Here is a 72,089-nt window from a genome sequence, read left to right as displayed (position 1 = left end):
GTCGTTTCTTAAAGTTTGAGGTTGCAATGCTTATGTGAAAAAGTTTCAACCTGATAAGCTCAAACCCAAATCGGAGAAGTGCGTCTTCATAGGATACCCAAAAGAAAATGTTGGGTACACCTTCTATCACAGATCCGAAGGCAAGATATTCATTGCTGAGAATGGATACTTTCTAGAGAAGGAGTTTCTCTCGAAAGAAGTGAGTGGGAGGAAAGTAGAACTTGATGAGGTAACTGTACCTGCTCCCTTATTGGAAAGTAGTTCATCACAGAAATCTGTTCCTGTGACTACTACACCAATTAGTGAGGAAGCTAATGATGATGATCATGTAACTTTAGATCAAGTTACTACCGAACCTCATAGGTAAACCAGAGTGAGATCTGCACCAGAGTGGTACGGTAATCCTGTTCTGGAGGTCATGTTACTTGACCATGACGAACCTACGAACTATGAGGAAGCGATGATGAGCCCAGATTCCGCGAAATGGCTTGAGGCCATGAAATCTGAGATGAGATCCATGTATAAGAACAAAGTATGAACTTTGATTGACTTGCCCAAAGATCGGCGAGCCATTGAGCTTAAATGGATCTTCAAGAGGAAGACGGACGCTGATAGTAGTGTTACTATCTACAAAGCTAGAATTGTCGCAAAAAGGTTTTCGACAAGTTCAAGGTGTTGACTACGATGAGAGTTTCTCACTCGTATCTATGCTTAAGTCTGTCTGAATCATGTTAGCAATTGCCACATTTTATGAAATCTGGCAAATGGATAAACAAAACTACATTCCTTAATGGATTTATTAAAGAAGAGTTGTATATGATGTAACAAGAAAGTTTTGTCAATCCTAAAGGTGCTAACAAAATATGCAAGCTCCAGCGATCCATCTATGGACTGGTGCAAGCATCTCGGAGTTGGAATATACGCTTTGATAAGTTGATCAAAGCATATAGTTTTATACAGACTTGCGGTGAAGCCTGTATTTACAATAAAGTGAGTGGGAGCACTACAACATTTCTGATAAGTATATGTGAATGACATATTGTTGATCGGAGATAATGTAGAATTGTTCTGCAAAGCATAAAGGAGTGTTTGAAAGGAGTTTTTCAAAGAAAGACCTCGGTGAAGCTGCTTACATATTGAGCATCAAGATCTATAGAGATAGATCAAGATGCTTGATAAGTTTTCAATGAGTACATACCTTGACAAGATTTTAAAGTAGTTCAAAATGGAACAGTCAAAGAAAGAGTTTTTGCCTGTGTTACAAGGTGTGAAACTGAGTAAGACTCAAAGCCCGACCACGGCAGAAGATAGAAAGAGAATGAAAGTCATTCCCTATGCCTTGGCCATAGGTTTTATAAAATATGCCATGTTGTGTACCAGATTTATTGTATACCCTACACTGTTTTTGGCAAGGGAGTACAATAGTGATCTAGGAGTAGATCACTGGACAGCGGTCAAAATTATCCTTAGTGGAATAAGGATATGTTTCTCGATTATGGAGGTGAGAAAAAGGGTTCGTCATAAAGGGTTACGTCAATGCAAATTTTGACACTAATCCAGATGACTCTAAATCTCAATCTGGATACATATTGAAAGTGGGAGCAATTAGCTAGAGTAGCTCCGTCCAGAGCATTGTTGACATAGAAATTTGCAAAATACTTACAGATCTGAATGTGGCAGACCTGTTGACTAAACTGCTCCCACAAGCAAAATATGATCACACCTTAGTACTCTTTGGGTGTTAATAACATAGCGATGTGAACTAGATTATTGACTCTAGTAAACCCTTTGGGTGTTGGTCACATGTCGATGTGAACTATGGGTGTTAATCACATGGTGATGTGAACTATTGGTATTAAATCACATGGCTATGTGAACTAGATTATTGACTCTAGTGCAAGTGGGAGACTGAAGGAAATATGCCCTAGAGGCAATAATAAAGTTATTATTTATTTCCTTATATCATGATAAATGTTTATTATTCATGCTATAATTGTATTAACCGGAAACATAATACATGTGTGAATACATAGACAAACAGAGTGTCACTAGTATGCCTCTACTTGACTAGCTCATTGATCAAAGATGGTTATGTTTCCTAACCATAGACATGAGTTGTCATTTGATTAATGGGGTCACATCATTAGGAGAATGATGTGATTGACTTGACCCATTCTGTTAGCTTAGCACTTGATCGTTTAGTTTGTTGCTATTGCTTTCTTCATGACTTACACATGTTCCTATGACTATGAGATTATGCAACTCCCGTTTACCGGAGGAACACTTTGTGTGCCACCAAACGTCACAACGTAACTGGGTGATTATAAAGGTGCTCTACAGGTGTCTCCAAAGGTACTTGTTGGGTTCGCGTATTTTGAGATTAGGATTTGTCACTTAGATTGTCGGAGAGGTATTTTTGGGCCCACTCGGTAATGCACATCACTATAAGCCTTGCAAGCATTGCAACTAATGAGTTAGTTGCGGGATGATGTATTATGGAACGAGTAAAGAGACTTGTCGGTAACGAGATTGAACTAGGTATTGAGATACCGACGATCGAATCTCGGGCAAATAACATAACGATGACAAAGGGAACAACGTATGTTGTTATGCGGTTTGACCGATAAAGATCTTCGTAGAATATGTAGGAGACAATATGAGCATCCAGGTTCCGCTATTGGTTATTGACCAGAGACGTGTCTCGGTCATGTCTACATAGTTCTCGAACCCGTAGGGTCCGCACGCTTAAAGTTCGATGACGGTTATATTATGAGTTTATGTGCTTTGATGTACCGAAGATAGTTCGGAGCCCCGGATGAGATCGGGGACATGACGAGGAGTCTCGAAATGGTCGAGACATAAAGATCGATATATTGGACGACTATATTCGGACATCGGAAAGGTTCCGAGTGATTCGGGTATTTATAGGAGTACCGGGGAGTTACGGGAATTCGCCGGGGAGTGTATGGGCCTTATTGGGCTTTAGTGAAAGAGAGAGAGGCCGGCCGCCCCCCCCCAAGGCCTAGTCCGAATTGGACTAGGGGGAAGGGTTGCGCCCCCTCCTTCCTTCTCTTCTCTTTTCCCTTTCCTTCTCTCCTACTCCTACTACTTGGAAGGGCTCCTAGTTCTACTAGGAAAGGGAGAGGGAGGCCGGCCCCTCCCCTCCTCCACTCCTTTATATACGTGGCCAGGGGCACCCCATAGACACAACAATTGATCTCTTGATCTCTTAGCCGTGTGCGGTGCCTCCCTCCACCATAATCCACCTCGGTCATATCGTAGTGGTGCTTAGGCGAAGCCCTGCGTTGGTAGAACATCATCATCGTCACCACGCCGTCGTGCTGACGGAACTCTCCCTCAAAGTTTGGCTGGATCGGAGTTCGAGGGACGTCATCGAGTTGAATGTGTGCAGAACTCGGAGGTGTCATGCGTTCGGTACTTGATCGGTCGGGTCGTGAAGACGTACGACTACATCAACCGTGTTGTGCTAACGCTTCCGCTTTCGGTCTATGAGGGTACGTGGACACACTCTCCCCTCTCGTTGCTATGCATCACCATGATCTTGCGTGTGCGTAGGAAATTTTTTGAAATTACTACGTTCCCTAACACATACATATTTAGAGAGCAATTTTTATCGCATGCACCGATGACAACTTGCTTGAAGGATCTTACTCAATCCATAGGTAGGTATGGTGGACTCTCATGGCAATACTGGTTTAAGTGATGTTTGGAAGCACAAGTAGTATCTCTACTTGGTGCAAAGAATTTGGCTAGCATGAGGGGGAAAGGCAAGCTCAACATGTTGGATGATCCATGACAATATACTTTATTTCAGATATAAGAAAACATAACCCATTACGTTGTCTTCCTTGTCCAACATCAACCTTTTAACATGTCATATTTTAATGAGTGCTCACAATTACAAAAGATCTCCAAGATAGTATATTTATATGTGAAATGTCTCTTCCCTCGATATTCTTTCATGAATTGTTCAAGTGACCAATACAATGTTTGCTAACCTTCAATAAATTTACCACCTCTACTTCTTATATGTGCAGTCATTACTCCCCATGGGATAAGTATATGAAACATATATAATTTCAGAATTATTATATTCAATTCATTCAACCATTTACTCATAGGATATATGTGAAGCACGTGAATGAATAACAAACTACTCCGAAAGATATAAGTGAAGATCAATGAGTAGTTAAATAATTATTTAGCTGTGTGAAGACTCTCCGATTTAATAATTTCAGATCTTGATACTTTATTCAAACAGCAAGCAAAACAAAATAAAATGACATCTAAGAATAGCAAACATCACGTGAAGAAGCAAAAACTTAGGATCAACCGATACTAACCGATAGTTGTCAAAGAAGAAAGGTGGGATGCCAACCGGGGCATCCCCAAGATTAGACGCTTGAGACTTCTTTAAATATTATCTTGGGATGCCTTGGGAATCCCCAAGCTTGAGATTTTGTGTCTCCTTAATTCCTCTCATATCACGGTCTCCTTAAATCTCAAAAGCTTCATCCACAAAAAACTCAACAAGGACTCGTGAGATAAGTTAGTATAAACCAATGCAAAAACCTTATCATACTCTTCTATAGTAAATCACTAAAATTATTAATCAAAATTGCATACTATATGCCTCCACATATTTAATAGTCCTATCCTCAAATAGAATCATTAAACAAGCAAACATATGCAAACATAACAGCAATCTGGCTAAACAGGACAGTCTGTGAACAATGCAGCAAGATCCATACTTCCCTAGATCCGAAAATTATGAAATAAAATTCCCACTGTAGTAAATTTATCAGAGCTTATTATGCAAAGGGTTTCAAAATTTTATCACATTCTGACTTTTCTAGGGAATTTTTGCAACAGTGGTAAACTTTCTGTTTTCAAACAGCAACATGTAGACTTGTAAAATAGGCATAGTAAAGGCCATCAATGCCACTTTTATTGAAATAAAAGATGAAAAACATTGTTCTAAATAACATCAAGCAAATCCTAAAAAAATAAATTGATGCTCCAAGCAAAACACATATCATGTGGTGAATAAAAATATAGCTCCAAGTAAAATTACCGATGAACGAAGACGAAAGAGGGGATGCCTTCCGGGGCATCCCCAAGCTTAGGCTCTTGGTTGTCCTTAAATATTACCATGGTGTGCCTTGGGAATCCACAAGATTAGTCTCTTTCCACTCCTTATTCCATAGTCCATCGAGTCTTTACCCAAAACTTGAAAACTTCACAACACAAAACTTAACAGAAAACTCGTGAGCTCCGTAAGTAAAAGAAAACAAACCACCACTTCAAGGTAATGTAATGAACTCATTATTTATTTATATTGGTGTTAAACCTACTGTATTACAACTTTTCTATGGTTCATAAACTCTATTACTAGCCATATATTCATCAAAATAAGCAAACAACACACGAAAAACAGAATCTGTCAAAAACAGAACAGTCTGTAGTAATCTATAGGTTTCGAATACTTCTGGAACCCCAAAAATTCTAAAATAAATTTATGGACGTTAGTAATTTATCTATTAATCATCTGCAAAAATAATTAACTAAATATCACTCTCCATTAAAAAAATGGAAGCAAATCTCGTGAGCGCTAAAGTTTCTGTTTTTTACAGCAAGATCGCAAAGACTTTCTCCAAGTCTTCCCAAAGGTTCTACTTGGCACAAACACTAATTAAAAGCATAAAATCACATCTAAACAGAGGCTGGATGAATTATTTATTACTAAATAGGAGCAAAAAGCAAAGAACAAAAATAAAATTGGGTTGCCTCCCAACAAGGGCTATCGTTTAACGCCCCTAGCTAGGCATGATGATTTCAATGATGCTCACATAAAAGATAAGAATTGAAACATAAAGAGAGCATCACGAAGAATATTACTAGAACATTTAAGCCTAACCCACTTCCTATGCATAGGGATTTTGTGAGCAAACAACTTGTGGGAACCAGAATCAACTTGCATAGGAAGGTAAAACAAGGATAACTTCAAGATTTTCAACACATAGAGAGGAAACCTGATATTATTGCAATTCCTACAAGCATATGTTCCTCCCTCATAATAATTTTCAGTAGCATCATGAATGAATTCAACAATATAACCATCACATAAATCATCCTTTTCATGATCTACAAGTATGCAAAGTTGACACTCTTCCAAAATAGTGGGATTAACATTAACTAAAGTCATGACCTCTCCAAACCCACTTTCATAATTATCGCAATAAGATTCAACACCCTCCAAAATAGTGGGATCATTACTTCCTAAAGTTGAAACTTTTCCAAACCCACTTTCATCAATATAATCATCATAAATAGGAGGCATGCTATCATCAAAACAAATTTGCTCATCAAAACTTGGGGGAAAAAAAATAACATCTTCATCAAACATAGCATCCCCAACCTTGTGGTTTTGCATATCATTAGCATCATGGGTATTCAAACAATTCATACTAACAACATTGCAATCATGCTCATCATTCAAAGATTTAGTGCCAAACATTCTAATGCATTCTTCTTCTAACACTTTGGCACAATTATCAGAATCCTTATTTTCATGAAAGATATTAAAAAGATGAAGCATATGAGGTACCCTCAATTCCATTTTTTGTAGTTTTTTTATAAACTAAACTAGTGATAAAACAAGAAACTAAAATATTCGATTGCAAGATCTAAAGATATACCTTCAAGCGCTAACCTCCCCGGCAACGGCGCCAGAAAAGAGCTTGATGTCTACTACACAACCTTCTTCTTGTAGACGCTGTTGGGCCTCCAAGTGCAGAGGTTTGTAGGACAGTAGCAAATTTCCCTCAAGTGGATGACCTAAGTTTTATCAATCTGTGGGAGGCGTAGGATGAAGATGGTCTCTCTCAAGCAACCCTCCAACCAAATAACAAAGAGTCTCTTGTATCCCCAACACACCAATACAATGGTAAATTGTATAGGTGCACTAGTTCGGCGAAGAGATGGTGATACAAGTGCAATATGGATAGTAGATAATGGTTTTTGTAATCTGAAAATATAAAAACAGGAAGGTAGCAAGTGGTAAAAGTGAGCACAAACGGTATTGCAATGCTAGGAAACAAGGCCTAGAGTTCATACTTTCACTAGTGCAAGTTCTCTCAAGAATAATAACATAATTGGATCATATAACTATCCCTCAACATGGAACAAAGAGTCGCTCCAAAGTCACTAATAGCGGAGAACAAACGAAGAGATTATTGTAGGGTACGAAACCACCTCAAAATTATTCTTTCCGATCAATCCGTTGGGCTATTCCTATAAGTGTCACAAACAGCCCTAGAGTTCGTAGTAAAATAACACCTTAAGACGCAAATCAACCAAAACCCTAATGTCACCTAGATACTCCAATGTCACCTCAAGTATCTATGGGTATGATTATATAATATGCATCACACAATCTCAGATTCATCTATTCAACCAACACAAAGAACTTTAAAGAGTGCCCCAAAGTTTATACCGGAGAGTCAAGACGAAAACGTGTGCCAACCCATATGCATAAGTTCACGAGGTCATGAAACTCGCAAGTTGATCACCAAAACATACATCAAGTGGATCACGTGATATCCCATTGTCACCACAAATAAGCACATGCAAGACATACATCAAGTGTTCTCAAATCCTTAAAGACTCAATCCGATAAGATAACTTCAAAGGGAAAACTCAATCCATTACAAGAGAGTAGAGGGGGAGAAACATCATAAGATCCAACTACAATAGCAAAGCTCGCAATACATAAAGATCATGCCAACTCAAGAACAAGAGAGAGAGAGAGAGAGAGAGAGAGAGATCAAACACATAGCTAATGATACATACCCTCGGCCCCGAGGGTGAACTACTCCATCCTCGTCATGGAGAGCGCCGGGATGATGAAGATGGGCACCGGTGAGGGATTCCCCCCCCCCTCCGGCAGGGTGCCGGAACGGGTCTAGATTGGTTTTCGGTGGCTACAGAGGCTTCTGGCATCGGAACTCCTGATCTATTATGCTCTCTGATGTTTTTAGGGTATATGGACATATATAGGCGAAAGAAGTCAGTCAGGGGAGCCACGAGGGGCCCACAAGGGTGGGGGGCAGGCCCAGGGGGTAGGGCGCATCTCCCTGCCTCGTGGCTTCCTTGAAGCTTCCCTGACGTCTACTCCAAGTCTCCTGGATTGCTTCCGTTCCAAAAATAACTCTCCCATAGGTTTCATTCCGTTTGGACTCCGTTCGATATTCCTTTTCTTCGAAACACTGAAATAGGCAAGAAAACAACAATTTTGGCTGGGCCTCCCGTTAATAGGTTAGTCCCAAAAATAATACAAAAGTGTTTAGTAAAGCCCATAAACATCCAAAACAGATAATATAATAGCATGAATACTTCATAAATTATAGATACGTTGGAGACGTATCAAGAGTTTTTTAGAACAACATGGTAATTTGCTTTGGTTATGAAATTAGTCCTAATATGATAGGCATCCAAGATGGGTATAACAAAAACTTTCATATAAAGTGCATTGAATACTATGAGAAGTTTGATACTTGATGATTGTTTTGAGATATGAAGATGGTAATATTAGAGTCATGCTAGTTGAGTAGTTGTGAATTTGAGAGATACTTGTGTTAAAGTTTGTGATTCCCGTAGCATGCACGTACGGTGAACCGTTATGTGATGAAGTTGGAGCATGATTTATTTATTGATTGTCTTCCTTATGAGTGGCGGTCGGGGACAAGCGATGGTCTTTTCCTACCAATATATCACCCTAGGAGCATGCGCGTAGTACTTTGTTTCGATAACTAATAGATTTTTGCAATAAGTATGTGAGTTCTTTATGACTAATGTTGAGTCCATGGATTATACGCACTCTCACCCTTCCACCTTTGCTAGCCTCTTTAGAACCGCGCAACTTTCGCCGGTACCATAAACCCACCATATACCTTCCTCAAAACAGCCACCATACCTACCTATTATGGCATTTTCATAGCCATTCTGAGTTATATTGCCATGCAAATTTCCACTGTTCTATTTATTATGACACGCTTCATCATTGTCATATTGCTTTGCATGATCATGTAGTTGACATCGTATTTGTGGCAAAGCCACCATTCATAATTCTTTCATACATGTCACTCTTGATTCATTGCATATCCCGGTACACAGCCGGAGGCATTCACATAGAGTCATATTTTGTTCTAAGTATCGAGTTGTAATTCTTGAGTTGTAAGTAAATAAAAGTGTGATGATCGTCATTATTAGAGCATTGTCCCATGTGAGGAAAGGATGATGGAGACTATGATTCCCCCACAAGTCGGGATGAGATACCGGACAAAAAAAAGAGGCTATAAAAAGGGAAAAGGCCTAAATAAAAAATGAGAGAAAAAGAGAGAAGGGGCAATGCTACTATCCTTTTTCCACACTTGTGCTTAAAAGTAGCACCATGATCTTTATGATAGAGAGTCTCCTATTTTGTCACTTCCATATACTGGTGGGAATTTTTCATTATACAAATTGGCTTGTATAATCCAATGATGGGCTTCCTCAAAACTCCCTAGGTATTCGTGAGCAAGCAAGTTGGATGCACACCCACTTAGTTTCTTTTGTTGAGCTTTCATACACTTTTAGATCTAGTGCATTGGTTGCATGGCAATCCCTACTCACTCACATTGATATCAATTGATGGGCATCTCCATAGCCCGTTGATACGCCTAGTTGATGTGAGACTATCTTCTCCTTTTTGTCTTCTCCACAACCACCATTTTATTCCACCTATAGTGCTATATCCATGGCTCACGCTCACGTATTGCGTGAAGATTGAAAAAGTTTGAGAACATCAAAAGTATGAAACAATTCCTTGGCTTGTCATCGGGGTTGTGCATGATTTAAATATTTTGTGTGATGAAGATAGAGCATAGCCAGACTATATGATTTTGTAGGGATAACTTTCTTTGGCCATGTTATTTTGAGAAGACATGATTGCTTTATTAGTATGCTTGAACTATTATTATTTTTATGTCAATATTAAACTTTTGTCTTGAATCTTTTGAATCCGAACATTCATGCCACAATAAAGAAAATTACATTGATAATTATGTTAGGTAGCATTCCACATCAAAAATTCTGTTTTTATCATTTACCTACTCGAGGACGAGCAGGAATTAAGCTTGGGGATGTTGATACGTCTCCAACGTATCTATATTTTTTTATTGTTCCATGCTATTATATTATCTATTTTGGATGTTTAATGGGCTTTAATATGCACTTTTATATTATTTTTGGGACTAACCTATTAACCGGAGGCCTAGTGCTAGTTGCTGTTTTTTGCCTATTTCAGTATTTCGCAGAAAAGGAATATCAAACAGTATCCAAACGGAATGAAACCTTCGCGAGGATCTTTTTTGGAACAAACGCAATGCAGGAGACTTGGAGTGGAGGTCAAGGAAGCAACGAGGCGGCCACGAGGTAGGGCGGCGCGCCCCCCACCCTCGTGGGCCCCTCGTAGCTCCACCGACCTACTTCTTTCGCCTATATATACTCTTATACCCTGAAAACATCCGGGGGAGCCACGAAACCACTTTTCCACCGTCGCAACCTTCTTTACCCGTGAGATCCCATCTGGGGACCTTCTCCGACGATCTGCCGAAGGGGGATTCGATCACGGAGGGCTTCTACATCAACACCATAGCCTCTCCGATGATGTGTGAGTAGTTTACCACAGACCTTCGGGTCCATAGTTATTAGCTAGATGGCTTCTTATCTCTCGTTGGATCTCAATACAAAGTTCTCCTCGATGTTCTTGGAGATCTATTCGATGTAATTCTTTTTGCGGTGTGTTTGCCGAGATCCGATGAATTGTGGGTTTATGATTAAGATTATCTATGAACAATATTTGATTCTTCTCTGAATTCTTATATGCATGATTTGATATCTTTGCAAGTCTCTTCGAATTATCAGTTTGGTTTGGCCTACTAGATTGATCTTTCTTGTAGTGGGAGAAGTGCTTAGCTTTGGGTTCAATCTTGCAGTGTCGTTTCCCAGTGACAGCAGGGGCAGCAAGGCACGTATTGTATTGTTGCCATCGAGGATAAAAAGATGGGGTTTATACCATATTGCTTGAGTTTATCCCTCTACATCATGTCATCTTGCCTAATGCGTTACTCTGTTCTTATGAACTTAATAATCTAGATGCATGCTGGATAGCAGTCGATGTGTGGAGTAATAGTAGTAGATGCAGAATCGTTTCGGTCTACTTGACACGGATGTGATGCCTATATTCATGATCATGCCTAGATATCATCATAACTATGCGCCTTTCTATCAATTGCTCGGCAGTAATTTGTTCACCCACCGTAATATATGCTATCTTGAGAGAAGACACTAGTGAAACCTATGGCCCCCGGGTCTACTTTACATCATATAAGTTTCCGATCTACAATTCTAATTTACTATTTATTTTATTTTGCAATCTTTACTTTTCTGAAGGAAATATGCCCTAGAGGCAATAATAAAGTTATTATTTATTTCCTTATATCATGATAAATGTTTATTATTCATGCTAGAATTGTATTAACCGAAAACATAATACATGTGTGAATACATAGACAAACAGAGTGTCACTAGTATGCCTCTACTTGACTAGCTCGTTAATCAAAGATGGTTATGTTTCCTAACCATGGACAAAGAGTTGTTATTTGATTAACGGGATCACATCATTAGGTGAATGATCTGATTGACATGACCCATTCCATTAGCTTAGCACCCGATCGTTTAGTATGTTGCTATTGCTTTCTTCATGACTTATGCATGTTCCTATGACTATGAGATTATGCAACTCCCGTTTACCGGAGGAACACTTTGTGTGCTACCAAACGTCACAACGTAACTGGGTGATTATAAAGTTGCTCTACAGGTGTCTCCAAAGGTACATGTTGGGTTGGCGTATTTCGAGATTAGGATTTGTCACTCCGATTGTCGGAGAGGTATCTCTGGGCCCTCTCGGTAATGCAACATCACATAAGCCTTGCAAGCATTGCAACTAATGAGTTAGTTGTGAGATGATGTATTACGGAACGAGTAAAGAGACTTGCCGGTAACGAGATTGAACTAGGTATTGGAATACCAACGATCGAATCTCGGGCAAGTAACATACCGATGACAAAGGGAACAACGTATGTTGTTATGCGGTCTGACCGATAAAGATCTTCGTAGAATATGTAGGAGCCAATATGAGCATCCAGGTTCCGCTATTGGTTATTGACCGGAGACGTGTCTCGGTCATGTCTACATTGTTCTCGAACCCGTAGGGTCCGCACGCTTAAGGTTACGATGATAGTTTTATTATGAGTTTATGCATTTTGATGTACCGAAGTTTGTTCGGAGTCCCGGATGTGATCACGGACATGACGAGGAGTCTCGAAATGGTCGAGACATAAACATATATTGGAAGCCTATGTTTGGATATCAGAAGTGTTCCGGGTGAAATCGGGATTTTACCGGAGTACCGGGAGGTTACCGGAACCCCCCGGGAGCTATATGGGCCATAGTGGGCCTTAGTGGAAAAGAGAAGGGGCAGCCCAAAGTGGGCCGCGCGCCCCTCCCCTCCCTTGGTCCGAATAGGACAAGGAGAGGGGGCCGGTCACCCTCTCTCTTTTCCCCCCTCCACGAATCCTATTCCAACTAGGATTGGGGGGGGAATCCTACTCCCAGAGGGAGTAGGACTCTCCTGGCGCGCCTCTCCTAGGCCGGCCGCACCCCCCCCCCTTTAGTCCTTTATATACGGAGGCAGGGGCACCCCAGAAACACACAAGTCGATCCACGTGATCATATTCTTAGCCGTGTGCGGTGCCCCCTTCCACCATAGTCCTCGATAATATTATAGCGGTGCTTAGGCGAAGCCCTGCGACAGTAGTACATCAAGATCGTCACCACGCCGTCGTGCTGACGAAACTCTTCCCCGACACTTTGCTGGATCGGAGTCCGGGGATCGTCATCGAGCTGAACGTGTGCTAAAACTCGGAGGTGCTGTAGTTTCGGTGCTTGATCAGTCGGGCCGTGAAGACGTACGACTACATCAACCAAACGCTTCCGTTGTCGATCTACAAGGTACGTAGATCACACTCTCCCCTCGTTGCTATGCATCACCATGATTTTGCGTGTGCGTAGGAAAATTTTGAAATTACTACGTTCCCCAACAGTGGCATCCGAGCCTAGGTTTTATATGTTGATGTTATATGCACGAGTAGAACACAAGTGAGTTGTGGGCGATATAAGTCATATTGCTTACCAGCATGTCATACTTTGGTTCGGCGGTATTGTTGGACGAAGCGGCCCGGACCGACATTACGCGTACGCTTACGCGAGACCGGTTCTCCCGACGTGCTTTGCACATAGGTGGCTTGCGGGTGACAGTTTCTCCAACTTTAGTTGAATCGAGTGTGGCTACGCCCGGTCCTTGCGAAGGTTAAAACAGTACCAACTTGAAAAACTATCGTTGTGGTTTTGATGCGTAGGTAAGATTGGTTCTTGCTTAAGCCCGTAGCAGCCACGTAAAACTTGCAACAACAAAGTAGAGGACGTCTAACTTGTTTTTGCAGGGCATGTTGTGATGTGATATGATCAAGACATGATGCTAAATTTTATTGTATGAGATGATCATGTTTGTAACCGAGTTATCGGCAATTGGCAGGAGCCATATGGTTGTCGCTTTATTGTATGCAATGCAATCGCGCTGTAATGCTTTACTTTATCACTAAACGGTAGCGATAGTCGTGGAAGCACAAGCTTGGCGAGACGACAACGATGCTACGATGGAGATCAAGGTGTCGCGCCGGTGACGATGGTGATCATGACGGTGCTTCGGAGATGGAGATCACAAGCACAAGATGATGATGGCCATATCATATCACTTATATTGATTGCATGTGATGTTTATCTTTTATGCATCTTATCTTGCTTTGATTGACGGTAGCATTATAAGATGATCTCTCACTAATTATCAAGAAGTGTTCTCCCTGAGTATGCACCGTTGCGAAAGTTCTTAGCATGTGCCAGATTGTCTGAGTACTACAATCGCTTGAATCAAGTGGGAGTTAATCTTCCAGATAAGATAGTGATTGACAGAATTCTCTAGTCACCATCACCAAGTTAGTAGAACTTCGTGATGAACTATGATATGCAAGGGATAACGGAAACGATTCCCAAGCTCTTCGTAATGCGGAAATTGATGAAGGTAGAAATCGAGAAAAACATCAAGTGTTGATGGTAGACAAGACCACTAGTTTCAAGAAAAGGGCAGAGGGAAGAAGGGGAACTTCAAAAAGAACAGCAAGCAAGTTGCTGCTCAAGTGAAGAAGCCCAAGTCTGATCCTAAGCCTGAGACTAAGTGCTTCTACTGCAAAGGGACTGGTCACTGGAAGCGGAACTACCCCAAGTGATTGGCGGATAAGAAGGATGGCAAAGTGAACATAAGTATATTTGATATACATGTTATTGATGTGTACTTTACTAGTGTTTATAGCAACCCCTCAGTATTTGATACTAGTTCAGTTGCTAAGATTAGTAACTCGAAACGGGAGTTGCAGAATAAACAGAGACTAGTTAAGGGTGAAGTGACGATGTGTGTTGGAAGTGGTTCCAAGATTGACATGATCATCATCGCACACTCCCTATACTTTCGGGATTAGTGTTGAACCTAAATAAGTGTTATTTGGTGTTTGCGTTGAGCATAATATGATTTGATCATGTTTATTGCAATATGGTTATTCATTTAAGTAAGAGAATAAATTGTTGTTCTGTTTACATGAATAAAACCTTATATGGTTACACACCCAATGAAAATGGTTCGTTGGATCTCGGTCGTAGTAATACACATATTCATGATATTGAAGCTAAAAGAAGCAAAGTTAATAATGATAGTGCAACTTATTTGTGGCACTGCCGTTTAGGTCATATTGGTGTAAAGCGCATGAAGAAACTCCATGCTGATGGGATTTTGGAATCACTTGATTATGAATCAGTTGATGCTTACGAACCATGCCTCATGGGCAAAGATGACTAAGACTCCGTTCTCCGGAACAATGGAGCGAGCGACAGATTTGTTGGAAATCATACATACTGATGTATGTGGTCCGATGAATAGGCTCGTAGCAGGTATCATTATTTTCTAACTTCACAGATGATTTGAGCAGATATGGGTAGATATCTACTTGATGAAACATAAGTCTGAAACATTTGAAAGTTCAAAGAATTTCAGAGTGAAGTGGAAAATCATCGTGACAAGAAAATAAAAGTTTCTACGATATGATCGCAGAGGTAAAATATTTGAGTTACGAGTTTGGCCTTCAATTAAAACAATGTGAAATAGTTTCACTACTCACGCCACCTGGAACACCATAGTGTAATGGTGTGTCCGAACGTCATAACCGTACTTTATTAGATATAGTGCGATCTATGATGTCTCTTACCGATCTACCACTATCGTTTTGGGGTTATGCATTAGAGACAGCTGCATTCACGTTAAATAGGGCACCATCTAAATCCGTTGAGACGACACCGTGTGAACTATGGTTTGGCAAGAAACCTAAGCTGTCGTTTCTTAAAGTTTGGAGTTGCGATGCTTATGTGAAAAAGTTTCATCTCGATAAGCTCAAACTCAAATCGGAGAAATATGTCTTCATAGGATACCCAAAGGAGACAGTTGGGTACACCTTCTATCACAGATCCGAAGGCAAGACATTCGTTGCTAAGAATGGATCCTTTCTAGAGAAGGAGTTTCTCTCGAAAGAAGTGAGTGGGAGGAAAGTAGAACTTGATGAGGTAATGTACCTGCTCCCTTATTGGAAAGTAGTTCATCACAGAAATCTGTTCCTGTGACTACTACACCAATTAGTGAGGAAGCTAATGATGATGATCATGTAACTTCAGATCAAGTTACTACCGAACCTCGTAGGCAAACCAGAGTGAGATCCGCACCAGAGTGGTACGGTAATCCTGTTCTGGAGGTCATGTTACTAGACCATGACGAACTTGCAACTATGAGGAAGCGATGATGAGCCCAGATTCCGCGAAATGGTTTGAGGCCATGAAATCTGAGATATGATCCATGTATGAGAACAAAGTATGGACTTTGATGGATTTGCCCGATGATCGGCAAGCCATAGAAAATAAATGGATCTTCAAGAGGAAGACGGACGCTGATAGTAGTGTTACTATCTACAAAGCTAGAATTGTCGCAAAAAGGTTTTCGACAAGTTCAAGGTGTTGACTACGATGAGAGTTTCTCACTCATATCTATGCTTAAGTCTATCCGAATCATGTTAGCAATTGCCGCATTTTATGAAATCTGACAAATGGATAAACAAAACTGCATTCCTTAATGGATTTATTAAAGAAGAGTTGTATATGATGCAACCAGAAGGTTTTGTCAATCCTAAAGGTACTAACAAAATATGCAAGCTCCAGCGATCCATCTATGGACTGGTGCAAGCATCTCGGAGTTGGAATATACGCTTTGATAAGTTGATCAAAGCATATAGTTTTATACAGACTTGCGGTGAAGCCTGTATTTACAAGAAAGTGAGTGGGAGCACTACAACATTTCTGATAAGTATATGTGAATGACATATTGTTGATCGGAGATAATATAGAATTATTCTGCAAAGCATAAAGGAATGTTTGAAAGGAGTTTTTCAAAGAAAGACCTCGGTGAAGCTGCTTACATATTGAGCATCAAGATCTATAGAGATAGATCAAGATGCTTGATAAGTTTTTCAATGAGTACATACCTTGACAAGATTTTGAAGTAGTTCAAAATGGAACAGTCAAAGAAGGAGTTCTTGCCTGTGTTACAAGGTGTGAAGTTGAGTAAGACTCAAAACCCGACCACGGCAGAAGATAGAGAGAGAATGAAAGTCATTCCCTATGCCTCAGTCATAGGTTCTATAAAGTATGCCATGCTGTGTACCAGATCTATTGTATACCATACACTGTGTTAAGAGAGGGAGTACAATAGTGATCTAGGAGTAGATCAATGGACAGCGGTCAAAATTATCCTTACTGGAATAAGGATATGTTTCTCGATTACGGAGGTGACAAAAGGTTCGTCGTAAAGGGTTACGTCGATGCAAGTTTTGACACTGATCCAGATGACTCTAAGTCTCAATCTGGATACATATTGAAAGTGGGAGCAATTAGCTAGAGTAGCTCCATGCAGAGCATTGTTGACATAGAAATTTGCAAAATACATGCGGATCTGAATGTGGCAGACCCGTTGACTAAACTTCTCTCACAAGCAAAACATGATCACTTTTTGGGTCTTAATCACATAGCGATGTGAACTAGATTATTGAATCTAGTAAACCCTTTGGGTGTTAGTCACATGGAGATGTGAACCAATCACATAAAGATGTGAACTATTGATGTTAAATCACATGGCGATGTGATCTAGATTATTGACTCTAGTGCAAGTGGGAGACTGAAGGAAATATGCCCTAGAGGCAATAATAAAGTTATTATTTATTTCCTTATATCATGATAAATGTTTATTATTCATGCTAGAATTGTATTAACCGGAAACATAATACATGTGTGAATACATAGACAAACAGAGTGTCACTAGTATGCCTCTACTTGACTAGCTCGTTAATCAAAGATGGTTATGTTTCCTAACCATGAGACAAAGAGTTGTTATTTGATTAACGGGATCACATCATTAGGTGAATGATCTGATTGACATGACCCATTCCATTAGCTTAGCACCCGATCGTTTAGTATGTTGCTATTGCTTTCTTCATGACTTATACATGTTCCTATGACTATGAGATTATGCAACTCCCGTTTGCCGGAGGAACACTTTGTGTGCTACCAAACGTCACAACGTAACTGGGTGATTATAAAGGTGCTCTACAGGTGTCTCCAAAGGTACATGTTGGGTTGGCGTATTTCGAGATTAGGATTTGTCCCTCCGATTGTCGGAGAGGGAGAGGTATCTCTGGGCCCTCTCGGTAATGCACATCACATAAGCCTTGCAAGCATTGCAACTAATGAGTTAGTTGTGAGATGATGTATTATGGAACGAGTAAAGAGACTTGCCGGTAACGAGATTGAACTAGGTATTGGAATACCGACGATCGAATCTCGGGCAAGTAACATACCGATGACAAAGGGAACAACGTATGTTGTTATGCGGTCTGACCGATAAAGATCTTCGTAGAATATGTAGGAGCCAATATGAGCATCCAGGTTCCGCTATTGGTTATTGACCGGAGACGTGTCTCGGTCATGTCTACATTGTTCTCGAACCCGTAGGGTCCGCACGCTTAAGGTTACGATGATAGTTTTATTATGAGTTTATGCATTTTGATGTACCGAAGTTTGTTCGGAGTCCCAGATGTGATCACGAACATGACGAGGAGTCTCGAAATGGTCGAGACATAAAGATTGATATATTGGAAGCCTATGTTTGGATATCGGAAGTGTTCCGGGTGAAATCGGGATTTTACCGGAGTACCGGGAGGTTACCGGAACCCCCCGGGAGCTATATGGGCCATAGTGGGCCTTAGTGGAAAAGAGAAGGGGCAGCCCAAAGTGGGCCGCGCGCCCCTCCCCTCCCTTGGTCCGAATAGGACAAGGAGAGGGGGCCGGTCACCCTCTCTCTTTTCCCCCCTCCACGAATCCTATTCCAACTAGGATTGGGGGGGGAATCCTACTCCCAGAGGGAGTAGGACTCTCCTGGCGCGCCTCTCCTAGGCCGGCCGCACCCCCCCCCCTTTAGTCCTTTATATACGGAGGCAGGGGCACCCCAGAAACACACAAGTCGATCCACGTGATCATATTCTTAGCCGTGTGCGGTGCCCCCTTCCACCATAGTCCTCGATAATATTATAGCGGTGCTTAGGCGAAGCCCTGCGACAGTAGTACATCAAGATCGTCACCACACCGTCGTGCTGACGAAACTCTTCCCCGACACTTTGCTGGATCGGAGTCCGGGGATCGTCATCGAGCTGAACGTGTGCTAAAACTCGGAGGTGCCGTAGTTTCGGTGCTTGATCAGTCGGGCCGTGAAGACGTATGACTACATCAACCAAACGCTTCCGTTGTCGATCTACAAGGTACGTAGATCACACTCTCCCCTCGTTGCTATGCATCACCATGATTTTGCGTGTGCGTAGGAAAATTTTGAAATTACTACGTTCCCCAACATTTTCAATCTATACAACAAAAATACCAAAAATATTTATCTTATTATCTTTATCAGATCTCACTTTTGTAAGTGGCCATGAAGGGATTGACAACCCCTTTATCGCGTTGGTTGCGTGTAGTCTCCTACTGGATTGATACCTTGGTTCTCAAAAACTGAGGGAAATACTTACGCTACTTTGCTGCATTACCCTTTCCTCTTCAAGGGAAAACCAACACATGCTCAAGAGGTAGCACCTTGGCAAAGGAATCCAGATTTCACAAGAGAACCAAGCACATCAAGAGACACTTCAATTCCATGCGTGATCAAGTCAATGAGGGAGACATAGAGATTTGCAAGATACATATGGATCTGAATGTTGCAGACCCGTTGACTAAGCCTCTCTCACGAGAAAAACATGATCAGCACCAAGACTCCATGGGTGTTAGAATCATAACAATGTAATCTAGATTATTGACTCTAGTGCAAGTGGGAGACTGAAGGAATACGCCCTAGAGGCAATAATAAAGTTGTTATTTATATTTCCTTATATCATGATAAATATTTATTATTCATGCTAGAATTGTATTAACCGGAAACTTAGTACATGTGTGAATACATAGACAAACAGAGTGTCACTAGTATGCCTCTACTTGACTAGCTCGTTAATCAAAGATGGTTAAGTTTCCTAGCCATGGACAAAGATTGTCATTTGATAAACGGGATCACATCATTAGAGAATGATGTGATCGACTTGACCCATCCGTTAGCTTAGCACGATGATCGTTTAGTTTACTACTACTGCTTTCTCCATAGCTTATACATGTTTCTATGACTATGAGATTATGCAACTCCCGAATACCGGAGGAACACTTAGTATGCTATCAAACGTCACAACGTAACTGGGTGACTATAAAGATGCTCTACACGTGTCTCCGATGGTGTTTGTTGAGTTGGCATAGATCGAGATTAGGATTTGTCACTTTGTGTATCGGAGAGGTATCTCTGGGCCCTCTCGGTAATGCACATCACTATGAGCCTTGCAAGCAATGTGACTAATGAGTTAGTTATGGGATGTTGCATTACGGAACGAGTACACAGACTTGCCAGTAACGAGATTGAACTAGGTATTGAGATACCGACGATCGAATCTCGGGCAAGTAACATACCGATGACAAAGGGAACAACGTATGTTGTTATGCGGTTTGATCGATAAAGATCTTCGTAGAATATGTAGGAACCAATATGATCATCCAGGTTCCACTATTGGTTATTGACCGGAGATGAGTCCCGGTCATGTCTACATAGTTCTCGAACCCGTAGGGTCCGCACGCTTAACGTTCAGTGACGATCGGTATTATGAGTTTATGTGTTTTGATGTACCGAAGGTAGTTCGGAGTCCCGGATATGATCACGGACATGACGAGGAGTCTTGGAATGGTCGAGACATAAAGATCGATATATTGGAAGCCTATGTTTGGACATCGGAATGGTTTCGGGTGAGTTCGGGCATTTACCAGAGTATCGGGAGGTTACGAGAACCCCCGAGGGAGTATATGGGCCTTATTGGGCCTTAGTGGAAAAGAGGAGAGGAAGGGAAAGGTGGAGGGCGCGCCCTCCTAGCCCAATCCGAATTGGGTGGGGGGCCGGGCCCCCCTTCCTTCCTTCTCTCTCCCCCTTCCTTCTCTCCTACTCCTACTAGGGAAAGGGGGAATCCTACTCCCGGTGGGAGTAGGACTCCCCCTTGGGTGCGCCATAGAGAGGGCCGACCCTCCCCTCCTCCACTCCTTTATATACGGGGGAAGGGGGCACCCCATAGACATACAGGTTGATCTCTTAGCCGTGTGCGGTGCCCCCCTCCACAGATTTCCACCTCGGTCATATCGTTGTAGTGCTTAGGCGAAGCCCTGCGCTGGTAAATTCATCATCATCGTCATTACGCCGTCATGCTGACGAAGCTCTCCCCCGACACTCAGCTGGATCTAGAGTTCGTGGGACGTCACCGAGCTGAACGTGTGCGGATCACGGAGGTGCCGTACCTAGGATCGGCCGGATCGTGAAGACGTACGACTACATCAACCGCGTTGTCATAATGCTTCCGTTTACGGTCTACGAGGGTACGTGGACAACACTCTTCCCCTCTCGTTGCTATGCATCACCTAGATGGATCTTGCATGTGCGTAGGATTTTTTTTGAAATTACTGTGTTCCCCAACAGTGTGACCCTGTATGTTCGGTGTAGACATGACCGGAACTCTTTCCGATGAATGATCAATAGCGGAACCATGGACATCCATATTGACCCCTATACCCACATGAATGAATATTCAAGTGAACCTGCGGTTACTGAATGTTGTTCCTATTGCTTCGTGATATGTTACAAATACCCGAGGTGAGATTTAATGCATTCCCGTGAATCAACAACTTGTTCACTATGTCAGTTTCCTCATTGCCGGTTTTGTTCTCTTTTCTTGTTCCCGCATTCCAGCATCCCCCGTGATCAAATGAAGTTGTGTCTAGCCAGAAGATAATGGATACTGTAACACCAAGAGGACCCGAAGAATATCTCGCCATCATCGGGGGAGGAAATCACAATCTTGAGATATCAAGTACCTTGTCATACTTTTCCATGAACCCAAAAGCCGCCGGAATAGCCAACCTGTTACGAATGATGCTTAACTAACCCCAAAGTTCATGAAGCAAGTATGAAGGAACTCGATACTCTCATGTTCTAAGGAATTATGCAAACGCTAACTTTCTCTATGTTATAAAACCATTAACTTGTGACGAATGTATCTCATAGCATGACATCAATTTGGGTCGATTCAACACAAGTGTTCTTCTAACATTGTGTCCTCAAAGTTGCTGGCATAGTCATGCTCATGATCAAGAAACGTGACCATCGTGCAACACTTGAGCTAGTCCTAGAAGCACGACTAGGAATACATTTTACCGTTTATTATTCCACACATGCAAATGGGTTTCCCTCTGAGACTTTATGGATATACAGACTCAAGGACCAAAGCAGTTATAGCATGAAATATAAACTTTAATCATGAGCTTGGAGAATAATTATAGTTGTTATTATTGCCTCTAGGGCATATCTCCTACACGGACTTGATGCCACCATGTCCCTTGATGCTTGAGACTTTTCACATCAACTAGATCTTTTAGCTATTTAATATTGTAGCTAGCGTGTCGATTGACACATTACCTTAATTTTCTGGTTGCCTATTTGTCATCAACTAGAAAATATATAGGGTCGCGCTATTTGTCATCCTGGGTGAGGAATAGTTATTCTTCACCCCCCTTGTATTTTACCATCAATACATCGTAATTTTACGTTCCGTAAGTTTTTTTTTTATTTCCGACGCAAAAAGGACCGTAAGAAAATATATAATCGCCGTAAAAAATATTTTATGTTATGTAAAATTACAAACGTAAAAAACATAGTCTAAAATACACATAAATTACAAATTTTCTTGTCTTATGACATATATTTTTATTTTCTTATGTCAAATTTTACATAGTGAATCAATAGGAATGTAACTATTTGAATTCGAAACGTAATTTAATTATGAAATGATCGTAAGATTACCTCGGGTGAAGAATAACTTATTCTGCACCCAGGGTGACGAATAGCGCGATATATATATATATATATATATAGTATTACTATTCATCACCCAGGGTGAGGAATAGTTATTCTTCACCCTCTCTATTATACAATCAATGCACCGTAATTTTACGTTCCGTAAGTATTGTCTTATTTTCGACGCAAAAAGAGACCGTAAGAAAATATATAATTATCGTAAAATATATTTTATATTATGTAAAATTACAAACGTAAAAACATAGTCTAAAATACACATAAACTACAAATTTTCTTATCTTATGACCTATATTTTTATTTTCTTATGTCAAATTTTACGTAGTGAATCAATAGGAATGTAACTATTTGAATTCCAAACATAATTTAATTATGAAATAATCGTAAGATTACCTCGGGTGAAGAATAACTTATTCTGCACCCTGGGTGATGAATAGTAACACTATATATATATATAGTATTCTGGTAGATTAGAAATACTTAGTCATGCTCATTATTCTATAGGTGCTTATTTGAATGAGTGCTAATAAGTTTGAATTTGAAGATTGTGATAATGATACAACCACATGCTATACGGGCACTACCTTGATTGATTAGTTAGCTCTTCCTTATTGTCGTCATCACCATACCGCAGATGGGATAGCTGCCCTATGGGAGTATCCTCAGCACAAAGGGGAGTGGACTGTGAACTGCGGTTACTTTCATGTTGACACCTAGTGGGCATGTCGCAGTAAGTGTGTTATAATGAAAGAACTCGTCATAATATCCCTGTCGATACTCCGAATGTTGGGTTCTATACCATCGACCACTGGTGGTAATAAGTTGAGATTGTGTTGTGTGGGTAAAGCGTACAACCTTTGCAGAGTGTAAAACTATTTGAATAGCCATATCCGCAGTCATGGACGACACATAAATATTTCTTGACATACATGACATGTCTGCTTTATTCCCTCTTGGTCCTATTCTTGGAACATATGAAGAACATGAGTTGGTCGGAGACCCTCACCTTGAAGAAAGTTATGTTGAGATAAAATAATATTTTTGTCTAGAACTCTTTTTATCCAACTACTATGATATTTCAAACAAAATTAGCTTTTAAGCAAATAAGTCATATAGCCTTCCTTTGAAGCCTCATGTAGCTAACATGTCCTCCTTTGAGGGAGGTATGTTGAAACATGTGATGGACTAATGGCAATAGTTTGGTTGAAAAACAGAGTTCCATGAAGATGAAGACGAAGATGATGAATACGTTGGGGTGCCACGTCAGCGGCGAAAACAGTCCACAAACGCCGGCAAGAACGGCCGTCGAGTGTGGCGTGCTGCTGGAGAGAGTTATGTGGGTGCGGGTGGTAGCCTGGGTGCCGAAACTGGGCGGTAGCGGCCAGGCTATGTGGCTATCAATGAAAGGGAGAAGGGAATGGCCAATATGCCACCGACTAGCAGGCCAGGGAAAGGACAAGGCCGAGCGTCGCGCGAGTCCGCTCGATGATTGCGCCGACACAAACACGGCCCAAAATTGGACTTGAAGTGAATCACGCGTGAACAAAAAATGGATGCGTTTCTATTTATGTTGGTGCGTTGGACTGTGATTTATGCCCGTTTCGATTTAAATGGATGCGTCGAGAAGTATGGTTGGCGTGTTCAAGTTGCTCTAAGTACTACTAAAATACAAAGTCATGGTGATAGGATACAAGCGACGTAGAGCTGTGCGACACGACTTTGTCACCGAGCAATCAAACTCTTTTTTCATATAGATGAGCAAAATCAAAGTTTGATCAAAGCCTTATTTACAGTGAGGTGAGAGCTGGTGCCACTAGACACTTCGCAGGATCCACGTCTCTCGGTAAAAAAATGCAGGATCCACGTCTCAGAAAAAACGCAGGAACCAGCCAAGGAAACACGTGCCTGCCGCGCTGGCGTGCACGTGTGGAGAGTGCGTACCCGCGTAGCGTAGCCTTGCCCCGCCCCGCCCCGCCCCGCCCCACCCCAACGGTCGGTTCGGTCGATGCAGTCGGTTCGAATTTTGAAATAAATATCCCCTTCCTTCCTTCCTCCGCCTCCTTCAAGATTCAAGAATGATGACACAGGGCTTCGAAGATCTTTTTGTGTTATGATTGTTTTAAGGTATTTTAGGTGTTTATGTTTTTTTGTTTTTGTGTTTCAGTATACTTGTAAGGATCACCTACTCTGTACTGATTCGTGATTTGAATGAACAATTTCTTTAAAAAAATGTACGCAGGATCCAGCCAAGGAAACACGTGCCCGCCGCGCTGGCGTGCACGTGTGAAGAGCGCGTACCCGCGTAGCGTAGAGTTGCCTTGCCCCAACGGTCGGTTCGGCAGATGCAGTCGGTTCGAATTTCGAAATAAATATCCCCTTCCTTCTTTCCTCCGCCTCCCCCAAATCCATTCCCCTCCCTTTCCCGATCAGTCGCCACCGCCGCCACCGCCGCCGCCGACATGGATTTGCCCAAGCGAGCTCTCCCCCAAGGTAAATAGCGATCCTCTCCTTGGTTTCCCCCAATCTTTGTCTGCTGCTTCCTTAACAGATCCGTCCGTTCTTGTTTGTTCACGCGGCCAGGTTCCCCGCGACGAAGCCCCAGGGCCATGGAGGGCGACGAGAACGCGGCCCCGAGGCGCCCCGCCGCGGCGGGGCCCGCGTCCCCGCAGAGGAAGAAGGTTCTGGGGGAGCGGAACGGCGCCGGCCGCGGGCAGGAGGGCGCCGCGTCGGCCGCCAAGGCCGCCGCGCTCGCCACGCCGCCTCCCACCGGAGGGGGGGCGGGGACGTACGACCCCAAGACGAACTACACCACGCCGCGGCCCGACTTCCTGCGCTACGACCCCAAGCGGAGCCGCGAGATCATCCTCCGCCTGGGGCGCGAGGTGGAGGGCGGCGACAGCTCCAGCGCCACCTCGGGCACCGAGCTCTCCGAGGTGCTGTCTTCCGGCTCGTCGGCGGCGAGAGGGGGCGACTCCGAGTGCGACGACGACGAGGAGGTGGTGCCTGCGCAAGGACGGGGAGGCCGCTGGGCGCGGCGACTGCTGCTGCTGCTCGTGTCCTCGGCCTGCCTCTTGTGCTACATCTACTGTATGAGTTCCGCTCCCTTCCCTGCTACTACTTCAGAAGAACCCGTCAGTTTCGTCGGATTGAATGGGAGCATGTCTGATGTCGGTGTTCACGAGGTAGTTCCTCTACCGGGGCCAATTCAGTATGAACATGAGGCAGATATAGGCCAATCTGTGGTCGGGGGCAGTGACGATGGCATCCCTTTGCACGGCCCAGGAGCTTCACCTAGCAATTTCATGGCAGTTGCAATGGTGGGAATGGCAGATGCCTGCCCTAATGTTGCCTTCGGAGAATTTACATGCCAAATCGGGGATGAGAGCAGCGAGATTTTGGATGTTCTGAATGAAGATTCTGGGATAGGCGAGCTGAAATCGGAAGCGAGCATGAGGCCACTCGAGAATGCTGAAGAAAGCAGTGAAGTTGTATGCTCGGGTGGAGATGTCACTGAAGTTCCCTTTGGTTCCACCCACAGCGATGATATGGATGAGAACAAGCTAGGATTAGTTCCTCAAGAGACAGGGGGAGATGAATCAAAACAATCCATGCCACAGTTGGTCACCATGGATGAAATTCTGGAATCAGAAAGCGTGAAGGTGGTGAGTGATGATAAGGGTTTGGAAACTGAGAGGTTGGATCAAGAAGAATTCGACTCGTTGGGGTATGAGAACACAGCTGAAGGTGCCAAGAAACTTGTTGATATGGTGAAAATCCTGTGGTCTGCAGTGGAACCACATTTGCTGAAGATGCTGGCATGCTTATCTGTTGCAGGCCTTGTGACTCTTATGATCAAGTATTCCCAAAGGTCTCGCAAGGTCAAGGTGCCCGTGTCACAACGTATGCCTTCAGTTCCACCCAGGCGAGTGCCAGTACTAGCTCCACATAATACTGTGCCACTGCCGGCGTTCCATTCAGAGCAACCTGTGCAACGGATTGTGCCCAAACAAGAGTCATCTGCCTGCTTGGAGCCTCCTATGCATTCCTTGTTGTCAGAGTCAGACCAATCTGTGTGCCTCAATGTTCCATCAAGTGGTCATAGGGATCATGATCAGAAAGTTCAGCAAGAGGATGGTGGTGGCGTTGAAAGGGCTTCAGATGGCAGTACTGTGGATCAGAAAGATACTGACAGATCAAAGCCACCAGTGGTTCAGTTGCTCGGAGAGTTCTCATTTGTCGATGCAGATAGCTCAAGACGGAGGTCTGCCAAAGACTCAATTCAGCATGGTGGAGACGTCACGGTTCAGGAATCCATGTCTTCGAGGAAGCGTGTAGTCAAGACGCAAAAGGATTCTGACAAAATGCAAACCCCTGGTCTTCAAGCAGCAAGAAAGAAGGTAAATTCTTGTTTCTTTTCCAGACATCTTTTGGCGTTGTATTTTTGTGTGCGAAGTGTGAGTGCGTCATATGAGATTATCCTGCCTTTTGAGGACATCTGTTGGCATTGCATTTTAGTTCCTTAGGAAGTGAGTTCTAGAATTATCTGAACTTACACCAAACAGGTATTTTGGCCCTGCAAATTAGACAGGTACACAAAAGTAGTTACTACCTTAGAACATTCACATTAGTGGCCACTATTATGATATATGTGAAATCATCATTGCTAGTCTTACTTATAGTCTGATCCAGAACACCTTACATTGCACATTTGAAAATAAATTAAGTTAAATACATCTACGCACAGTGCTTCAGATTTATCTTATCATTACCATTATGCCCCAGGCATTAAGTTTGCTTTCAAGCTTTTATTCCCCACAGTGCTTCAAGCTTGCTATTAACTCGATGTGTTATTCTGTTTAACAGGAGACTGCAAGAGCAGAAGAAGAGAAGGTGGATGCTACACCGACTCCGCTGAGGCGTTCAAACCGTCTCCGTAAACTGGCTTCTCCTTGAGCCAAGGCAAACACGGTGCATTTTGCTGATGTCGGCTGCTGATTCTTCGTGTGGTGCTGGGAGCTGTGGGAGACATCACCTAGTTGTAACCCAACGATGCTAAGATTTGGTGCTGTAGCTGTAATAGGTTAACTAGTGTAAAAGGCTTGCAGTGTGTTTGGTTTCCCAGAAAACCTGTATAATCTGCATTTGACATTATTGTACTGTACTCATTACCTGTCCCTAACGGTGAAACGGAGTGTTTTTTCTTTTGTTGACATGGGTAAAACAGAGATTGTTGGTGGTATTGGGCAAGTTAATCTCACCCACTCTATCGAATTAGTCATTATTCTCCTGATTAATCTCTGAATTATGTTGGCCCCCGGATTCAGAGGTGTCACAACTTAGTGTTGTATTACCTTCCTTCTCCAGTTCAGTTTCTTATAAAAGAAAACGATCCCAGTAAATTTAAGACTCTGGTTAACATTACAGGAAGGTTTAAATAGAAGGTTCAAATTTCTGAGAAAAGATTGGATAGTTTATCAGCCTAAATCATAAGCAACCCATCGACGTGGAACCAGTGGAAGGCTCATTCAGTCATTTGGCAGAAGAGAAATCCGAAGCGTCCCACCAACGCGACGCGGCACAACACCTCGCGTCCAGCGCACGCACCATTTGCTTTGCTGCACGGAACTTGAACTACAGAGCCCAAAACCAAACCCCTCGCCGTCGCAACCAAAACCCCCACCCCACCCGCCGACCAGAGCCAGGGCCCGCCATGGAGCTCGCGGAGGCCGCCAGGGACGAGGCCGCCTTCGCCATGCGCGTGCTCCGCCACCTCGCCTGCGCTGGTGGCACGGCGGCCGCATCGGGCGCCAACCTCGCAGTCTCCCCTCTCTCCATCCACGCCGCGCTGGCGCTGCTCGGCGCGGGCGCCCGGGGCGCCACGCTCGACCAGGTCGTCGCCTTCCTCGGCCCCGCCGGCGGCCCCGCGCACGCCGCGCTCGCGTCCCACGTCGCGCTGCGCCTCCTCTCCGACAGCCCCGGCGACGACGGCGGGCCCAGCGTGCGCTTCGCCAACGGCGTGTGGGTCGACGCCGCCATGCGCCTCAAGGTCGCCTACGCCGCCCTCGTCTCCCAGCACTACCGCGCCCAGGCGCTCCCGGCGTCCTTCAAGGACATGGTGAGGCTGCCTGTACCCTCCCTCTGCAACATTTTTCCACGAAATTCGCCCCGGAATCTCGCAACGATCGGCTCACGATTCGCGTCCGTGTCTCGATGCAGCCAGAGGAGGCGAGAACCCAGATCAACCGGTGGTTCGAGAGCGCGACGGCGGGCCGGATCAAGGGCCTCCTGCCCCAGGGCTCCATCAACGGCGCGACGCTGGCCGTGCTCGGGAACGCGCTCTACTTCAAGGGCGCCTGGTCTCGCAAGTTCGACCCCCGGCTCACCCTCGACGACACCTTCCACCTCCCCGCCGGCGGCAGCGTCCGCGCGCCCTTCATGTCGAGCAGCGACCGCCAGCAGCACGTCGCCTGCCGCTCCGGCTACAAGGTGCTGAGGCTGCCGTACGCGCGCGGCCGCGAGCGGCGGTACTTCTCCATGTACATCTACCTCCCCGACGAGCGCGACGGACTGCAGAGCCTGCTGCACAGGCTGGGGTCCGACCCGGCGCTGCTGGAGAGCTCCACGACGCTGACGGCCCAGGTCCCGGTCGGCGCCTTCAAGGTGCCCAGGTTCACCATCTCGTGCAAGACGGACGCGACCGAGCTGCTGCAGGACCTCGGCCTGCGCCTGCCGTTCGCACCCCTCGCCGCCGACTTCTCCGAGATGCTGGATTCGGCGGCGCCGCTCGTCGTGTCGGCTGTCTTCAACCGGTCCTTCGTCGAGGTGAACGAGGAAGGGACGGAGGCGGCCGCGGCGAGTGCCGTTGTTGCGTCCTTTGGCGCCGCGGCGGTGAGGACGCCGGTTCAGGTTGTGGACTTCGTGGCCGACCACCCGTTCGTGTTCTTGATCAAGGAGGAGCTCAGCGGCGTCGTGGTTTTCGCCGGGCAAGTGATCAATCCGTTGGTTCCATGAATCTGGCTGTGCAGACACAAAACAAAGTATCTTTTTCCTTTTGGGGCTTTCAGGATGTTATTTTGTGTAATGTGTAGTGTCCTTTTTCTTCTTTTAGTGAACTTTTCTGCCTGTTGATACATTACTTGCCTTTTCAAAGATGTGTCCAGTACTCCAATATGATTGGAGGGAATACCATCTTTGCTATGTGGATCCAAGATACACTTCGAAAGGGACACCAGAAATGAAGGAGACATAAAACCTATGTGCAACAGAAAGTTTCACACTTGCCAGCAATCGAAAATGGTACACAGACCTGAAAACACACATGTCAAAAACAACGGCATCAGACGCATATAAACAGTAAACATTGAGCTGCAGTTTTTTAATGGTTTCAGGAGGACGAGATATCTCAGCATGAAGTTACTACTGAACATAAAATTTGAATACCAGGAGCTTCCTGGGTCATAAAGAGAACTCTAGAATCTACAGTAGATCCTGTCATCGTGCAGTTCAGATTTAGCAATTCAGTTGCTAAACATAGATTGTAGGACTGGAGTGCTACAACGCATGGGAAGAATGCTTATTTTCAAAAGGGCTAACATTCTAATGTAGAAAAAACAAAAGGAATCACAGTGCCATACTAATAGACGCGAGAACTGTTTACTGTGCGCAAAGCCAGCAGCGACAAGGATTATTACATACACGTTCTACAATCAAGGTTTACGATTTACATACACGACAAACTATATCAAGACACTTCAGTGGTTGTTTCCTTTGGCAGAACCACAGCGATTAGACACTCAGTCGGTTGAGGCGGAAGGCCTAGCAGTCCAAACACCTCGGATGTGGGAGGAAGAATAAATAGCAGCCTCGACCCCATGGGCTTCACAGGAGCAATCTTTATGACCCCGGCGTACTTGTTCAGCTTCAGATAGGAGATGAAATCCCGGAACTGCGAGATGCAAAAGGTAATTATGCTTAGACAACTACTTTATCATGAAGTTTCAAAAGAAGCAATCTCTGACTATTACATTCTGAAAGTTGAATTCACAAGTTTTGAACTTGTAAATCCACTAAAGCACACACATGATCTGCAAATTCATAAGTTTTCAACTTGTAAAGCCACTCAAGCCCTTAGATGACATCTCAGAATTCTTAGGTGATGAGCTGCAATTAATACGACAATATGCTGCTGTTATTCTGCATACTGCAGCTTATGCAGGCCAGCAGGTCTATATCTCTTCAACGTTCATTATTTGAAATTAACTCAACTCCAGAGAAAAGGTAAAACCTAAATCTACACGTCTGAGGGCAAAACAGAGGCAGACCAGAGTTGCTTAAAGTTCTCTTTGGTGTTTATAAACAGTAAAACTTGCACAAGATCATAACATCTATGACTCAAGATTAGAAGTCATGTAGTCGTAAATATCAAACCCCAAAATGTGTGTCAGGAAAGAAACTACACCTATTGCCTGACTGGTACCTGAACAGTATGGAATTATCATCCCTGTCTGATGATATCTACAGCTAAATGACACAATTTTGGCTTCTGGCAAGATGATAACTCTCTGGCTGCTCAACCACAGCTCCTAAAATGACAGGTATCGATCAAGTCATATACACATTTCCACCAAAGTTCCCCCTGGATAAAAGTGCCAGTATGGATCATACAGTCACTAAAGCAATATGCAAAATCCAGCATAACAGACTGATAGCTACCCCCATTTAGTGCAATCAAATAAGTCTTGAGCCTGTCGTGTTAATACATATACTTTTAAACAGCTGTGTTATCCAAAACTGCCTCGAACAAGAGGGTAAATTCCAGGTGGTACATGAATACTTCCAGGTCATTTGCGAGAGTAAATACAGCAGCAAAAGTAGACAGGATACATTTCATCAAACCAATCTCTCTAGTCTAAATTCAATTTCCGCCTCAAGTAACTATCATGTCAGTTCATCTCACCCTGGGAGACCACACTAAAAATTCTAGGTATTCCTATCTCTTTTATACTTGGGGGAATTCACAAGTATTTAGTTTTCATAATAAATCAATTACAGAAAGTGACAATAATTCCATCTGCTGTCTGTTTAGGTAATTATATTTTTTAATAGGTTATTATGTTCAGTACATGATTGACGTAGACGCATATATACGATAAGTAAAATGGTTTGAAAAGTAAAGGGATTGGATCACATAGCAGTTGATTTTGATCATACCCCTTTCTGATCACCATTCGAACAAGGCAACAACCGACAGACTTCTTTCTGCAAAATGAAAAATAGAAGTTAATATTCTTTTATGCAAATTGAAGAGTAAAAGGTGATCATCTTTTCTCTCTGCAACACACTATTTGAGCTCCTTAGCATCCTTAAAACATCTATATTTAGTCAGAGAAACCATACAAGAGTTAAATGCCAGTATGGGTATGGGTTGAAGGCGATACAGCCATAAAGTATTGTTTACAAAATACATGTTGACTGCAGCCACAGCACTTAAGCAATTAAGATATGGCGTAAAAAATATGTCGCCAGCCATATCACCTTTAGACATCAAAACATAACCAGCACACTCTCTACAACTTGACTAGCACTATTGCCTACGATCAGCTGTCAACCTTCTGCTCAAAGCCTAATCACCTTGTTTTTAGTAGCAATAGCATATCCATTTATCATGATTCCCCACTTTAATCACCACCACTGTGAACTGAGTGAGACATCAAAATATGCTATTTGTGGCTTCAAGTGTCACTGGTGAATGGCAATCACGCATCATTGACTGAATCAGCTATGAACTAAACTTGCAAGATATGGAACGTACTGACAACTATAACATTGCATTGATCCAAAGATATCAAAATCCTTGCAAACATCACAACTATTGGTCGCACGGCCCTCGTCAAGTCAGTTATCTCCTCCCAACCGGTGTACTCCATCACGCCTCTCATCGTGCCACCAAGCACACTTGATAACCTAAACAAGATTGAAAGAGCTTTTCTTTGGTCCGGTATGGACAAGATGACGGGCGCCAAATGCAAGGTCAATTGGGAAACGGTTTTTAGACCGAAGGTGTATGGTGGCCTAGGGGTGCTTAATACCGACAAGTTTGCACGTGCTTTGCGGCTAAGATGGCTTTGTATGAGTGGAAGGAACCGCGCAAATTATGGGTAGGATTTGGCAACCCTTGCACGGAGGATGATCTCAATTTCTTCTATGCCTCGGCTACCATCACCGTGGGGGACGACGCCAAAACAAGATTGAAAGAGCTTTTCTTTGGTCCGGTACAGACAAGACGACGGGCGCCAAATGCAAGGTCAGTTGGGAAACGGTTTGTACACCAAAGGAGTATGGTGTCCTAGGGTGCTTAATACCGACAAGTTTGCACGTGCTTTACGGCTAAGATGGCTTGGGTATGAGTGGAAGGAACCCCGCAAATTATGGGTAGGATTTGGCAACCCTTGCACGGAGGATGATCTCAACTTCTTCTATGCCTCGGCTACCATCACCATGGGGGACGACGCCAAAACACCGTTTTGGGACTTCCCTTGGCTTCTTGGGCACAAGCCCAAGGATATTGCACCACTAAATTTTTAGGCCTTGAGGAGAAAGAACTAGAAGGTTAGGGAGGCTCTCAAGGGGAATGCATGGATCTTCAAAATCAACTACAACACCGTCGTCTCCGGTGAACACATTCGGACATTTTCACTCTTTGGATGCTTGTAAATGGTTTCCATCTTGATGAGCACCTCGAGGATGATATTGTTTGGAAGCACTCGAATGACGGGATCTACACGGCAGCCACCGTGTATAAGGCCCAATTCCTTGGATTAACTCTTCCCCCATGGACCGCATGGTTTGGAAAGTTTGGGCTCCCCCCAAGGTCAATTTTTTTGCATGGTTGGCTCTTCAAGATAGGATTTGGACTGCCGATCGCCTGGAGAGACGGGGTTGGGCAAATTGTGGCCTTTGCCCTCTCTGCAGAAGGGGCAACAAACGGGTGCACACCTCTTCTTTAAGTGCCGCTACACGCTTAGGCTTTGGAGGTCAATAATCGCCTAGCTTGGCCTTGCACACATGGACACCGCCGATTGGCACCTTGCCGATTCCGTCCACAAATGGGGGACAAGAGAACCGGCAACCATGTCACCAACCGGAGCACTATGACCTCACTCACCATGCTTGTTACTTGGACCATTTGGAATGAGAGAAATGCTAGGGTGTTCCCGTCACAAGTGCGCGCCACCGCCTATCCTTCTTAACATCATCTTGGAGGAGGCAAAGCTTTGGATTACCGCGGGAGCTAAAAGACTAAGGCTTATAATTTTGCGTGAGTAATTGTCATGCCGTGTATGTGGGTGATTTGTAAAACTCTAAACTCTATTCCCTCCTTATTTAATAGATGAAGGAAATCTTTTGCCTCCATTTCGGAAAAAAATCCTTGTATTCAAGCATAAAGTCTTGTAGCCCAACGCGCATTGTAGATGATCCGGTGGTCTCTTTCAGTGCATCAAGTAAAGACATATATGCACGCTAGAGTTTGTAGGAGTTGCATTGTCGGCAGTGCCTCCTGTTGCACCACAACAGACAGTCTAGCGCACATGTAAGACTCATAGCACAGAAGAGATCAAGGTGCACCGGCTCTGTGGTCCTCATAGTTTTACAGTATAAACACATAACCTTTCCTTTTAGCTCCTGGATATTCTCATTCCTTTTCTGCTTGGCCTGTTCCTTGTATGCAAGCAACTTAACCTTTCCAATTTTGTCTCCTGGATGGATAGTTGGATACAAACCTGAAAGTAAACATGCCAAACTTTTCATGGCCTAATTCAACAGGATATGCAAGCATGCTTGATATGCATAACTTGCTGGACTCCTTTCCTTAAAGGACAGTAGATGGCAAACTCAGACAAAAATTTGCAATTGTGTGAGCCCTGAATCTCTCCCGCAGAATTGGGCATCTCTCAAGTTTTGGACCCTGTCCATTTATAGGCCTCTCTTCCAAGGGAACATAATCAAAGCTCAATCCAAGTTCCCTTGTTTTGTTCAAAAAATCAGACCAGTCCGGTTGTCTGACCGGAAATAATGGGAACCAGCGACCTGTCTGGTTTCATAGGACTAAAAGAATGTTTTAGAAGAAAATACGAAAAAAAATATTAAAATGAGTTGTTTCATGTGGGGATCGAACACCATGGTGGCTTCGTTTTGTGATATATTGGTGGGCTACGCCATTTATTATGTGTATCCATGGGATCTGAGGTCCTATTTTCTCATGTAAGCTTAAATATTAATTAAATATGACTGTTTTTTGCCGCCATTGAACCGGACGAACCAGTGAACCAGTCGCTCGACCGGTTCACTAACCATCTGGATTTTGAAACTATGGTTTTGGTGCATGAAATTATCTTCCCAATTTGACCTCGTGCTCTTTCCTATTCTGTCTTAGCTGTCAAATGCACCGAATAAAACCCATACTTCCTTTAATGGTTTTGGTTTTCTTCCTTAAAAGTTGCTCGAGTCCTCGACTATCTCCTGGATTGATTAAGAATCTATGTGCACCTGGGTGTGATTGATTCTTGCAGCCTGCCACACATGAATCTTGCTCCAATTCTTCTTGTCAACATTGCTTTCTTTCCTTCCTCAGCAACTCGCCCTCCTTGCTAGCTTCCTTCCTGACCTGCACCACACGACGCCTGCACATCCCCATTGCTTGCAATCACGTGCTTCAGCTGCTACCACAACTTGATGCTTCGCCTTCACTACTGAAACGGGTCCCTCCGCTGTGTGGCTGCACTGGCTTTGCATCTTGTTGGTCCTCCTTTCTTGGCTGTGTCTGTTGCACCTCTGCTGCTTCTTGCGATGACTCTGCTGCTGCTTCTTGCGACCGTGCCGCTGCCACCGCTGCATCATGTTTTGTCACCACCATTGACTCTGCAATGTCTAATGCCAGATGATATAGGGAATGACTCGGTACCAGGATATTGCAATCCTGTAAATTCGTGAAAGCTCATGCTGCATCATGGTCTAAACCATATATTCAACGAAGACCACGATCCATGCCCTTGCTAGAAAATTTCTGATCGCCTCCACTACTCCATAAGGATCAAAGACCTGATGAAGCACACTGTCAGCGGTAAGGTAGAGACATGAAGGATCCTTCACGATATCGTCTTGGCAGCAAAAACCATGGTGGTCTGGTCGGCTATGATACCAAATGTTGTGAACCTAGATCCACAACAGGATAACTACTGTGCTGAATACCAGGCGACGTGGCTGCAAGGGATTGGGTAGACATAGGTTGAGACTAGAGAATAACGGGAAGATCAGATTGATTGCTCTTGCTTGATTGCAAAGCAGATACACTCCATCCTTATATATTATAATGGATGCTCGGGTCTCTGACCTCTCCTAGTATGATTGGACTTATTAGCTCTTTCCTAATGCAATTGGACGCTTTCATAATGCTACGCTTTCCCAATGACTTTCATTCTTCTCTCACATGGACTCCTCCCATGCTGCTGCCCCTGCCTTGATACAGTGGACCCATGTTTTTCAGACAATCGGTGGAATGATCAGTTTCTGACAGAGACCGACATGCACGGGGCCTACATCTGTTGGGGCAATAAACGCCTGCCACCTCCTACCTTTGTATCCAGAAGTGGCGCTGTTGTCGAGGACAAGGATAGCAAGAAATTTAAAGAACTGTCGAACTCAACTTCCTAAATGTTATACAAGATATTTTTCACAATTCGTCAACTTCCAGAGGTCTGGATTCAAAACTTTCAACATTGAATCAAACGAATGAACACGTATTCTCAATTAGATGAGAACCAACTTTCATTCGGATGAGCCAACTTTCAGTTCATTACATGCCAACTTTGTAATCAAAACAATTCAGGCTTTCAAAATCTACAAAATCAACTTTCAGCCCAAACAACTGGAGCTTTAACATTATAGAACTTTGCCATGAATAAAACAAAACTGGCATACAAAAATACTAAGAAACAGACATTCCCACCTTATACGGAGCCGAAAGCAAGAAAAGAAAGACAGCGATGAAGACAAGTGAGGCACCTACAGCAGCGGAGTGTGGGGCCAGAGGAGGTGGAAGCCAGCAGCGCTGAGGAGGTGCCCGACGGCAACGCAAGATCCTCGCTAAACCTAGAGTATCGGCAGACGTTGAGGGACATAGCACCGCCACCAAAGGAGTCAAACTCCGGCAGTCCGCAAGCTCTTGGATTTACAAAATAGTAGAAAACTGAAGAACAAGGAAGAAAAGAGGAGGTTGGGAAACAAAAGGGAGAAACTGACCAAGGAATAGAAGAAATGAGAAAAGGTGGGCCTTCACGGTATAAAGAACAAGTCATTTGTTGGGAACATCGCCCATCAAATAGTGCTTTCGTATCTTCCAGGTAACAGACCCAAACAAAGAATGTTCTATGGCGCAGTGTCACAGTTTATATGTAAGTTTGCAGATTAAAAGCATATTTAGTGAAAACATGGCAATTAGTCAGAAAAAATGATGTGTTATGTACAAGAAAATGACACCCTTTATCACTGCGACAACTTAAGAATCTTAAAAATTTAAAGTACAAGTAGGTTAGATATATTTCTGAGTACATGACCTCAGAATCTTACTTTATTAGGTGGAGCATTGGAGATGATTGTCTTTGCGTGCTGGAAAGCTGTGCGCTTTAGAACATCTAATCTTGAGGGCCATCTGAAATGTGCAAACAAGGTTAACATATAATGTAACAAATTAGCAATGCGCAAATAAGAGTAAATTTATGTGAGCCTTACTCTGCTGGTTCAGAAACAGTACTTTCATATCTACAGGCATCCAACTCTATTCTACTTGCATAGATTGTGCAGTAGTGTATGCCACTTTTTGTAAGAGAACCCTGCCATTGAGGATGAGGGGATGGCTTCTGTGAATTACAAGGATCAGTTGAAGGTTGTGCCGGAGGAGAACTTGGGGGCGGTGGAACAGAAGGTGGCTCGGAAACAGGTAATGGTGGTGGAGATAGTGGTGGAGGTGGCATATCTAGAGGTGTAAATGGTGAGGGAGCTACATTTGGTATAGGTGGTGGCATTTTCTCTGAATGCTGTGCTGAGCTTCCAGGAAGCTGTGTAAGAGGGGTGACACAAGACGGTATGAAAGGAGGAGGAGCAGATGGAATACGGAAGCTACTTCCGGGCATCATGCGAGGAGAAACACGGCCGAAGGGTGGATTTGGTGTAGTATTTTCCCATGGACTGCCCGGACCAGGATATACAGGACGAACAAAAGAAGTTTGGATAGGAGGTGGTGGTGGTGGCATTACAGAAGAACGATGTGCGGAAACAGGTGGGCAGGGAGGCATTCCTTGTGGAGCCCTGTTTGACTCTAGATCCTTGTACTGCCATAATTGTTGTGTATTGGGAGGTGGTGGACCTGCACACCAAGCAACGGATTGTTACATTGGAACTATATTATGCACAAGCTTGCAAAGTTTCTGTTTCGTTAAACAATACTGACCATATATTGGCCGATCCCCTTGTACTGTGTAACCTGTATGATAAGCTGAAACCCTTGGATTCCTGCATATGTTCCCATCACTGAAATAAGTATAATTGTCATGCAACATGGCAAACTTTCCCTTGTGGTGTGTAAACATCATAAATAATATACATAAATTGGTATTGGTAAGCAAGAAAATTATGTCTGCATGTTATATAAATTAAATAAGAGGGCACCGTGTTCTGATGCTTTCGAGGCACCATATATTTCTGATTTATTTAACATAAGAGGAAGGCATGGTAATGAGTGTTCAAGTATGTGTTTAAGTAAATCCTAGATGCAACTTCCGTGATCGCAATTGCAAGCTGGTATTAAGAATCATGAGTTGTGAATTATAATTTCCACTACTCATGTTTGTTTGTTTGTTGTTTCCATATGCACTGCATGATTGCAGTATGCCAATATCAGCTATAACCTATATGTATGTAGCATATTTTGAACATGTAACCAGATCCAATGATACAATACCCCAAGAGGCACAAGCATGTACTAGTGGTGGTAACACTTCAGAGTACCCCGCTACTCTCCTCATAGGGTACTTATCAAAAGCTCAATTTTGTACTGGATCGGGAGCAGAGTGAATCTGATGTACTCTGTACTTAAGGACTGACAAATAAATAAATAGTGCATATGAAAAAACATAAGGCAGCAACAATATATGTGTAGTGCTAACAATAACATATGCCAACCGTAGTGCCACAAAACACACCAATTTCCCATGTAACAATCACATTGACAAAAAAGAGGTAAAATCAAGAAGTATCTTCCATGGTATATTTAAATTCAAATGTTGCATCTTCATAAAATTCTAGTTAGACGACCAGAAATAGCATGCTAAAAATAGGCAGACAAAACATGCCCAGTTGCATATCTAAAGTTGACATGTTTATAAATATCATGGGATGGATGGTCCCACAATCACATTAATCTGACTGAGAAGTCGTCCAAAGAAGAGACATGGTCATAAAGCATGTTTTGGGATCTATGTTCTAATCAAATTAACCACCAGTGACTTCTATGCTTTGGTTTAGCTTGTCGATAACCGCCCATGTGCGGGACATTATCTTACCTATTATGTTTCTGTTATGGTCTCGTAGTATGGTAGTTTATCTATTTAGAAAGTCTATGTGAACACCAAATAACAACAGGTCCAACCAAGAAACCATCCATGTAAGAACTAGAGAAAAGGTTAACCTGATCTCATGGTGACTGCTGCTGTCCGGAAGGTTCTGGGCTGGCATTCGAATAACAGGTGAAAATGTTTTGTCGTGAACAGCTCCTACGCTGCATGTCCTAGATTCAACACTAATCAACTTCAAGCCAAACCTTGCACCATGCATCTGCGACTTTGCACAGGCAGCAGCACTGTGTGATTCATAATCTATCAAGCAGCTCCCATCAATCCGATTAAACTGCCACCTACTGACCTCACCAAATCGTGAGAAAGCATTGATAAATTCCATCTCAGGGATTGACTTGTCCATGTTATGTACCAAAAGTTGATGAACAGATGTATTCTTATCCTGGGAACAAACATCTGAATGAGCTTGGCGCCTAATATGGGCTTTTGCAACAGCTGCATCAACTGATGTCTCAAATTCAAGAATGAAAGCATTTTCGCCGGAGATATCGATACAGCCACATGGCCTCTTCAGGCCTGCTGACTTCAATTCATCGAACACCTCATCTTTTTCTTTCTGATTCTTGACCTTACCAACATAAATATGGCAGCTTTCACCAACAGCTATACCACCAACAAATCCCTTGCTACCTATAAGTCTATCTAAATACCTTATTTGAAGATCACCACCCCAAATAGAGGAGCCCCGCATATATCCACATGCCCGAACAGCGTGCACTATGTTTCCATATTCAATCAAGGCAAATTCTTTGGAAGGATAAAATAAAAAGTTCGTTAATGGGCCAAACTCCTCGAATTTAGATCGAACTAGTGCCTCTGCAGCACTATTTCCCAGTGAACCAACCCAAAGTTCCTTTGAGACTGAAATTACATCGCTCGAGACAGAAGCAACATAAAGATCAGGTCTTGCACTCTTGCGGCCACCAGTTTTCGCATCTGCTTGCTTCTCAGTTTTCACATCATCTGTCTGCACAGACTTTAATACATGGGTATCAATATTGACAGTTTTTTCTCCTGCACTTTTGTCGGGCTTCTCCAGCACTGATGGTTCACAGTCCATGGAACTTTTATCCTCATCGAGTTCTGATAAAGAGCCCAAAACTTTTAAACAAGATGATACCTCTGAAAGCACAGTAGATCCACAGGAATCGCATAATTTTTTGTACCTCCGCAGTATCCAACCTCTCAAAGATGGATGTCTAGATATTGCCTGCGTGAATTAAAAAAAAAGGTCACTGCAACGTGAAGCAAAGCTAGAGGACAGGATTTTACCACATAATTAAGTGGAAGATTGCAACGAAGACCCAAGAGATCACCAACTCATTATCTACTCCTAAGTGCCCGTGCACTTTTTCCTCCCCTCATATTTTCTTTTTTTTATTACAAAAAAGAAACCGTTCCATTAATACTTGTTCACAAGAGAATAGTGACTGTTGGAAGGGCAAAATCAGTTCATCCCTATCCACACAGAAACATGAACTAACCAAGGGTCTATGTCAACACCCAACCATAAAAAAAAGGGCAGGAAGTAACATAGGTACTCACACGGCCATTAGGAAATTGCGAGTTGCCGAGTCATAATTTTATAGTAACACTAGCTTAAGTCAACATAAATAATCAATCTCTAAAAGGCATGCATAGTATATCCTTTTCCCATAGCAAATCTGGCTAGTAAATTTCTGACTTAACCTTAAATGTCTGCAGACCATCATTATAAACAGGAAATGAAAAAACAGTGCTTGATTCAACTATCCATAACCAAACCAATGTAAAAGCCGAAGTAGATGGGTAACCAAATTAATCAGTTTCAAAATGTTCTCTGGAGTTACCATGGTACGCTACAACCCATTATTGTTTCTATTGTGCAAAATTCAAATGTACCAAGAAGGTGAAAATGCTTCATCAGACAAAAATGTACATACCATTGTGATGTAACACTCATTTGATTCTACCATAGACCTTCCTGAAACGCCAGACGCATCAGAAGAAGGCTTTGAATCAACAATCTCTTTGGTGCCAGACAGATCTATTTCCATCTCAGTACAGTGCGAGGCCACATCAGCCTTATTGTCCAGAGCAAGATCTGAGATATCATTGCTCACATTACAGGTCAGCTGATTTAAAAAGTACAGTCCTCTTATACGGTCAGTTTCTGCAGAAGCAATCAACGCAAAACACGCTTCTAGTAGATTCTCTGGGGATAAAAGAAATATGCATAGCAAGGATTGTGCCCTCAGTTCAAACAAACAATCATGTGCCAGTTGGCTGTCATCCCCTGACTCCTGCTTTAAAATGTCTAATAACTCCATGGGGTCCTGAAGCTTTGAAAGTCTTCTGGAGCCTATATGATGGATATCCTTCCCATCAAATGTTGAAATGAAGAAAGTGAGGACAGTCATATAGACTGCGGAACAGATTCCTGTGATAACAGATGACTTGGGAGCTTCAAGAGATGCTGTGGAGCATATGTCAACTAAGCCAACAATACAAGCCCTAGCAGTCCGATATGCCACGCCATCTGCATCCTCCCCTCTTGTTACAATGGCCAAGTTCCAATTGTACATCTTGATGGAGACTTTAGCTGCTGCCTCAAGTGCAGTAGGACAATACGAGGCATATTGAGGAATCAGCTTAGCTAAGATACGTTGTACACTTGTGCAACCTGTATGGATAGACGAGGAAAAGAATGAAAACAGTTTCTGAACATGGTAGGAGATAAGCGCTTTCACTATAAAGATTTCAGTCTTGTAACCAAGTACATATGCACTCTAAAATAAATTTTAATAATGTGAGAATACAGAGAGAGAGCTTGACAAAGGTTTGGCCTAAATAAAAAAGTAGAGCAACTTGGAAACAAGGTTAATACGATGCATATCTGCCCGTCCAAGCTCTCAGGGTGCCATAGATAAAACTGGTTACAAAAGAGTACTTAAACATGACGCTACCAAAAGAAAATTTGGGCATCTGCAATTAGGCTAGGAAATATTACTATTATGTTCTCCAGTCCCAAAGATATTACAGGTCCTGCTGGTTTCATTCTGGTTAATGGAACCCGCGGGGGGGGGGGGGGGGGGGGGGGGGGGGGGGGGGGGGGGGGGGGGGGGGGGGGCTATATGCCTTCCTGATCAGCTAAAAAAGATAATGCAGCATTTCCCCCTAAATATTGCTCCTTTTGATCTTCGGATTGGCTTGCCTAACCCTGGCAAGTCGAGGGCAAAACTCTGTACCCTGCCTCAGGGGTGACTTGGCAACACCATGACACACAGAATAATTAAAATAGAAACTTCAATGGGATTACTCCAACTTTCCATTAAAGATGGATCCACTCTTGCTTCCAACATTAGTTAAGAATGACGCAGAAATTTAAGTTGCGTATTTGCTAGATTTTCATAAATAAATTATGATTCACGACTTCACGGAGGCATATCGAACAACCAATGCATCCGAGAACCAAGACACTGATGTTGATAGTGTCAGGTGTCAGCAGCGCATCTAAAGCGCGTATCCGGCAGCGAACCCTGTATAAGATCGATGCAGTGCCAATTTCTTTTTCCTTACTTTTTTTTATCTATGCAGTGCCGATCTCACATTCTCAGCCTTGGGTATGTTTTGTTCGTGTCCAGAACGAATTCTACCAATTTAATGTTGGTCATGGCCAAAGTGGTCCTTGTTTGGATGATTGCCAAAGCTTTGGCATGTCCATGGCACCTTACCAATCTAGTTTAAAAAATTATCAGCATTTGTCAAATCACGGCCAAGGAAAACCATGACATTTCGCTATGCAAGTGTTTGGTAGGGTAGGCATGGGCTCAAACCAAACACAGCTAACCATAAAACGCTTGTTGATCTACCAAAGCGTACTAGAGTGTTGAGCTACATAAGGACAGGTTAACCAAGTGATGTTTAGAAAATCATTTTCCCATGGAATGAAGGGCTCACGATACTACCATCCGCTGGGACTGATCCAATACAAAATCTAGCTTCGAATATGAAGTGGTTTCAAGCATGCCCACCTCACGATTCACTAAATCGGCTAGTTACAAGTGTAATTTCTGAAAACAGCATCTAACACGAAGGGGCCTGTAGGGTTGGAGGAGGATCTTAGGTACCTCGGGACGCGGTGATGAGGGCGAGGTAGACCTGCTCGAGCTCGGGCATGAGACGCGCGTCCTTGCGCTCCACGCAGAGGCGGATGCGGCGGTAGCACTCGAAGAGTTTGCGCAGCTCCTCCCGGTTGCTGCGCTTGCGGTGGAGCTCCTCCGGTGTCGGCGGCGGCGACTGAGGGGGAGGTGGTGGGGCGGAGGGCGCCGCCGCTGCTAGGGTTTCGGGGGGCGGCGGGGTAGGGGGGGGGGGGGGGGGGGGGGGGGGGGGGGGCGGCCGCGGAGTGCCTGAGGGGCTCGGGGTCTGGGCCTCTACGAGCTTCCGCTTCTTCGGCGGCGGCTCCGCCGACGACGCCATGATCGAGCGATGTCGCGAAGAGGTCGGCGGTTCTCCGGCCTGGCGGCCTGTCATGCGCACTCTCCCAAACACTTCTCTGAAGCAAACCGCACACAATGGAAAGTGGGAACGGAGGCTACATAACCCCCTCACTCAACTCTCGAAAAAAAAAGAAAAAAAAACTCTTTCTCGAATATGAAAAGAAATTAATCAGAAAAAAAAAAGTCTACGTAAACCCCGGGGTCTCACGAACCCTAAAAAATCAAACTAACGTCACGTTCGGCAGCTCTCCACTCCGCAGCTCCGCGCCAGAGCGGAGCGGGCCACGGGCTATTTTTCTCGGAGTGGTCGAAGGATCGCTCCGTGCGCTCCACGGAGCTGGATGACTGCCGAACAGGGCTTAAATCAAATATTTCACACGCCGAGAGACCTTGATGAATATTATTACTAACTAGTAAAACACCCGTGCGTCTTAATTGGTATCCCTCGTCTTGATGAGGTTTTTATCGTCTATCTTCACCACGGGTTGTCACAAGCATAGGTTCTTTATATGCTTATTAGTAAGCTTGTGAACCCATTTGCTAGTTGTGTGTGGGAATGATATGCCTTGCATCATGTGCCTCATTCTTTTAAGACTTTATTGATGCTTAATGCTCATCCGTACATTAGTCTTCTCAAGTGCATTACCTTGACTCACACACATCATTTTAGTTGAGCCCATTCTTAAACTGCATCTTTCACTTGTTGCTCAACCATATGTTTGTTGCAAGTACTAGGCTTAGTTTCCTATATGCTCACTTGCACTTGTTGTAAGTTTCTATTGATTTTGGGAGAGCTATGATCCTATTTTGTGCACTTTGTATCCTAATACAAAAATTCTTGATGTGCACAAATCATGGAGAGCTTCTCTAGTTTCTTTAGAACACTCTCTGATCATATCATAATATCTTTATTCATGTGGCACGTAGATTCTTTGGTCTAGTTGGTTCATTTGGCTTCTTTTGATAGCTTGCTTCAATTGGTATCTTTTGATTGCTTGATTGCTTGTTTCTCTTTTTGTTATGTCTTTATGGCATATCATTCTTTTGCAATCTTGGTGCCTCAATATATTTAGTCTTCCTCCAAGTATTACCTTTGGATATGTGTATGGTATTCCACTCTCTTGTTGAGAAATACACAATTTTTGGAGGAACACCTTTTATATTGGTCTTCTTAGCTTTTCGCTCATTTTGGCAATCGATGCCAATGGGGGAGAAGTTTCAGAGAGTTTTGTGGAGAAGTCTTCAGAGTATTGTCCTTGCTTTGGTTTTGTTCCTAAGCATTTGCATCTCATACGCATGCATTATTGGTTGTTGCATTGCATGGTGATGCATAATTCCTTATATAAACTCTCTTGAAAGTGATTGTCATCAATTACCAAAATGGGGGAGATTGAAAGAATATGTGGTGCCCCCATGTTTAGTTTTGGTTATTGATGACAATCTCTATGGACTAATAGTTGCCTTGAGTTATATTTGAAGGTTTTGTCCATAGGCTTTTCTTGGAGTACATGTGTTGGTTTCAAGGAGAGTTGGTGTCGACCAAGGTGCTATTCACTGAATTATCCAAAGATTGGTCATGTAAGTGTTGTGCTTGTTGCAAGCATGTCTTGAAGAAGAAGATTGTGTGATCATTCATGTCTACCTTTAAGACATCATCCAAATGAAGAGAATTGGAAAAATTCAAGGTTGATCAAGATTAAGTCAAGAATGAATCAAGTTGATCAACACACAAAGCATACAAGATGTACTGAGGGATAAGTGATCCCATGGTATGGTAAGCCTTGTCCATTACGCTTTGTTTGCTAACCCATGGTTTTCGTGAGAGTTCTTTGTGGGGTTAGGTTGCGATGTGCAAGTTCAAGTGGAGCATCACGAAGAGATCAAATGCTTGAAGCTTGTCATCCATTATTGTAACAATGGATTTATGAAGATGTGCCGAAGAGTGGCTCACCCATACTGGAGTATGGGGAGCAATCAACTAGTCTTCATTGAGTCAACACAATCAAGAAAGGTGGTCCAACTTGAGGAAGTCAAGATCGTCATCATTTAGCTCAAGTGGACTATGTGCAAGACAAAGGTTTGCCCTTGATAAGTTTTCTATTTTACCGATCTCATAGTGGTGGTTGGGAGATCGGGTTATAGGACCGATTGTCGTACTATCAAGGGGGGCTCTCGGTGAGTAGCCTGATCGTATCGTTCGTTGATAGCTCAAACCATTGCATCCTTGCATCATCTTTCTTGGTTCTTGTTTGGTTCTCTTTGTGAGTCTTAGAGCTTATGGTCATCCTGATGACAAGTTTGAGTTCATCGAAAACGGAGTTCACATACTTCTTCTATGATATTTTCGATGTTGGAGGTTTTGCCGGTTCTTCTCGGTTGGAGGTTTCACTCCTCTATTTGTTAGGCATACCTCCCCTGACTTTTCTTACTATAACTAGTCGTTGTTTTGATGCCACTCGTCGTCTTGTATCCAACAAGTTTGAGTTTACTCTATTCGGAGCTCTTACGAAGAAGTTATGGCAGCTCTAGTTTTCTCCCTGCGGTAGTACCGCGGTGGGCAGCGGTAGTACCGCTTGTAGCGTCAAGCGGTAGTACCGCTCCAGTACCGCTCTACTACCGCCTCGTTTTTGGGTCATGCTCTTTTCGTGTCGGGTTTAGCAGTAGTTGCACGGCAGTAAGGCATGGTAGTTCCGCCTACCGCCTATAAGCGGTAGTACCGCTTCGGTCGAGCGGTAGTATCGCTACTGCATTACTGCCGCCATATTCTGCTTTGCCCTGCCTCTTTTGGTCCCGTGTTCTGCCCAAGCTTCATATTTTGTTGCTCCTTTTCCCTGCTTCTTCCGCCCGAGCGGTAGTACCGCTCGTGTGCGGGCTGAGCACATAACGGTTGGATTTTTTCCCTCCTTTAAAAGGGGGTCTTCTTCCCCAATGATCCTTGTCCTTTGAGCTCGTGTTCTTCCCCATTGTTGACCTTCTTCGAGCTTGCTTACTCCCAATCCCTCCATGGATTCTTACTAGTTTTTTAGGGAAAAGAGAGAGGAGATCTAGATCCACATTTCCACCAATCACTTTCTCCTCTATGTGAGGGGAACCCCTTAGATCTAGATCTTGGAGTTCTTGGTGTTCTCTTTCCTGTTCTTCCTCTCATTTTCCTCCCTAGCATTAGCTGCTTCGGTGGGATTTGAGAGAGAAGGACTTGGGCACTCCGTGTGCCCTTGCCATTGCATTTGGTGCATCGGTTTGAGTTCTTCACGGTGATACGTGGAAGTTACAAGTTGAGAAGCTTATTACTCTTAGGTGCTTGGTACCCTTGAGCTTGTTCCTCTTGGGTGCTTGGGCGCCCTAGACGGTTGGTGGTGTTCGGAGCTCAATCATTGTGGTGTAAAGCTCCGAGCAAGCGTCGGGGTCTCCAATTAGGTTGTGGAGATCACCCCGAGCAATTTGACGGGTTCCGGTGACCGCCCCCAAGGGTTGCCAAAGTGTACAGATTCGGTGACCGCCCCCAAAGGTTGCCATTTGTACGGGTTCGGTGACCGCCCCCAAGGGTCCCTTAGTGGAATCACGGCATCTTACATTGTGCGAGGGCGTAAGGAGATTACGGTGGCCCTAGTGGCTTCTTGGGGAGCATTGTGCCTCCACACCGCTCCAAACGGAGATTAGCATCCGCAAGGGTGTGAACTTCGGGATACATCATCGTCTCCACGTGCCTCGGTTATCTCTTACCCGAGCTCTTTACTTATGCACTTTACTTTGTGATAGTCAAATTGTTTCTTGTCATATATCTTGCTATCACCTAGTAGTTTATCTTGCTTAGCATAAGTTGTTGGTGCACATAGGTGAGCCTAGTTGTTGCAGGTTTTGTGCTTGACAAATTAACCGCTAGGTTTATTTCGCATTTGTTCTAGCCTAAACCATAATTATTTTAAAACGCCTATTCACCCCCCTCTAGGTGACATCCACGATCTTTCAATATATTCCAACTCCGAGAGGCTTGCACCAGTCCATAAATGGATCGCTGGAGCTTGCACACTTTGTTAGCACCTTTTGGATCGACAAAACCTTCTGGTTGCATCATATACAACTCTTCTTTAAGATATCCATTAAGGAATGCAGTTTTGACATCCATTTGCCAAATTTCATAATCATAAAATGCGGCAATTGCTAACATGATTCGGACGGACTTAAGCATCGCTACGGGTGAGAATGTCTCATCATAGTCAACTCCTTGAACTTGTCGAAAACCTTTTGCAACAAGTCAAGCTTTGTAGACAGTAACATTACCGTCAGCGTCAGTCTTCTTCTTGAAGATCCATTTATTCTCTATGGCATGCCGATCATCGGGCGAGTCAACCAAAGTCCATACTTTGTTCTTACATGGATCCCATCTCAGATTTCATGGCCTCAAGCCATTTTGTGGAATCTGGGCTCATCATCACTTCCTCATAGTTCGTAGGTTCGTCATGGTCAAGTAACATGACCTCCAGAACAGGATTATCGTACCACTCTGGTGCGGATTTTACTCTGGTTGACCTACGAGGTTCGGTAGTAACTTGATCAGAAGTTTCATGAACATCATCATTAGCTTCCTCACTTACTGGTGTAGGAATCACTGGAACTGATTTATGTGATGAACTACTTTCGAATAAGGGAGTAGGTACAATTACCTCGTCAAGTTCTACTTTCCTCTCACTCACTTCTTTCGAGAGAAACTCCTTCCCTAGAAAGGATCAATTCTTAGCAACGAATATCTTGCCTCTGGATCTGTGATAGAAGGTGTACCCAACAGTCTCCTTTGGGTATCCTATGAAGACACATTTCTCCGATTTGGGTTCGAGCCTATCAGGTTGAAGCTTTTTTCACATAAGCATCGCAATCCCAAACTTTAAGAAACGACAACTTGGGTTTCTTGCCAAACCAAAGTTCATAAGGCGTCATCTCAACAGATTTCGATGGTGCCCTATTTAACGTGAATGCAGTTGTCTCCAAAGCATAACCCCAAAATGATAGCGGTAAATTAGTGAGAGACATCATAGATTGCACCATATCTAATAAAGTGCGGTTACGACGTTCGGACACACCATTACGCTATGGTGTTCCAGGTGACGTGAGTTGCGAAACTATTCCGCATTGTTTCAAATGAAGACCAAACTCATAACTCAAATATTCACCTCCACGATCAGATCATAGAAACTTAATTTTCTTGTTACAATTATTTTTCACTTCACTCTGAAATTCTTTGAACTTTTCAAATGTTTCAGACTTATGTTTCATCAAGTAGATATACCCATATCTGCTCAAATCATTTGTGAATGTAAGAAAATAACGATACCCGCCGCGAGCATCAACACTCATCAGATCGCATACATAAGTATGTATTATTTCCAACAAGTCTGTTGCTCGCTCCATTGTTTCGGAGAACGGAGTTTTAGTCATGTTGCCCATGAGGCATGGTTCGCAAGCATCAAGTGATTCGAAAAGCCCATCAGCATGGAGTTTCTTCATGCGCTTTACACCAATATGACCTAAATGGCAGTGCCACAAATAAGTTGCACTATCATTATTAAACTTATATCTTTTGGCTTCAATACTATGAACATGTATCACTACTATCAAGATTTAGTAAAAACAGACCACTCATCAAGGGTGCATGATCATAAAAGATATTATTCATATAAATAGAACAACCATTATTCTCTGATTTGAATGAATATCCGTCTCGCATTAAACAAGATCCAGACATAATGTTCATGCTCAAGCTGGCACCAAATAACAATTATTTAGGTCTAAAACTAATCCCGAAGGTAGATGTAGAGTTAGCGTGCCGACGGCGATCACATCGACATTGGAACCATTTTCCACGTGCATCGTCACCTCGTCCTTAGTCAATCTTAGCTTAATCTATAACCCCCATTTCGAGTTGCAAATATTAGCAACAGAACCAGTATCAAATACCCAGGCGCTACTGCGAGCATTAGTAAGGTACACATCACTAACATTTATATCAAATATACCTTTCACTTTGCCATCCTCCTTCTCCGCCAAATACTTGGGACAGTTCCGCTTCCAGTGACCAGTCCCTTTGCAGTAGAAGCACTCAGTCTCAAGCTTAGGTCCAGACTTGGGCTTCTTCACTTGAGCAGCAACTTGCTTGTCGTTCTTCTTGAAGTTCCCCTTCTTCCCCTTACCCTTTTCTTGAAATTGGTGGTATTGTTGACCATCAACACTTGATGCTCCTTCTTGTTTTCTACCTCTGCAGCCTTTAGCATTGCGAAGAGCTCGGGAATCGTATTATCCATCCCTTGCATATTATAGTTCATCACGAAGATCTTGTAGCTTGGTGGCAGTGATTGAAGAACTCTGTCAATGACACTATCATCAGGAAGATTAACTCCCAGCTGAGTCAAGTGGTTGTGGTACCCAGACATTCTGAGTATATGTTCACTGACAGAACTATTCTCCTCCATTTTGCAGCTGTAGAACTTATTGGAGACTTCATATCTCTCAATTTGGGCACTTGATTGAAATATTAACTTCAACTCCTGGAACATCTCATATGCTCCATGACATTCAAAACGTCATTGAAGTCCCGGTTCTAAGCCGTAAAGCATGGCACACTGAACTATCGAGTAGTCATCAGCTTTGCTCTGCTAGACGTTCATAACATCTGGTGTTGCTCCTGCATCGGGTTTGTCACCTAGCGGTGCTTCCAGGACGTAATTCTTCTGTGCAGCAATGAGGATAATCCTCAAGTTACGGACCCAGTCTATGTAATTGCTACCATCATATCTCAACTTAGCTTTCTCTAGGAACGCATTAAAATTCAACGGAACAACAACTCGGGCCATCTATCTACAACAACATAGACATGCAAAATACTATCAGGTACTAAGTTCATGATAAATTAAAGTTCAATTAATCAAATTACTTAAGAACTCCCACTTAGATAGACATCCCTCTAATCATCTAAGTGATCACGTGATCCATATCAACTAAACCATGTCCGATCATCACGTGAGATGGAGTAGTTTTCAATGGTGAACATCATCATGTTGATCATATCTACTATATGATTCACGCTCGACCTTTCGGTCTCAGTGTTCCGAGGCCATATCTGCATATGCTAGGCTTGTCAAGTTTAACCCGAGTATTCCGCGTGTGCAAAACTGGCTTGCACCCGTTATATGTGAACATAGAGCTTATCACACCCGATCATCACGTGGTGTCTCGGTACGATGAACTGTAACAATGGTGCATACTCAGGGAGAAAACTTATACCTTGAAATTTAGTGAGAGATCATCTTATAATGCTACCGTCGAACTAAGCAAAATAAGATGCATAAAGGATAAACATCATATGCAATCAATATAAGTGATATGATATGGCCATCATCATCTTGTGCCTTTGATCTCCATTTCCAAAGCACCATCATGATCACCATCGTCACCAGCTTGACACCCTGATCTTCATCGAAGCATCGTTGTTGTCTCGCCAACTATTGCTTCTACGACTATCACTACCGCTTAGTGATAAAGTAAAGCAATTACATGGCGATTGCATTTTTTACAATAAAGCGACAACCATATGGCTCCTGCCAGTTGCCGATAACTCTGTTACAAAACATGATCACCTCATACAATAAAATTTAGCATCATGTCTTGACCATATCACATCACAACAAGCCCTGCAAAAAAAGTTAGACGTCCTCTACTTTGTTGTTGCAAGTTTTACGTGGCTGCTACGGGCTGAGCAAGAACCGTTCTTACCTACGCATCAAAAACCACAACACGGTATGGTGATTGCTTTTTGATCTTCAGAAAGAACCATGTTCATTGAATCCGATTCAACTAAATTTGGAGAAACTGACACCCACCAGCCACCTGTGTGCGAAGCACGTCGGTAGAATTAGTCTCGCGTAAGCGTGCGCGTAATGTCGGTCTGAGCCGCTTCATCCAACAATACCACTGAATCAAGAATCAACTAGTGACGGCAAGCAATATGTATATACCCCACGCCCACAACTCCTTTGTGTTCTACTCGTGCATATAACATCTAAGCATAGACCTGGCTCGGATGCCACTGTTGGGGAACGCAGTAATTTCAAAAAAAATTCCTACGCACACGCAAAATCCATCTAGGTGATGCATAACAACGAGAGGGGAGAGTGTTGTCTACGTACCCTCGTAGACCGTAAGTGGAAGCATTATGACAACTGAAAGGATCGAGATGGACCTAGAGGGGGGGTGAATAGGTACAATTACAAATTTTAATTATTACTTAGCAATTTTCGGCAATAATGCGGAATATGAAGGTGAGCCTAACAATTGCAAGTGTAGTATTAAGTGCTAAGCAGGTAACACAAGTATGTAAGTAAGAACGCACAATATGATATAAGTAAGTACTAAGAGACAAGTAACCACAAGTAGAGAGTTAGGGTTAGGAATAACCGCAACTCCGGGAGACGAGGATGTATGCCGATGTTCACTTCCTTGGAGGGAAGCTACGTCACCGTTAGAGAGGTGGATGTTACCACGAAGGCACACCAACGCCACGAAGGCTCACCCTATTCTCCCTTTGAGACAACACCACGAAGGCGTTTCTCAACCACTAGTGGTAGACCTTGGGGTGGTCTCCAAACCCTCACAAACTTTTCCAGGGGTAATCACAAAGGTCGATTCCTCTCCGAAGGACTCCTACCGCCTAGGAGTCTCCAACCTCCAAGAGTAACAAGAACGATGGGGAAAAGCTCAAGACCTGCTCAAATCACAAATTCCTCTGGTGCAAAGAAGGAGAAGGAGTGGATCTATCACTTGATCGGACAACTTCTCTCAAAAGCTCTCAAATCCCTTGGGGGTCTAAGATTTGGTGTGGAAGAGTGTGTGAGAGAGAGTGAAATGTGTTCTAGGGTTTGTTCAAAGTGAATGGTCAACCATCTCCCGTGGAGAAGAAGGGCTATATATAGTGTGAGCTTGAATATGGCCGTTGCAGTGTAAGTGAGTGAGCAGGCCGGACATCTGGGCTAGGGGCCGGACATCCGACATGGTAAGCTGCGAGAACATAACAAAAACAGAACAAGAGAACAGAGGGGCCGGACATCCGGGGCCCAAGCCCGGACATCCGGCATAACAGGAAGGTCCGGACATCCGGCAGGTGGCCAGACATCTGGCGCGCAGCCCAGCATAAAAACGTCCCCTGGACAGCTATGCCCGGATATCCGGCAAGGAGGCCGGACATCCGGCGTGTTTTACCGAAACACAACAGCTCCTGGATAGCACAGCCCAGACATCCGGCCGAGAAGCCCAGACATCCGGGGAGCACTGGGAGCCCGGACATCCGGCGTAGAGGGTCGGACATCCGGCAGCAGCACTGCACAAAAGTGCATTCTGGAATGGCTAGGCCCGGATATCCGGCGAGAGGCCCGGACATCCGGCGTGATGCCCGGACATCCGGCAGCTCAGAAATAGAACCATGAAGATTTTATCATGAGTAAATATGGCAAGGATATTTTGTGGCAAGAGCAAGCTTTTAACTAACCCAATCGATCCCCTCTTAATAGTGCGGGATCCTATACTCAAGAAAACAAAATATGTAATCAACTTTCATGCTTCATCCTTGAGTAAAATCACTCTGTATGCTCTTGATCCACACACTTCAATGAACCGGGGGCTAACACCTGAGATTTACTTGACAACCATTGTTAGACCCCCTACATGTACATTGTCATCAACATCAAAACATAATATAAGGGCATGATTGCTCTTTCAATATCCCTCTTTTTGTTTGCTGATGACAATCACACATGTAGTATCATAGATGCAATAAATAATCTTAGCATTTGACAAACATGAGAGCAAAAGGTACAAAACATGTAGATGTTTCTATTTGCTTTTAGCTCCCCCTCATTGTGAGCATGATATGAATATGTTAGGGTACTCAATATAATACTTCGTATGATAGCATACGTAGCTCCAAGAGATATACATGTGAGAGATATGCACATATGAAACCATAATAACTCATAGACTAAAAACATTTCATAACCATAAGATAATTCATAGCCACAAGATAATAACATAGTTTCACATGATCAAGATCAAGTACCAGAGGTAGCACATTAACACAAATAGCCACATAACATAGTTTCACATGATCAAGGTAGCACATTAACACAAATAGCATGACCATACTAAGATACTACTTCTCCCCCTTTGACATCAACAAGGAAAAAAGGGGTGAAGAACCAAACGGGTTGGGTCACTCCTGGCGGATGTCATCATCATCAGCAAAGAACTCGGGGTAGTCAGGGTGAGACGGGAATCCGAAGGTGGGAGTGGATGGAGCCACAGGAATAGGATCATCCTCACTCACAGGGCTCCCACGGTCACGGAGACGCTGCTTGAGCTGATTCTTGGAGATGATGAGGCGCTTCTGAACATCATGATTTTGCTGACAGCTGAAGGTGATTGCCCTCATGATAGCAGACTGAGCCTTACCCAAGAATGATGCAAGACGACCACGAGGAGCAGTCAAGGAAGATGGAGCAGAGGAACCGGTTGGCGGATTTCCACTAGCATACCTCCTAGGCTGAGTAGGAACAGCAGGCTGGGCACCAGCCACCTTACGCATGTGAGGAGGAGGCGTCCAAATAGAGTGCACAACAGTTTTAACCACCTCAAAGGGAGCAGTGTGATCAATCAGTGCCTGAATAAATGGAGCATGAGGAAACTGGCGCGACTGAATGAAGCTGCACAACCGAATCTCATGCCAAATGAAATGGGCTGTGTCCAACGACAGAGAGGGTTCGTCAAGCATGCGAACCATCAAGTCAATACAGTAGTTGCGAGCCCTTGATCGATCTCCCTTCTTAGGATAGAGGGTGCGAAGAACACACTGATAAAGGATGAAGTAAGGAGCACGGAAGATGGATACCTCATTGGGAGGATATCCGCGTTCCTCTTCAGTGACCTGAGAGGAAGGCTTCACCAGAGGCAAGCAAGCATCAATCCCTTTGGGCTTAAACTCTAGATCCATACCGTGAATACGATGTCCAGCTCCAGAGAGGCCCAAAATCTGAACAAACCGATCATAGGTGATACTCAGTGTAGTGTCATCGGTCATCCATGTGAGAGTGCTGTCGAACCAAAGAAACAGGTGGCATAGAACTGAAGGATGGAAGCTTCATTCCAATCACACGTGAAGGTCATTGCAGGACCTAGGGTCATAGCATCAATGAGCCGGACCGGATTGTGAGGAAACATGGTCGGATGGTCACGTAGGAATTTGAGATCCACATATTTGTGAGGAGCAAGACCTCGACCATGAACAAAGCTGGAGTAGAGATCCTGCTGCATACGAGTCCGGAACCGAGGGTCCTCGGCATCAGCCACCATCTCATATTGATTGACATCCCGACGGAACTGAAGATATTGCCCCGCCCCCACAGTTGTGAAGTCGTGAGTGGGGCGACCTCTACTGTCAGGAAGCTCCATGGAGATGCGACGACCATGGACAATGGGCATTGCAGAACCACGAACTTGAGGCACCGGTGCCCTCCTAGTACCGGGCTTGGACTGTCCAACAGACTGTCTTGGTGCACTATCATCCTCTTCCTCACCAACATAGTACACATCATCTGGATCCGAGGCCGACGGACTTGTGGATGGTGCCCGCTTCTTCTTCTTGGTGGTGGTCTTCTTCTTCTTAGGCCGAGCATGCTCATCGGAGTCGGTTGAGCCTTGCCGGCGATCAACTGGAATGGATAGTGAATAGGTTCCGATGAGAAGAAGCCAACAAGTAGGAACACAGATAAAACAATTCAAACAATGGGATGAACATTTTTGATCATGACCATAGAACAAGTCCAGTGATAGATCAAAAATTGCGACATATCCATGATTTAAAATGATTAGCCGAGTACATAGGAAGATTTCTAGGCTTAGACAAGAGACACCACAACACTAGCAAGACATAGATGACACGATTTGCATGAGAGAATGAAACCCTAAGATTTTTCGGTCACCATTCAAGTAGACTGGAGTAGAGATAGCATCCATACCCCGGGAAGAAGGCGCGGGGCGATTGGGACTGCAGTTCTTGGTTCGTGCCATGAGGAACTCCGACGGTGAATCCCATGATACACCGGTCCCTCCAGAGAGATTCACACAACAACCCAAGAAATGGATTGGATAGAGTCGTAGATCGGGAGGAGAAGAGTCCGTGAGCAGGAGATCGGGGCCGGAGGTCGGTGGAGATGGCCGGGGCAGCACCGGAGTGATGGCCCGCCAGCGGCGGCTATGAGGGGAGATGAGGGGAGGAACGAAAGAAGTGAGGAACTGCCCCCAAATCCCACACTCCTCCCCCGGTATATGTGACTACGGGCGACGGGCCGGACATCCTGGGCTAGGCCCGGATATCCGGCGAGTGGAAAATAGAGAATAGAAGAAGCAGCGCCAATGGGCCGGACATCCGGGAGTAACCCCGGATATTTGGCGTGAGGAAATCAGTAGCATGGGTACAGGCCCCGGATGTCCGGCGGAGGCCCGGATGTCCGGCCACTGGATAGAAGACCGGGGCAATGGAAAGATGTGAAGGAGGGGGCCAACAAGTATAATTTGATATAGACTCCGCCAAGGAGTTTACATGAGACTAATAAGAGAGAGAACCTGAGACATCTAAGGCCATACTAAGATGCATTAACAAACCACACATTATTAAGAAAGAAAGGTCCATACAAGCATTGTACAAGCGGTGACCGAGGTCACCATGTTTGAGCATATGGAACATAGTACCGCAAAGATGTAGACTTTGAGCACATGGTCACGACTCCATCATGTTAAAGTACCCTAGTTCGAAAACTATGATAACTTTGAGAGTGTTTGTTCTATTTATGCATTATGTAAGGTGAGAGTACTCATGAATTGAGTGTCTCCCCCTAAATATATGCCTACATCAAGACAAGACATTAAGTTTAAGTATGAATGGGTACTAGATTTCACATAATGTTGTCAAGCTCCAAGATACCAAGTTCACGCCTAAGTTGACAAAACCTTGCTTCATCCAATGGCTTGGTGAAAATATCTGCAAGTTGCATGTCTGTGCCAACATGAGCAATGTCAATATCACCCTTCTCCACATGATCTCTCAAGAAGTGGTACCTAATGTCAATGTGCTTGGTGCGGGTATGATCTTTGGGGTTCTCAGCAATATTAATGGCACTTTCATTATCACATAGAAGGGGCACATGTCTATAGGTGATACCGTAATCCTTCAAAGTTTGCCTCATCCATAATGACTGAGTTACACAACTGGCGGTTGCAATATATTCAGCTTCGGTTGTGGAGAGGGAAACATAATTTTGCTTCTTCGAGGACCAACTTACCAAGGAGCGTCCAAGAAATTGACATGCACCGGAGGTGGACTTACGATCCACTTTGTCTCCAGCCCAATCCGCACCCGTGTACCCAATGAGATCAAACTTAGCATCCTTGGGGTACCATAGACCCAACTTCGGGGTGTGAACAAGGTATCTAAGAATATGCTTAACTGCCTTATGATGGCTTTCCCTAGGGGAAGCTTGAAATCTAGCACACATGCATACACTAAACATGATGTCTGGTCTAGATGCACAAAGATAAAGCAATGAACCAATCATAGAGCGGTATTTAGATGGGTCAAAGGGGATACCGTTTGAGTCTTCAGTGAGTACAATTTTGGTTGGCATGGGTGTCTTACATGGGCTGGCATCAGTCATGCCAAATTTTGCTAGGATATCCTTGAGGTATTTTGCTTGAGACAAGACAATTCCTTCTTGAAATTGTTGAATTTGAAATCCGAGGAAGAACTTCAAATCCGCATTGAGTGACATTTCAAAATTATTGGTCATTGATGCCTCAAACTTCTTGCATAAATGAATGTTAGGAGAACCAAAAATGATATCATCTACATAGATTTGGCGTAAGATCAAATCACCTTTGTCCCTCTTAGTAAAAAGAGTGGGATCGATCACCCCTCTCACAAAGCCATCATCGAGTAAAAACTTCTTAAGATGATCATACCAAGCACGAGGTGCTTGTTTGAGGCCATACAAAGCCTTATGAAGTTTATACACATAGTCTTTGTGATCGGGGTCAACGAACCCAGGTGGTTGTGATACATATACTTCTTCTTGTAGAGGGCCGTTAAGGAAAGCACTCTTCACATCCATTTGATGTAATGTAAAGCCATTGAAAGCAGCATAAGCAAGTAAAATGCGAATGGATTCAAGACGGGCAACGGGGGCAAAGGTCTCACCAAAGTCCAAACCTTCAACTTGTGAGTACCCTTGTGCCACTAACCTTGCCTTGTTGCGGATGATTACACCATTCTCATCTTGCTTGTTCTTGAAAATCCACTTTGTACCAATGACGTTGTGTTCCGTAGTTGGCCTCTTGACTAATGACCACACTTGATTGCGCTCAAAACTATTCAACTCTTCTTGCATAGCAATGAGCCAATCGTTGTCTATCAACGCATCTTGTAACTTGAGAGGCTCAACACTAGACACAAAAGAGAAGTGAGCACAAAAGTTTGTCAATTGTTTACGAGTGAATCTACCTTCCGATATGCCGGTGAGGATCTTATCAACATCAACACGACCGGCCACTCGAGGCATGATGGAGGTTAAGGTTTCGCGAGGTTCAACTTCATGTCCATCATCCACGTCCTCTACATATGGATCATTAATGTGTGGTGGAAAATCTTCTTCTTCTTGCAGTTGTTGAGGTTCATTGTCAATGATTGCACTTTCTTGTTCTTGCCCTTGAGGATGATCTTGTTCTTGATGATTAACATGAAAAGGAACTTGATCATCATATTGTACTTGGACTATGGGTAATGGTTGAGTAATAGGGACTTGTGGTGGTATGGGTGTTGAAGTTGTTTGATGATGTGTGAGGCTTTCATCTTCTTCTTCATCATGAGGTTCTTGTTCCATTGGAAGAAGTGCACCAACACCCATGGTCAAAATATCTTGAGACAAATCTTCTTCACCTACATCACTTAGATCAACTTGCCCCCCATGGGAGCCATTAAACTCATCAAACACCACGTCACAAGTTTCTACAACACATCCATTGGATTTGTTGTAGACTCTATAGGCGTGAGAGTTTGATCCATAGCCAACAAATATACCCTCGGTTGTTTTGGATTGAAATTTTCCTAACCATTCCTTTTTGTTGAGGATGAAACATTTGCACCCAAATACACGAAAGTACTTGACATTTGGCTTGTTCCCGGTTAGAAGCTCATATGGAGTCTTTTCCAATATTTTGCGGAGGAAGAGTCGATTTGATGCATGACATGCGGTGTTGACAGCCTCGGCCCAAAAACTGTGTGGAGACTTGTATTCATCCAACATGGACCTTGCCATCTCCACAAGTGTACGATTCTTCCTTTCTGCAACACCATTTTGTTGAGGGGTGTATGGTGCGGAATATTGATGTTCAATCCCTTCATCACTAAGAAATCCTTCCAAGGTGTAGTTCTTGAACTCGGAACCATTATCACTTCTTATTGCCATGATTTCTTTGTCAAACTTGCGTTGTGCTTGCTTGGCAAAATCAATGAAGGTGATCTTTGTCTCGTCTTTGGACTTGAGGAAAAACACCCATGTGTATCTTGAGTAATCATCCACAATGACAAGTCCATACTTTTTCCCACCAAGACTATCCCATGAAGGAGGCCCAAAAAGATCCACATGAAGGAGCTCCAAAGGCCTTGAAGTAGACACAATATTCTTGGGTGGGTGCTTTGATTGATGTAGCTTCCCGGCTATGCATGCACTACACACACGATCTTTCTCAAAAGAGACATTTGTTAGTCCAAGGATGTGATTTCCCTTTAAGAGATCTTGAAGATTTCTCATGCCAACATGGGCTAGCCGGCGATGCCATAGCCACCCCTATTGGAAATATGCCCTAGAGGCAATAATAAAATGGTTATTATTATATTTCTTTGTTCATGATAATTGTCTATTGTTCATGCTATAATTGTGTTATCCGGAAATCGTAATACATGTGTGAATACATAGACCACAACACGTCCCTAGTGAGCCTCTAGTTGACTAGCTCGTTGATCAAAAGATAGTCATGGTTTCCTGACTATGGACATTGGATGTCATTGATAACGGGATCACATCATTAGGAGAATGATGTGATGGACAAGACCCAATCCTAAGCATAGCTCAAAGATCGTGTAGTTCGTTTGCTATAGCTTTTCCGAATGTCAAGTATCATTTCCTTAGACCATGAGATTGTGCAACTCCCGGATACCGTAGGAGTGCTTTGGGTGTGCCAAACGTCACAACGTAACTGGGTGACTATAAAGGTACACTACAGGTATCTCCAAAAGTGTCTGTTGGGTTGGCACGAATCGAGACTGGGATTTGTCACTTCGTATGACGGAGAGGTATCTCTGGGACCACTCGGTAATGCATCATCATAATGAGCTCAATGTGACCAAGTGGTTGATCACGGGATCATGCATTACGGTACGACTAAAGTGACTTGCCGGTAACGAGATTGAACGAGGTATTGGGATACCGACGATCGAGTCTCGGGCAAGTAACGTACCGATTGACAAAGGGAATTGTATACGGATTGATTGAATCCTCGATGTCGTGGTTCATTCGATGAGATCATCAAGGAGCATGTGGGAGCCAACATGGGTATCCAGATCCCGCTGTTGGTTATTGACCGGAGAGTCGTCTCAGTCATGTCTACGTGTCTCCCAAACTCGTAGGGTCTACACACTTAAGGTTCGGTGACGCTAGGGTTGTTGAGATATTAGTATACGGTAACCCAAAAGTTGTTCGGAGTCCCATATGAGATCCCAGACGTCATGAGGAGTTCCGGAATGGTCCGGAGGTGAAGATTTATATATAGGAAGTCAAGTTTCGGCCATTGAGAAAGTTTCGGGGGTAATCGGTATTGTACCGGGACCACCGGAAGGGTCCCGGGGGTCCACTGGGTGGGGCCACCTATCCCGGAGGGCCCCATGGGCTGAAGTGGGAGGGGAACCAGCCCCTAGTGGGCTGGTGCGCCCCCCATGGGCCTCCCCTACGCCTAGGGTTGGAAACCCTAGGGGTGGGGGCGCCCCACTTGGCTTGGGGGGCACTCCACCCCCCTTGGCCGCCGCCCCCCCTTGGAGATGGCATCTCCTAGGGCCGGCGCCCCCTAGGGGTCCTATAAATAGTGGGGGGAGGGAGGGCAGCCGCACCCTAGCCCCTGGCCTCTCCCTCTCCCTCCCGTGACACTCCTCCCTCTCCTTGTGCTTGGCGAAGCCGTGCCGAGATCACTGTTGCTTCCACCACCACGCCGTCGTGCTGCTGGATCTTCATCAACCTCTCCTTCCCCCTTGCTGGATCAAGTTGGAGGAGACGTCTTCCCAACCGTACGTGTGTTGAACGCGGAGGTGCCGTCCGTTTGGCGCTAGGTCATCGGTGATTTGGATCACGACAAGTACGACTCCATCAACCCCGTTCTCTTGAACGCTTCCACGCGCGATCTACAAGGGTATGTAGATGCACTCCCCTCTCCCTCGTTGCTAGATGACTCCATAGATTGATCTTGGTGATGCGTAGAAAATTTTAAAATTCTGCTACGTTCCCCAACAGTGGCATCATGAGCCAGGTCTATGCGTAGTTTCTATGCACGAGTAGAACACAAAGCAGTTGTGCGCGTCGATATTGACAATTTGCTTGCCGTTACTAGTCTTATCTTGATTCGGCGGCATCGTGGGATGAAGCGGCCCGGACCGACCTTACACGTACGCTTACGTGAGACTGGTTCCACCGATTGACATGCACTAGTTGCATAAGGTGGCTGGCGGGTGTCTGTCTCTCCCACTTTAGTCGGATCGGATTCGATGAAAAGGGTCCTTATGAAGGGTAAATAGAAATTGGCATATCACGTTGTGGTTTTGGCGTAGGTAAGAAGCGTTCTTGCTAGAAACCTATAGCAGCCACATAAAAACTTGCAACAACAATTAGAGGACGTCTAACTTGTTTTTGCAGCATGTGCCGTGTGATGTGATATGGCCAAAAGGATGTGACGAATGATATATGTGATGTATGAGATTGATCATGTTCTTGTAATAGGAATCACGACTTGCATGCTGATGAGTATGACAACCGGCAGGAGCCATAGGAGTTGTCTTTATTTATTTATGACCTGCGTGTCAACATAAACGTCATGTAATTACTTTACTTTATTGCTAAAGCGTTAGCCATAGTAGTAGAAGTAATAGATGACGAGACAACTTCAAGAAGACACGATGATGGAGATCATGGTGTCATGCCGGTGACAACGATGATCATGGAGCCCCGAAGATGGAGATCAAAAGGAGCAAATGATATTGGCCATATCATGTCACTATTTGATTGCATGTGATGTTTATCATGTTTTACATCTTATTTTCTTAGAACGACGGTAGCTTAATAAGATGATCCCTCGTAATAATTTCAAGAAAGTGTTCCCCCTAACTGTGCACCGTTGCGAAGGTTTGTTGTTTCGAAGCACCACGTGATGATCGGGTGTGATAGATTCTAACGTTCGAATACAACGGGTGTAAGCCAGATTTACACACGCAATACACTTAGGTTGACTTGATGAGCCTAGCATGTACAGACATGGCCTCGGAACACGGAAGACCGAAAGGTCGAGCATGAGTCGTATAGAAGATACAATCAACATGAAGATGTTCACCGATGTTGGCTAGTCCGTCTCACGTGATGATCGGACACGGCCTAGTTAACTCGGATCATGTTTCACTTAGATGACTGGAGGGATGTCTATCTGAGTGGGAGTTCATTGAGTAATTTGATTAGATGAACTTAATTATCATGAACTTAGTCTAAAATCTTTACAATATGTCTTGTATATCAAATGGCCCACGTTGTCCTCAACTTCAACGCGTTCCTAGAGAAAACCAAGCTGAAAGATGATGGCAGCAACTATACGGACTGGGTCCGGAACCTGAGGATCATCCTCATAGCTACCAAGAAAGATTATGTCCTAGAAGCACCGCTAGGTGACACACCCATCCCAGAGAACCAAGACGTTATGAACGCTTGGCAGTCACGTGCTGATGATTACTCCCTCGTTCAGTGCGGCATGCTTTACAGGTTAGAACCGGGGCTCCAAAAGCGTTTTGAGAGACACGGAGCATATGAGATGTTCGAAGAGCTGAAAATGGTTTTCCAAGCTCATGCCCGGGTCGGGAGATATGAAGTCTCCGACAAGTTCTTCAGTTGTAAGATGGAGGAAAATAGTTCTGTCAGTGAGCACATACTCAAAATGTCTGGGTTGCATAACCGCTTGACTCAGCTGGGAGTTAATCTCTCACATGACGCGGTCATTGACAGAATCCTTCAGTCGCTTCCACCGAGCTACAAGAGCTTTGTGATGAACTTCAATATACAGGGGATGGAAAAGACCATTCCTTAGGTATATTCAATGCTGAAATCAACGGAGGTGGAAATCAAAAAGGAACATCAAGTGTTGATGGTGAATAAAACCACTAAGTTCAAGAAAGGCAAGGGTAAGAAGAACTTCAAGAAGGACGGCAAGGGGGTTGCCGCGCCCGGTAAGCAAGCTGCCGGAAAGAAGCCAAAGAATGGACCTAAGCCTGAGACTGAGTGTTTTTATTGCAAGGGAAGTGGTCACTGGAAGCGGAACTGCCCCAAATACTTAGCGGACAAGAAGGCTGGCAACACTAAAGGTATATGTGATATACATGTAATTGATGTCTACCTTACCAGTACTCGTAGTAGCTCCTGGGTATTTGATACCGGTGCGGTTGCTCACATTTGTAACTCAAAGCAGGAGCTGCAGAATAAGCGAAGACTGGCGAAGGACGAGGTGATGATGCGCGTCGGGAATAGTTCCAAGGTCGATGTGATCGCCGTCGGCACGCTACCTCTACATTTACCTACGGGATTAGTTTTAAACCTCAATAATTGTTATCTAGTGCCAGCTTTGAGCATGAGCATTGTATCAGGATCTCGTTTAATACGAGATGGCTACTCATTTAAATCCGAGAATAATGGTTGTTCTATTTATATGAGAGATATGTTTTATGGTCATGCTCCGATGGTGAATGGTTTATTCTTAATGAATCTCGAGCGTAATGCTACACATATTCATAGTGTGAATACCAAAAGATGTAAGATTGATAATGATAGTCCCACCTACTTGTGGCACTGCCGCCTTGGTCACATAGGTGTCAAACGCATGAAGAAGCTCCATGTAGATGGACTTTTAGAGTCTCTTGATTATGAATCATTTGACACGTGCGAACCATGCCTCATGGGTAAAATGACCAAGACTCCATTCTCAGGAACAATGGAGCGAGCAACCAACTTATTGGAAATCATACATACTGATGTGTGCGGTCCAATGAGCGTTGAGGCTCGCGGTGGCTATCGTTATGTTCTCACCCTCACTGACGACTTGAGTAGATATGGGTATGTCTACTTAATGAAACACAAGTCCGAGACCTTTGAAAAGTTCAAGGAATTTCAGAGCGAGGTTGAGAATCAACATGACAGAAAAATCAAGTTCTTGCGAATAGATCGTGGGGGAGAATACTTGAGTCACAAATTTGGCACACACTTAAGAAAATATGGAATAGTTTCACAACTCACGTCGCCTGGAACACCTCAACGTAATGGTGTGTCCGAACGTTGTAATCGCACTCTATTGGATATGGTGCAATCTATGATGTCTCTTACCGATTTACCGCTGTCATTTTGGGGCTATGCTTTAGAGACTGCCGCATTCACTTTAAATAGGGCTCCGTCAAAATCCGTTGAGACGACACCGTATGAATTATGGTTTGGGAAGAAACCTAAGCTGTCGTTTCTAAAAGTTTGGGGATGCGATGCTTATGTCAAGAAACTTCAACCTAAAAGCTCGAACCTAAATCGGAAAAATGCGTCTTCATAGGATACCCTAAAGAAACTATTGGGTATACCTGTTGGGTTTCGTAGTAATTTCAAAAAAATTCCTACGCACACGCAAGATCATGGTGATGCATAGCAACGAGAGGGGGAGAGTGTGATCTACGTACCCTTGAGATCGACAGCGGAAGCGTTGTGACAGCGCGGTTGATGTAGTCGTACGTCTTCACGATCCGACCGATCCAAGCACCGTTACTCCGGCACCTCCGAGTTCTTGGCACACGTTCAGCTCGATGACGATCCCCGGGCTCCGATCCAGCAAAGCGTCGGGGAGGAGTTCCGTCAGCACGATGGCGTGGTGACGATTTTGATGTTCTACCATCGCGGGGCTTCGCCTAAGCACCGCTACAATATGACCGAGGTGGAATATGGTGGAGGGGGGCACCGCACACGGCTAAGGAAAGATCACGAAGATCAACTTGTGTGTCTAGAGGTGCCCCCCTGCCCCCGTATATAAAGGATCAAGGGGGAGGGGCGGCCGGCCTAGAAGGAGGCGCGCCAAGGGGAGTCCTACTCCCACTAGGAGTAGGACTCCTTCCTTCCTTGTTGGAGTAGGAGAAGGAGAAAGAGGGGGAGAGGAAAAAGGAAAAGGGGGCTGCGCCCCTTGTCCAATTCGGACCAGAGGGGGGGACGGAGGCCTCCTTCCTTTTGGCCTCTCTCTCCTCTATTCCCGTATGGCCCAATAAGGCCCATATACTCCCCGGCGAATTCCCGTAACTCTCCGGTACTCCGAAAAATACCCGAATCACTCGGAACCTTTCCGATGTCCGAATATAGTCGTCCAATATATCGATCTTTACGTCTCGACCATTTCGAGACTCCTCGTCATGTCCCCGATCTCATCCGGGACTCCGAACTCCTTCGGTACATCAAAATGCATAAACTCATAATATAACTCTCATCGTAACCTTAAGCGTGCGGACCCTACGGGTTCGAGAACAATGTAGACATGACCGAGACACGTCTCCGGTCAATAACCAATAGCGGAACCTGGATGCTCATATTGGCTCCTACATATTCTACGAAGATCTTTTATCGGTCAGACCGCATAACAACATACGTTGTTCCCTTTGTCATCGGTATATTACTTGCCCGAGATTTGATCGTCGGTATCTTAATACCTAGTTCAATCTCATTACCGGCAAGTCTCTTTACTCGTTCCGTAATACATCATCTCGCAACTAACTCATTAGTTGCAATGCTTGCAAGGCTTAAGTGATGTGCATTACCGAGAGGGCCCAGAGATACCTCTCCGACAATCGGAGTGACAAATCCTAATCTCGAAATACGCCAACCCAACATGTACCTTTGGAGACACCTGTAGAGCACCTTTATAATCACCCAGTTACGTTGTGACGTTTGGTAGCACACAAAGTGTTCCTCCGGCAAACGGGAGTTGCATAATCTCATAGTCATAGGAACATGTATAAGTCATGAAGAAAGCAATAGCAACATACTAAACGATCGGGTGCTAAGCTAATGGAATGGGTCATGTCAATCACATCATTCTCCTAATGATGTGATCCCGTTAATCAAATAACAACTCTTTTGTTTATGGTTAGGAAACATAACCATCTTTGATTAACGAGCTAGTCAAGTAGAGGCATATAGTGACACTCTGTTTGTCTATGTATTCACACATGTATTATGTTTCCGGTTAATACAATTCTAGCATGAATAATAAACATTTATCATGATATAAGGAAATAAATAATAACTTTATTATTGCCTTTAGGGCATATTTCCTTCAGTCTCCCACTTGCACTAGAGTCAATAATCTAGTTCACATCGCCATGTGATTCAACAGCCTCCAATCTTCACCTGCAACTAGCAACGCTATAAGAGGGGCTGAGCAAAGCGGTAACATAGCCAATCAACGGTTTGCTAGGACAAGGTGGGTTAGAGGTTTGATATGGCAATTTGGGAGGCTTGAAAGCAAGTGGTAGGCATCGTAGCATTGGCACAGCAAAAGAGCGAGCAAACTAGCATAGCAAAGATAGTAGTGATTTCGAGGGTATGATCATCTTGCCTGCACAGTTGTCAGAGTTGACTGGATCCTCGAAAGCAAACTCAACGGGCTCCTCGTTAGCGAACTCGTCTCCCGGCTCTACACAAACAAGACAAACAAGCAACAAGGGCACAATCAACCACGTGCAAGGATCAAACAAGATGATGCAGAGATGATATGCTATGCGAGATGCATATGTAAGATATGACAATAAATGCAAGAACCTGGCCTCAACTTGGAAATCCAAGTGTGCCACTGGAATAATGAGATGAAATCGCTTGAAAACGATATAAAGAACGCCGGAATCGGAGTTACGGTTTGGAAATGGCAAGCGATTCAAATATGACACCGGTCTGCGATTTACAGCAAGTAGGCATCTAAATGCAATGAGACGAACATGCTACAGCACCCAAATATGGCAACAAAATACATGGCAGGGATGCATTCATGATGCTTAACAAAAGTCTAGCACTGAGCTACGGCCAATTAATCCATTAACAGGTTCAAACAAGCATGGCAAAATTGCATATGGTAAACAGATCTCAGACTTATTGAAATTAACACTTGTCTGGAATTTCAGATCAGATAGCACTCTTCGGAGCAACAAAACTATATGCTACAGGACCTGAACATGGCAAAGTAAAGCATGGCATGGAGCTACTCAAAGAGCTTAACAAAAGTCCCTTAGTGACCTTGAGCCAAAAGGGATCAGAAAATACAATTGCAAGCATGTGAACATGGCAAAAACATAATCAGATCACAGACTTAGTGAAAACTGGAGCATGCTGAAACAGATATCAAGTAGGCATGTTTACGAGCTCGATGCACTCACTACGGAGCAAGTCATGATAATCTAAGCACACACCCATCAAGAATACACAAAATTCAAGCTAGACATGGCAAGAACAATAGTAGCATGCACGGATCAACTACAACATCAACGGCAAAATCGCTAACAAGTAGACAATCTGCCCAGATTCATGAAATAGCAAAAGTAGAGCTCGATTGACTCAAGCTAGGGTGCTCCATAATTACAAACAAATACATGGATGGATAGAGCACTACAAGATTAACAAAATATACTTACTGATCATCCTCAAAAGAGGCACAGATCACTAGGAAACAACATGAACATATGGCAATATGAGATAAACAGATCAAGGACTTAGTGGAATTGCTAAGTCCCTGAAAACAGAATTATCAAGTGCACCACTTTGCAAGCTTGTGCTAGTCACCACACACATCACAAAAATACATGGGTTGCACCTATGGAAAGATGACAAAACCCTTAACAAAACATATGTAGAACATCAGGGTATATCATGCACACAATAATCATGGCAAAAATGACAAAAAGCTAAATGGAGTAGCAGTCTGACAATTATCTCAAGTAGCCCTCTTCTAACAGCATTTCGGGAATCAAGATGAACTCAAATGAAAATGATGCAATGGAATGAAATGATGTACTCTCTGAGATGAACATTTTGATATGCTATATGCATGAATCGGAGCGACGGACACAAAGTTACAAGGCTATGAACATGAGCACTTGGATCTGAGATTCAGGGACTTGGAGAAAAAAAGGAACCACCAGATCTAGGGTTTCGGTGGCACGCAATCCGAGGCGGCGACGCACGCACTCCGGCGAGTGGGTGGTGGCCGGGGCCGGCGAGGAGGAGGCCGGATCCGAGTCGGGCCGGCGAGATCCGGCGGCGGGGTGGCCGGATCCGTCGCCGGGCGCGGCAGGGCGACGAGGGGGTTCACGGAGGAGGCGCCGGGCGGGGACGGCGACCCGCGGCGGCGGCTGGTGGCGCGGTTGCCGCCGGCGGCGAAGGCGGCGAGCGGGCGCGGAGGCGGCGAGGTGGCGGCGATTCGGCGGCGAGGCACCCGGACGAGGCGGGCGACGCGCGCGGGCCTGGGGGGGCCGGCGTCGGGCTCCCACGGGCCGCGGTGGTGGGCGACGTGGTGGCGATAGGTGGCGGTGCCTCAGTGGCCGCGGGCGGCGGCGGCGGCTTGTCCGGCCGGATCGGACATGTCCGGCGCGGTGATGAGCGGATTTTAGGGTTTCAAACGAGGGGAATCCGCGAAATTTCGGGAGGGCCTTTAAATAGAGGTAGAGGGAGTTAGGAGAGTCCAAATGAGGTGCGGTTTTCGGCCACGCGATCGTGATCGAACGCTCTAGATGATGGAGAGGGTTTATGTGGGTTTTGGGCCAAATTGGAGGGGTGTTGGGCCGCAACACACACGAGGCCTTCTCGGTCCCTCGGTTAACCGTTGGAGTATCAAACGAAGTCCAAATGATACGAAACTTGACAGGCGGTCTACCGGTAGTAAACCAAGGCCGCTTGGCAAGTCTCGGTCCAATCCGAAAATGTTTAATCCCCACACACGAAAGAAAGGTAGAAATGATCACCGGAGGAGAACGAAGCGCCGGAATGCAAAACGGACAACGGGGAAAATGCTCGAATGCATGAGATGAACACGTATGCGAATCTAATGTACATGATGACATGATATGAGATGCATGACAACGACAACAACATACGGAGACAAAAACCCGAACCCGATAAAATAAATTAACTTAACGCCGGAAACGATAAGAGTTGGAATACAAATTGGGAAAGTTACATCCGGGGTGTTACATCATACAAGTTAGAGTCCAAAGTAAGAGCAAAAATGTTTGAAAAAGTAAATACATCAAAGACGTATTCAGATAGCCGCAGCGGCAACTTGGCGACTTAGCGAGGCCGCAGAAACAGCGCAGGCGACTCGTGGCCGGCCACGGCCGGAGAAAACCCGGTGGGGGCTCGGCGGTTTAAAGGCGAGGCTGAGCTGGGTCGAGCCATGTCGAGGTCGCAGGTGAAGGAAGTCTGCGGCCGCGGCAGAGGGCCCGTCACGCAAGGCGGCGGTTCGGCACTGCTATGATTGCCGCAGCAAGGGAGGTCGGCCATGGCTGCGTGCGGAAGCAGACGACGATTCACAGGCAACTTGGCGGCTCACGACATAGGTGAGTCAGTACAACGGCGGGCGTGGAGGCAAACCATGGCCACGGCGAGGGCGACTTACAGCAGCGGCGACCATGAGGCCGGGCGGCTCGGAAACGGCAAAGTGATGGCGAGGCCGGTTCAGAGATGCACATGCGTCGAGGTGCCCTGAGATACAGGTGGAAGTGGAGACGCTCGGCGATGTGGCGGCTCTCCTGCGGTAACTCAGGGCGAAAACAACGGCTCGCTGATGGCGGCGACTTGCAGCCCGAGATGCAGTGATTCAGAGGCAAAACGACTCACATCCGGAGCAGCTCAGCAGACGACGACTCGGATCAGAGCGGTAACTGTCGTGGAAGCATTGGATGCTGACCACGGCCGCGGTGGCAGCTCGCGGGTTAAAACTGGCTCGGGCGGAGGTGACCCGACCACAGCGGTTCAGCGTGGCCACGGCGGAGGCGGCTTCTAACATAGGCAAGGCCGGTTGACCGAGGCAGAGGTAGCGACATCACGACGGGTAGCTCGTAGAGGAGCAACGGGTCAGGCGGCGGATCGTGGTCAATGCACGGCCGCGGCGACCCGGCAAAGCGAGGCGAAACCGGCTTGAGGCATGGCTGTTGTCCCGCATCGTTGGCTCGGAGGCGATGGGCGGCCTTGGCCGCAGAGGCCGGCTTGACCAGGCGGGACCTGGCGGCGGTGGCAGCGGCGCTCGGTCGACACTGCGATGTGGGAGCAGCAAGAACGGCAGTTCGGCAGCGGTCGACGAGTTGGACGCGCGAACCGGCGACACTGGAACCGCAGCAGGTCAACGAGGCGGGTTGCAGGAGGAGCCCGAGCCCGTGGGCCATCTGTGTCCGGGTCATCATGTCAGCAAATTTCCACTTTAACCACGTATACTTGTGAAACTGGGAGTACTAGTCCATGGCCATGACTTGTCTGACCTCAGAACGTAGCCTTGTTGATTTTCTGACCGGAGGAAAAAAACGGTTTCAGTGACTTGTAACTTGATAGCTATATGAGCAACGACCACACAACATTTCTGTAGATCTTGAAGGATATACGCGGACGGTCATGGTTTGCCAAGGTCGATTGAATTTAATTTGCAAACACTGTGTTTCGTCTGTATGCTGCAATTACTTTTTCTTGGTCTTGACTGATGAATCTGAGTTGACATAGCTCCTTCTGACCGGCTCTTCTTCACGCGAAACAATCACGGCAAGACCACCTAACATAGTCTTCAGGTTGATGGTTGAACTAGCTTAAGCTGTATGGAGATGGGTCATCCCTTGACCGTGTTCGGATGGAAAGTCATGCGCTTCGAGTAAAAACAGCGAGGCGCTCGGCCACAAGGCGGCGGAAGGCCACGGCAGTTGAGCAGGACAGGCCGGCTCAACATGCTGCCAAGGACACGGCAGGGCCGGCTTTGCAGCAGAGGCAAACCCCTGGCAACGAGGTGAAACGGTGGCAGTCTTCAGCTGCTTGGAGGTTCGATGATGCCACGAAGGTGAGGCACGGGCGTGCTGAGCCGGGCAAAGCGACGGGGATAACACGTCGGACGGCTTGCGGAGTAACGACGGGCTATGGCAGGGACGAGTCTGAGTGGTGGACCGATTCTGCACAGCAGCTTGACCGAACTAGTCTCGTCCCCTAGCTGACTCGGTTTTTGCATCTGACATCATGATTGAAGACTGATCCGGACGGATTTACTCGGTCACGTGTGGAGGCAAAACAGCGAAGTCGGATTCGACGGATCACCTAGCAATGTGTGCGATGATACATGCGATCCTTCTCGATCTCCATCGACACGCGTGGCGGTTCAAGACGTCCGCGCTGTCCCATGCCGGTTTATTCAGCGTCATCAGTCCGTGCAGCAAAGTTGACTTTAACTTCGGATCTGACGGATCACGTTGCGTCGGAAGCGCACAGCAGAAACTCCAAACCCTGAGTTGTCTTGAAATCAAAATTCATACTTCTTCATCCGGCCAATTGCGAGCTTCTTGAAACCCTGGAAAAAATCCCTCCAAAAACTCAACGCCACCATGTGCAGGCCTCACGGTGAGCGCCAACTGTCGTGGAAATATCATGGCAGATGTCCTAGTGTGAGGACTTAGTCGTGAGGCCA

General features: G+C 44.6%; 3 protein-coding genes across 5 annotated transcripts; 2 read left to right on the top strand and 1 right to left on the bottom strand.

The window, feature by feature from the left end:
* Positions 1 to 25,145: 25,145 nt before the first annotated feature.
* LOC125544876 lies at positions 25,146 to 28,037 on the top strand. The gene is made up of 3 exons (XM_048708657.1): positions 25,146 to 25,306; positions 25,397 to 27,213; positions 27,680 to 28,037. The coding sequence occupies exons 1-3, from the start codon at positions 25,276 to 25,278 to the stop codon at positions 27,767 to 27,769; spliced, it is 1,938 nt and encodes a 645-aa protein (XP_048564614.1). The 5' UTR covers positions 25,146 to 25,275; the 3' UTR covers positions 27,770 to 28,037.
* Positions 28,038 to 28,204: 167 nt separating this feature from the next.
* On the top strand, positions 28,205 to 30,285 carry LOC125544877 (serpin-Z1-like). The gene is made up of 2 exons (XM_048708658.1): positions 28,205 to 28,931; positions 29,033 to 30,285. Exons 1-2 carry the CDS (start codon positions 28,527 to 28,529, stop codon positions 29,825 to 29,827), a joined length of 1,200 nt encoding a protein of 399 aa, XP_048564615.1. The 5' UTR covers positions 28,205 to 28,526; the 3' UTR covers positions 29,828 to 30,285.
* Positions 30,286 to 30,418: 133 nt separating this feature from the next.
* On the bottom strand, positions 30,419 to 44,066 carry LOC125544875. Of its 3 annotated transcripts, none has more exons than XM_048708654.1 (8): positions 43,614 to 44,065; positions 41,427 to 42,166; positions 39,558 to 40,714; positions 38,322 to 38,401; positions 37,604 to 38,237; positions 37,442 to 37,523; positions 32,027 to 32,074; positions 30,419 to 30,761 (listed from the first exon to the last, which is right to left on the bottom strand). In XM_048708654.1, exons 1-8 carry the CDS (start codon positions 44,014 to 44,016, stop codon positions 30,558 to 30,560), a joined length of 3,348 nt encoding a protein of 1,115 aa, XP_048564611.1. In that variant the 5' UTR covers positions 44,017 to 44,065; the 3' UTR covers positions 30,419 to 30,557. The 3 variants fall into 3 exon arrangements, with proteins under 3 accessions (XP_048564611.1, XP_048564612.1, XP_048564613.1); XM_048708655.1 differs by having other exon boundaries at positions 38,322 to 38,383; XM_048708656.1 differs by lacking the exons at positions 30,419 to 30,761; positions 32,027 to 32,074 and adding an exon at positions 36,882 to 37,061 and having other exon boundaries at positions 43,614 to 44,066.
* Between the last annotated feature and the right edge of the window lie 28,023 nt (positions 44,067 to 72,089).

The sequence above is a fragment of the Triticum urartu genome, chromosome 3, assembly GCF_003073215.2.
Source record: "Triticum urartu cultivar G1812 chromosome 3, Tu2.1, whole genome shotgun sequence".
Classification (NCBI taxonomy): Eukaryota; Viridiplantae; Streptophyta; class Magnoliopsida; order Poales; family Poaceae; genus Triticum; species Triticum urartu.
Note: the sequence above shows the minus strand (reverse complement) of the source record. Positions and strands in the feature narration are given on the sequence as shown.

Excerpts from the sequence above, each read along its gene's own strand:
- LOC125544876 (XM_048708657.1), top strand. The coding sequence starts at position 25,276 with ATGGATTTGCCCAAGCGAGCTCTCCCCCAAG. Across the intron at positions 25,307-25,396 it reads CAAGCGAGCTCTCCCCCAAG|GTTCCCCGCGACGAAGCCCC; the intron begins GTAAATAGCGAT and ends TCACGCGGCCAG. Across the intron at positions 27,214-27,679 it reads TTCAAGCAGCAAGAAAGAAG|GAGACTGCAAGAGCAGAAGA; the intron begins GTAAATTCTTGT and ends TCTGTTTAACAG.
- LOC125544877 (XM_048708658.1), top strand. The coding sequence starts at position 28,527 with ATGGAGCTCGCGGAGGCCGCCAGGGACGAGGCCGCCTTCGCCATGCGC. Across the intron at positions 28,932-29,032 it reads CGGCGTCCTTCAAGGACATG|CCAGAGGAGGCGAGAACCCA; the intron begins GTGAGGCTGCCT and ends GTCTCGATGCAG.
- LOC125544875 (XM_048708654.1), bottom strand. The coding sequence starts at position 44,016 with ATGACAGGCCGCCAGGCCGGAGAACCGCCGACCTCTTCGCGACATCGC. Across the intron at positions 38,402-39,557 it reads AGCAGTCACCATGAGATCAG|TGATGGGAACATATGCAGGA; the intron begins GTTAACCTTTTC and ends TACTTATTTCAG. Across the intron at positions 32,075-37,441 it reads CCAATGCTCCACCTAATAAA|AAAGAAGTCTGTCGGTTGTT; the intron begins GTAAGATTCTGA and ends TTCATTTTGCAG.